The sequence below is a fragment of the Natator depressus genome, chromosome 23 (assembly GCF_965152275.1).
Source record: "Natator depressus isolate rNatDep1 chromosome 23, rNatDep2.hap1, whole genome shotgun sequence".
NCBI lineage: Eukaryota > Metazoa > Chordata > Testudines > Cheloniidae > Natator > Natator depressus.
Genome location: NC_134256.1, coordinates 18,284,637 through 18,349,542, shown reverse-complemented (window position 1 = coordinate 18,349,542; position 64,906 = coordinate 18,284,637). Strand labels below are relative to the sequence as shown.

Below are 64,906 nucleotides of genomic sequence, written 5' to 3'. Positions count from 1 at the left end.
GTTTCTTCAGGTATGTTGGCAACAAGAAGAAAGCCAAGGAAAGTGTGGGCCCCTTACTGAATGAGGGAGGCAACCTAGTGACAGAGGATGTGGAAAAGGCTAATGTGCTCAATGCTTTTTTTTGCCTCTGTCTTCACAAACAAGGTCAGCTCCCAGACTGCTGCGCTGGGCATCGCAACATGGGGAGTAGATGGCCAGCCCTCTGTGGAGAAAGAGGTGGTTAGGGACTATTTAGAAAAGCTGGACGTGCACAAGTCCATGGGGCCGGACGAGTTGCATCCGAGAGTGCTAAAGGAATTGGCGGATGTGATTGCAGAGCCATTGGCCATTATCTTTGAAAACTCGTGGCGAACGGGGGAAGTCCCAGATGACTGGAAAAAGGCTAATGTAGTGCCAATCTTTAAAAAAGGGAAGAAGGAGGCTCCTGGGAACTACAGGCCAGTCAGCCTCACCTCAGTCCCCGGAAAAATCATGGAGCAGGTCCTCAAGGAATCAATCCTGAAGCACTTACACGAGAGTAAAGTGATCAGGAACAGTCAGCATGGATTCACCAAGGGAAGGTCATGCCTGACTAATCTAATCGCCTTCTATGATGAGATTACTGATTCTGTGGATGAAGGGAAAGCAGTGGATGTATTGTTTCTTGACTTTAGCAAAGCTTTTGACACGGTCTCCCACAGTATTCTTGTCAGCAAGTTAGGGAAGTATGGGCTGGATGAATGTACTATAAGGTGGGTAGAAAGTTGGCTAGATTGTCGGGCTCAACGGGTAGTGATCAATGGCTCCATGTCTAGTTGGCAGCCGGTGTCAAGTGGAGTGCCCCAGGGGTCGGTCCTGGGGCCGGTTTTGTTCAATATCTTCATAAATGATCTGGAGGATGGTGTGGATTGCACTCTTAGCAAATTTGCAGATGATACTAAACTGGGAGGAGTGGTAGATACGTTGGAGGGCAGAGATGGGATACAGAGGGACCTAGACAAATTGGAGGATTGGGCCAAAAGAAATCTGATGAGGTTCAATAAGGATAAGTGCAGGGTGCTGCACTTAGGACGGAAGAACCCAATGCACAGCTACAGACTAGGGACCGAATGGCTAGGCAGCAGTTCTGCGGAAAAGGACCTAGGGGTGACAGTGGACGAGAAGCTGGATATGAGTCAGCAGTGTGCCCTTGTTGCCAAGAAGGCCAATGGCATTTTGGGATGTATAAGTAGGGGCATAGCGAGCAGATCGAGGGACGTGATCGTTCCCCTCTATTCAACATTGGTGAGGCCTCATCTGGAGTACTGTGTCCAGTTTTGGGCCGCACACTACAAGAAGGATGTGGATAAATTGGAGAGAGTCCAGCGAAGGGCAACAAAAATGATTATGGGTCTGGAACACATGACTTATGAGGAGAGGCTGAGGGAACTGGGATTGTTTAGTCTTCAGAAGAGAAGAATGAGGGGGGGTTTGATAGCTGCTTTCAACTACCTGAGAGGTGGTTCCAAAGAGGATGGTTCTAGACTATTCTCAGTGGTAGAAGATGACAGGACAAGGAGTAATGGTCTCAAGTTGCAGTGGGGGAGGTTTAAGTTGGATATTAGGAAAAACTTTTTCACTAGGAGGGTGGTGAAACACTGGAATGCGTTACCTAGGGAGGTGGTGGAATCTCCTTCCTTAGAGGTTTTTAAGGTCAGGCTTGACAAAGCCCTGGCTGGGATGATTTAATTGGGGATTGGTCCTGCTTTGAGCAGGGGGTTGGACTAGATGACCTCCTGAGGTCCCTTCCAACCCTGATATTCTATGATTCTATGATTGGGAGGAGCAGGGAGATGACCCTCTAGTCGATCTATTCCCTGGGACCAGAGCTGGTTCACCCCTGGAAAAAATTCCCCTCTCGGATCAGCTAACCCCTGCCCAGCAAGCTGAGGTCAGGGGGGTGCTGCATTTGTACCGACAGCTGTTTTCCAACCAGCCTGGATGCACTAATCTGACTGTCCACCGGGTGCAGACAGGGTCGCACCCGCCGATAAGATGCTCCCCCTTCCGAGTCACAGGGAAAACTGTTCATGACATGGAAAGAGAGGTCTGGGACATGCTGGCTTTGGGGGTGATCCAGCTATCTGCCAGCCCTTGGGCCTTGCCGGTGGTGCTGGTCCCCAAAAAGGACGGGTCGATCCGGTTCTGTGTGGACTGTCGGAAGCTCAATGCCATCACTGTATCGGATGCCTACCCCATGCCCAGGCCTGATGAGCTCCTAGACAAATTGGGAGGAGCTCGGTACCTTACCACCGTGGATCTTACAAAGGGCTACTGGCAAGTGCTGCTGGATGCAGATGCCCGGCTGAAATCGGCCTTTATCACCCCTCTGGGGCTCTATGAGTTCCTGACCCTGCCTTTCGGCCTCAAGGGAACGCCGGCCACCTTCCAGCACCTGGTGGACCAGCTACTGAGGGGGATGGAGAGTTTTGCCGTGGCGTATATTGATGACATCTGTGTCTTTAGCCAGACCTGGGAGGACCATGTGACCCAGGTTAGACAAGTGCTAGACTGACTCCAGGGGGCTGGGCTGACTGTAAAAGCAGAGAAGTGCAAGGTGGGGATGGCTGAAGTATCTTACCTGGGCCATCGGGTGGGGAGCGGCCGCCTAAAGCCGGAACCGGCCAAGGTGGAGGCAATCAGAGACTGGCCTGCTCCCCACACCAAAAAGCAGGTCCAAGCCTTTATTGGGATGGCAGGATACTACCGAAGGTTTGTGCCACACTTTAGCTCCATAGCCACCCCCATCACTGAGCTATGCAAGAAGGGGAAGCCAGACAAGGTGGTCTGGACCGAGCAGTGCCAGGAGGCTTTCTGGGCGCTGAAGGAGGCTCTGGTCAGTGGCCTAGTTCTGGCAAACCCAGACTTTGACAAGCCCTTTGTGGTGTTCACCGACGCCTCAGACATGGGACTGGGGGTGGTGTTAATGCAGGAGGATGAAAAGGGGGAGAGACACCCCATCGTGCACCTGAGCAAGAAGTTGCTACCCCGGGAGCAACACTACGCGGCCATCGAGAGGGAGTGCCTGGCCATGGTGTGGGCCCTCAAGAAACTAGAACCATATCTGTTTGAGCGACACTTCACCGTGTACACTGACCGCTCCCCCCTGACTTGGTTACACCAGATGAAAGGAGCCAACGCCAAACTCCTGAGGTGGAGCCTGCTCCTGCAGGATTATGACATGGACGTGGTCCACGTGAAGGGAAGTGCCAACATGATAGCGGATGCGCTGTCCCGGAGAGGGGGCCCTGAACTTCCCCAGGGCACTGGTCAGAGTGACCCCGCTCAGTTCAGTCTCGAAGGGGGGAGAGATGTGACGGAGTAGGGAGTGGGGAGTATTGACCTGGGGATGTTGCGTGGGAGTTTTACTGGGACTGTCAGCATTGGTACTGGATGGTGGTGGGATATCAGGGGGTGACTTCACTGGAGTGATGATACCTGAGCACGTAACCTGAGCCCAGAAGGGGATTGGGGCCAGGTGACACCTTCTGCCCGGGAAACTGGACAAAGGCTGGAGGAGAAACTTCAGTTTGGAGCTGGCTGGGGAGATGGGGGGAGGCCCAGAACCGGGGTCTGGGCTCCCCACCCCCAAGATGGACCTGACTGAGGGGTGTTGGTCTCTGTACCAACAAGCTCTGTTTTGGGCTGTGTTCCTATTGTCTAATAAACCTTCCGTTTTACTGGCGGGCTGAGAGTCATGGTGAATGGCAGGAAGTAGGGGGTGCAGGGCCCTGACTCCCCCACACTCTGTGACACCTGGCAATAAATAACTTTCATAGTTAAGCTGGTTGCTTCTCTCTCTCTCCCTCCCCCCCTTGTGGGTGTTTTTTGGTTTCCTCATTCGCTCTGCAGCAACGCTCCTCGTACCTAAGCTAAAAGTTCCCGGCAGCGCCCAAAAATCCTGTGGGGTTTGCTCATCAAGTGGGTTATTACGACAACGGGGATAGGGACGTGCTGAACCTGGGACATACGAGGGTGGCAGCTTGGAGGTGCTGCTTGACCCAATCTGCTGAGACCAGGGACATATAAGGGGTCAGCTTGGGAGTGCTGATTAACCCTGTCCTCTCATCACACTCTGTTAATGTGTGTGTGTGTTTGTCAGATTCTGGGGCTGGAGGAACCCAGCCCTGGGGAGCCGAGGTCCTGCGGGATGGCTCATTTGAGAGGGAACCGAGGTCCTGCGGGATGGCTCCGTTGGGAGGGAGCCGAGGTCCCGCGGGAAGCTCCGTTGGGAGGGACCATGCAGCAGGGAGAGGCAGAGCTCCGTGTGAGAACACCAGTGACATAAGCAGCACGTTAATAGAAATACAGACCCCCCACCACCACCCAAAGAGTAACCCTAATAAATGAGCGAACCGCAAAGTCATGGGCAAATCTGGTAACAAGAGGAGGGGGCAGTGGACAGGGTCTGGGGGGGGCAGAGGGGGGCAATGGACAGGGTCTGGGGGTGTGTGTGTGGAGATGGGGCTACCCCTGGCACTGTCCCTCCTCTAAGGATGCACAAAACAGCTGGACTCCAGAGTCCCTAAGCAAGCACATCCCAGCCTCTGAGTGGGGTGGGGGGCTGGATGGGGCACTCCAGCCACGGGGTGGGCGGGCTGGGTGTGTGTGGGACACTCCAGCCACGGGGTACGGGGGAGCTGGGTGTGTGGGGGACACTCCAGCCACAGGGTGGAGGCTCGGGGGGCCCTCCAGCTATGGGGTGGGGGTTGGGTAGGGGGACACTCTGGCCATGGGGGGGAACTCTGGCCATGGGGTGGGGGGCTAGGTGGGGGGACACTCCGGCCACGGGATGAGGGCTGGGTGGGGCGGGCACTCCAGCCATGGGGTGGGGGCTGGGTGGGGGGGACACACTCTGGCCATGGGGTGGGGGCTGGGCAGGAGGACATTACGGTCATGGGATGGTGGTTGGGGGGGAACACTCTGGCCACGGGATGGGGGATGGGTGGGGGGGGCACTCCAGCCACGGGGTGAGGACTGGGCGGAGAGACACTCTTGCCATGGGGTGGCGGCTGGGTGGGGGGACACTCCAGCCATAGGGTGGGGGTAGGGGGTGGGCCGGGGAAGCTACTCACAGCAGATGAGGAAGAGGACGAGCGCATGACCCATGGCGTCGGGGCCCATGGCAGCAACTGGGCAGTGACGCTGCAGCCAGTGCTGGGCAGGAAACGTGGGTAGAACAGGAAACCAGAGACTCGCTCAGCACGGTCCATGTGTACCCTTGTGCTTAGCTCTGCCCAGACACAGAGCCACTGAGGTCAGGGCCCCGTCATGCCGAGCACCGCCCAGACACAGAGTCACCGAGATCAGGGCCCCGTCATGCTGAGCGCTGCCCAGACACTGAGGCACCGAGGTCGGGGCCCCATCACATGGGGCACTGCCCAGACACACTCACTGAGATGGGGGCTGCATTGCATCAGGCCTTGTATTACCACTGTCAGCCATATTGTGAAGTCCATTCACCTCATTCAGCTTGACCTCACAGCCAATGAGCCTCTGCTCCGAGTGCCCCACAGATTTGTGCTCACAGGGGCAGGGAAGTAAACCTCTAGATAGGAATCCCACAAAATGCCACGCCACGCCACGCCACGCCTCATTTCCAGACCTCCCAGCCCCCTCCCTACCCATTTCATTACCCAACCAAATGACATTGCTTGTCCAGTCGGGGTGACCCCTCAGCCAGGCGGCTTCATGCCCCAGCCCCCTACCCCATCTTGAGTCCAGCGAGGATAATAATCTATTGTCACATTTACACACCAAAGTGTGAGCACTTGCCAAGTAGAGCAGCCAAACTCAGCAGGTGGGACTATGGGTAAAAAGCATGTAAATCAGGCTGGACAGAGCAGGCTTTGCCTCCTCTCCCCTCTAGAGGGAGCAGAGAGCCCCAGCCCCTAGATGATAATTGGCCATTGGTTTATGGACCACAATCTTGGTGATTTTGTGCCTGGCGTGAGGGTGCCCTGATCACAAGGAGGCGAAAAACACTGGTAGTGGGAAGGAACCTAAAGGAGAAACCTGGGAGGCAATTCTCCGCTCCCAGTTTGGATCTTCCCAAATGTTTTTCTGCTGGAGCTTGCATGGACGTCGACGCCTCGCAGGCGAAATGTTTCTTGGGGGCCTGGTGCCTGGGACTGGACCCTTTTGTGCCTGGCCCCAGCTGCTGCTCTCCTTGGGTCACTTGCTTGGGTCACAGTGCCCCCGAGGGGGGCAGGGAAACTCAGAGCCGCGCTCTCACCAGCCCCACGCTTGGCCTGTGCCCTCGCGGTGCCCTACCTGTGGGGCTGCATTCTGCTGCGAAAGAGCTAGAGAATGGGGGGAGGGGGCAGAGGGGCTTGTGTGCCTGAGTGGGGTCTCTAGCAATGGGATGGGGCAGGACGGTCTCATGCTCCAGACAGGGCCACGGGGCTCCTCATGGCTCTAGCACTGGACTGGGACACAGGACACCTGGGTTCTAACCCTGGCTCTGCCATTGGGTGACCATGGGCAAGTCACTACCCTGCTCCATGCCTCAGTTTCCCCTGTACGAGGGGAAGGGGTAGAGTGGGGGCGGGGCTTGGGATGGAGGTGGGGGTTGAGAAGCCCTCAGGAAATCATAAAGTCAGTGCCTCTGTGCATGGCTGGCATGGTTCACGGTTGCCCAACGTCGGCCCCCCAGTGTCAACGTGCCAGGCCCAGCTCCTCTTTCAGCTCTTCCAGAAGATCGGGCAGCCTTTTCCCCTACATTTCCTCATTTCCGTGCTCCTCTCCCCTAACCCAATAGAGCCAAGAGAGCGTCCTGTCGGCTGCCCCCTGGCACTGGCCAAGCCGGGCAGCTTCCAGCCCAGGAGAAGGAATCTCGGCAAATGTGGGTGCGTGCTCATTCCCTCATTGTCCCGCACTTCTGGGCAGAGCTGACTCCTTCGTGGCATGCCAGGTGCTGGCTGGGGTAGCCCCTTGTTCTGGTTCTTCCACCCGCACTCCCGTCCCTGCGTTTCCCGGCCCGCTGCTTTTCCCAGGTGCCTGGTGTGACGAAGTGGGCATTTTCTGTCATATTTGCCTGAATCTGAGGCATGCCTCAGTTTCCCTATGTACATGGCATGGCTACCCAGCAGGTGCGAAAGGGTTAATACTGATCCTGGAATGGCACAGGAGGGGTGTGTGTGGTGGGGAAGGACTGGAGTCATTGAAGAACTGGCTCTGGCCCACCCAAATCAACCGAGGTTTTAGCGAGACAAAGAGAAGCCCCCAACGACTGGACAATCAGCAGGAAACCCCGACTGGCAGGAGCTGGGAGTGGAGCTGGAGAACGTGGACTCAGGGGACTGAGAGAAGGAGCTGTCTGGAGGGACTCAGGAGCCTGGCCCGGGGCAGATGGGAGAGAGAGCCGGAGCCGGAGTCCATCAATGGTTCTGCTGAGGCTGCCAGTGTCGCTGCAAATCCCCCCTGGGCATTGCACCCTGGAGAGGCCGGTCCAAGCCTTCTGCAGGGGTCTGGCTGGGCTGCATTTGCTGCAGGGAGCCACAGAGAGAGAGACGGGGCCTCCAGTGCCAAAGGGCCGGTCTTGGGGCAGCAGCTGGGAGCCCTGGCTTTTGCAGACCCAATCCAAGCCCAGCGACAGACCCGGGGAGAACAGGGAACATGGCTGGAAGCGACTGGGCCACATGGACCAAGCAGTGCGTGGGGTTGAATCAGTTGCCATTCAGCTCCGTGAGCTGAATGTGAGCGAAACGTGGGCTCCTCGCTCCTCTTTACAGAGCCACCGGCCTGTCAGAGCACGGATCCAGGGCTAACTGAGGGGCTGATCCGATGGGAGTTGACCACATCTGTGTTCCTGTGCCGGGCCATTCGGCTGGACCCAGAGGCAAACTTCTCCCAGAGTCGCCGTCTCGCCCTCTGGCGCCTACTGCTTAGAGTCCATTAGGGAGCAGCTGTGACTCCCCTCTTGGGAGTTCAGGCTGTGTCAGCTTCAAACCTGGCTTGTTTCTTAGATCTCTGAGTGCCAGCGAACAGGCCTGGGCCGACGTTCCTGGCTGCTAGCCACCCAGAGCACTGCCAAGATTGTTCTTCCAGCCCCTTGCTTCAACCGGGCCCCCCTTCTCCTGGCAGCCCTCTGCCACCTCCCCCATCTCTAGTGCATCCAACAGAAGCTGCTTGGCTTTATTTTCAGGGCTCCTCACAGCCAACCCCTGGCAGACTGATCATCTCTCTTTCACTCCCAGCGCTACCGTAATACACCTCGTAGATAATGTACAGCACCTAGCGCAGAGGTCCTAAGCCATGATGGGGCTCCCAGTGCTACTGTAATACACCTAATAGATAACGTACAGCACCTAGCACAGTGGGACGCTGATCAATGCCTGGTGCTCCTACCACTACCATATTACACCTAATACATAAGAATAAACAACAACATTCTGGGCTGGGTTTGCACCGATCTTGAGCAGCACTAATCCAGTGGAGTCCAATGGGATCTGGGTGCTTAACTTCCTTTGGCTCCTTTGCAAACCTCGGTCTGGAGCAGTGGCCATGGCTCGGCCAGAATTTTTGAGTGAAGTGCGTGTGGAAGGCAGCGTGTGTGTGTGTCCCTCCTGCCCCCTGCTGGAGGGGGTGCCCTGCGCTCTGTGTGTGTGTCCCTCCTGCCCCCTGCTGGAGGGGGTGCCCTGCGCTCTGTGTGTGTGTCCCTCCTGCCCCCTGCTGGAGCGGGTGCCCTGCGCTCTGTGTGTGTGTCCCTTCTGCCCCCTGCTGGAGGGGGTGCCCTGCGCTCTGTGTGTGTGTCCCTCCTGCCCCCTGCTGGAGCGGGTGCCCTGCGCTCTGTGTGTGTGTCCCTCCTGTCCCCTGCTGGAGGGGGTGCCCTGCGCTCTGTGTGTGTGTCCCTCCTGCCCCCTGCTGGAGCGGGTGCCCTGCGCTCTGTGTGTGTGTCCCTTCTGCCCCCTGCTGGAGGGGATGCCCTGCGCTCTGTGTGTGTGTCCCTCCTGCCCCCTGCTGGAGGGGGTGCCCTGCGCTCTGTGTGTGTGTCCCTCCTGCCCCCTGCTGGAGGGGGTGCCCTGCGCTCTGTGTGTGTGTCCCTCCTGCCCCCTGCTGGAGCGGGTGCCCTGCGCTCTGTGTGTGTGTCCCTCCTGCCCCCTGCTGGAGGGGGTGCCCTGCGCTCTGTGTGTGTGTGTCCCTCCTGCCCCCTGCTGGAGGGGATGCCCTGCGCTCTGTGTGTGTGTGTCCCTCCTGCCCCCTGCTGGAGGGGGTGCCCTGCGCTCTGTGTGTGTGTGTCCCTCCTGCCCCCTGCTGGAGGGGATGCCCTGCGCTCTGTGTGTGTGTCCCTCCTGCCCCCTGCTGGAGCGGGTGCCCTGCGCTCTGTGTGTGTGTGTCCCTCCTGCCCCCTGCTGGAGGGGATGCCCTGCGCTCTGTGTGTGTGTCCCTCCTGCCCCCTGCTGGAGCGGGTGCCCTGCGCTCTGTGTGTGTGTCCCTCCTGCCCCCTGCTGGAGGGGGTGCCCTGCACTCTGTGTGTGTGTGTCCCTCCTGCCCCCTGCTGGAGGGGGTGCCCTGCGCTCTGTGTGTGCATGTCTGTGTCCCTCCTGCCCCCTGCTGGAGGGGCTGGGCCCTGCTCTCAGTGTATTTCCTTCACTCTCTCTCAAACTCCCAAACCTCACGTCTGATTTTTGCCCAAACATCACCAGAAAATTCACGTGCTGGGGGAATGTCTCTCCTGTGCCCCCACTCCCCCAAATCAAACTGGCTAGAAACAAACCTTCGTTGTCACTTGTGGCGACTCCCAACCCTGACTCCGGGGTCTGGCAGCATGTCGGGGGCGCCCCTTTTCTAACCTGGCTCCCGGCCAGGCCGAGAGCGGGGACAGAACCAGGAACCTTCAGGGAGAACAGCTGGGAACTTGGGCCAACTCCCCACCCTCTGCTGCGGAGCGGCCACTAGAGGGAGTTGAAGCCGCACGTTTCACTCGCGAGCTTCCACTCACAAGGCCAATTCTCTCCACACAGACAGGCTGGCACCAGCACCCACCTCAGCCCCAGTGACACCCAACTTGGAGGGCATCAGTCATGCCCGGGGCTGGCTCCTACCCCTCTGCCCTGGGGCGGAGGCCACGCAGACCCTGGGATTCTCAGATCCTGGCGAGTTTCAGCTAGAACTGGGTGAAGTTACGCAGCCTAAAGTTGTTTGGGGTGAAATGTACAGATGTGATGACACAGGGACCGTTAGGAAATCTGGGTCAATGGGGCTGAATTATTTCAGCTGTGGGGGAAAAAATGCAGGCACCATCCAAATGTTTGTCTCCCCATTTCTGAACAGCAATGGTTTGGTTTTATGATGGAAAACAATTGGAAAGTTCCTTTCGTTTTATTCCCATGGCACAGAGCGCTCAGCTCCGCAGGGAAGGGACACAGATGTTTTTGTTTTGTTTTCTTTTAGGGTGAGCCAGGGTGAAATATTGGGACAACAGGGAACAGGGTCATCGAGAGGACAGAGCCCCTAATATTGGGACAGTCCCAGGACAGCTCATCACCCTATTTCAGTGGTCCCCAAACTATGGGGCGTGCCCCCCTAGGGGGGATGTGGAGGATCATCTGGGGGGTATGTAGTGGCCCTGAGAGCCCCCATGGGGGGTCAGGAGGGAGCACCACCCAGCCCTGCTCTGCCCCCAGCTTTGCTCTGGCCCTGCCCTTCGCCCCAGCCCCTGGCCGTGGCTCCAGCCCTGCCCCTGGCTGCAAGCCCAGCCCCTGGTTCTGGCCACAGCCCCTGTCCCCAGCCCCTGGTCCCAGTTGTGGCTCTGCCCCCGGCTCCTCACCCTGGCTGCAGCTCCGCTCCCACTCTGGGGGGTGGGGGTGCTGACCCGTTCCACTACAGTTAAGGGGGGCGCGAGGAGAGAAGTTTGGGCACCCCTGACCTATTTTATTTTTACTTTTCCATTCACTGACAAGTTCAAAAAATTCCCTTCTGGTTGGACCCACCCTGAATCCGCCCTCTCCTCCCGGCTGATTTTTTGGAATTGCCGGAGAACCAAAAATCTTGGAGTCCCCGTGACTAGTTCTCTGAAAACTCAGTCTGCAGCAGAGACCGAACAGGCCAGCTGTATGTTAGAGACCGTCATTTAGGAATAGGATAAATAAGACAGAAAATATCGCAATGCTGCTATCTAATCTTATGGTGCACCCACACCTTGAATGCCGTGCCCGGTTCTGTTTGCCCTAACTCGGAAAGGCTATCCTTAGCAGGAAAAGGTTCAGAGAAGGGCAACAAAGATGGCTCAGGTTATGGATCAGCTTCCGTATGAGGAGAGACCAAAACTATTAGGGGTGTTCACCTTGGAAAAGAGACACCTAAGGGGGGATATGATAGAGGTTGATCATAGAATATCAGGGTTGGAAGGGACCTCAGGAGGTATCTAGTCCAACCACCTGCTCAAAGCAGGACCAATCCCCAATTTTTGCCCCAGATCCCTAAATGGCCCCATCAGGGATTGAACTCAGAACCCTGGGCTTAACAGGCCAATGCTCAAACCACTGAGCTATCCCTCCTTCTGTGAGCTATCCCTCCTTCCCTCATGCTGGTGTGGAGAAAGTGAGTATGGATTTACTTACCACTTCACATAACACAAAAGCCAGGAGTCAGCCAATGAAATCCATAACACAAACGAGAGGAAGTCCTTTCTCACGGAGTGCAACATTAACCTGTGGAACTCACTGCAATTGGATGTTGTGGAGGCCAAAAGCATAATAGGGACCAAAAAAGAACCAGATAAGATCCTGGAGGCTAGGTCCATTGATGGCTATTAGCCAAGAGGGTCAGGGACACAACCCCGTGCTCGGGGGGGATGCTAAACCTCTGGCTACCAGTAGCGGGGATGCATCACTGCATAATCACCCCGTTCTGTACTCTCCCCATAAGCTCTGGTATGGGCCCCTGTCATAGACAGGATACCGGGCAAGATGGACCATGGTCTCACCTGGTAGGGCCACTCTTAATCTGTGATTTTTCCTGGCTCTAATTTTGGTTCCCACCTTTGGCTCAGAGAGGCTCAAAATCCTGCAGGTTCCATGGGGCGAGCACCCACGGGAGACTGTCTATGACCCAGATGAGGCTCGTTAATTGCCACCAGGAATGGAGGGGTCCCCGTGGAGCTGGTCCTCCGCCCCGGGCAATCAGAGAGCTCTGTGCCAGGGGGACCACGCCACAGGCCCTCCAGTGCCCCTCTGGGTCATCCCTTGCCCTGCAGAGGGCTTCTGGGTCTGATTTAGCATCTCTTCTGGTGCTGACGGCTTCAATAACAACCGCAGCCGGGTGCCGGCTTTGAGTGTGGAAGCCAGGATGCTTCCTTGTGGATTGGATTCAGGAGACGGATGAAAAATGCGCTCTCTGGAGGGTGAGGTGGGGATCTTCCCCCACCCAGGACTTCAGGTATGTGCCAATCTTCAATAAGAGGGTAAGCAAAACAATTTGGCAAGTCCCTATCTAGCAGCCCTCTCTGCTCTGTGTCTCCGTGCTGGTTGATCCAAAGCTCCTGAGCTGTTAACGTAGCCTATTCTGGGTGCCGGAGCCTGACCCCACAGCTCCGGCTGGGTCTGAGCCTTTCTTCTTTGCCACTGATTTCTATGTGATGCCCCTGCTGGTGCAGACCCGGCAGAGAAGAATAGGGGTGAGACGTTTCTCGGTGTGTCTTCATTTCCCTCTTGCAGAAGGAGGGTCTGTTATTACAGCGGGAGAACGGTCTCCAACAGGCATTTCCCTTCTCCCCTGGGAAAATGCCCTTCTGTCTCTGTCCAAACTTTCCGCAGGAACCCATTGCTTTCCACGATATTTCATGCGGGGGGGGGGGGGAGAGGAGCAAATCAGTTCGGCCACTCTTTCGGTTTGTCATTTGGAGACGGCTTTTCCTTTCGACTCGTGTTTGGTTTCCGGGATGACACAACACAACAGAAGGTGATCTTTGGTTTAGACGCCGAAAGGGGGGCAGCGTCGCGGTTTAACCGCAACAAAACTTGGCGAAAATGTTCTTGCGTGGGGAAGTGTACAGATTTGACGCTTCGCAATGGAAACCAGTTTCCGAGGGTCGGAATCTCCCAAGACACAGATGTTCTGGTCCCCGTTCTCTGGGCAGTGCTAGAGGGGAGATCGGATTAGATGGTCACGATGGGTCTGGTCTGGGGCTTGGAGGACCTTGGTTCAACTCGCTGTAAGCCAGGGGCAGGGCAGACATAATACTCCGTTCTCCCACGGCATTCTGAGGGGGTTCAGAGACCCCATGGCCAGAAGGGACCGTTGTGATCCTCTAGTCTGACCCCCTGGATGGCACAGGCTGGAGAACAGCCCTGAATTCATTCCTGTTGGAACCAGAGGCGAGCTTTTAGAGAAAGAGCCCATCCACTATACCCGCTTACAACACACTGGAGAGGGGTCAGAGAAGAGCCAGGTGAATGGCGAAAGGATTTGAGAGCGAGAGACTCCTGGATCTCAGTCTAGTTAGCTGAACAAAGAGACGCTTCGGGGCGACTTGATCCCAGTCTGTGAGTATCTCCATGGGGAACAAATATTCAGTAACAGGCTCTTCAATCTAGCAGAGGAAGGGCGAACACTGTCCAATGGCTGGAAGTTGAAGCGAGATGGTCACGACTGGTCTGGTCTGGCCTTGCAGTCTATGGATGGAGTGCGAAAGAGCTGGGTAAAACGCAGGCTGGGAGGGGATGCGATTGCTCCCCATAAATACGCCAGGGGACCCTGATCTCAGTTGGGGCTTGCAGGTGCTACCCTAGTGCTACGATTGAGCCCAGTTGTACCCGGTGCCATCGAGACCCGTAAGGAGAGACAGGCCCTGTTCTGGAGAACTTCCAGTCTAAATCTCAAGCTGTAGCTGCTCAGGGGCCCTTTTGGCGTAGTAGCCACCTCCATGCCCCGCAGTGATCGGAAGCAGTTCCTGGGATTCGGTACGCATCCTGACCTGGGTTTGCGGAGGTGCTGAGCACCAGCAGTTCCCTCTGCCTTCCATGGGAGATGGGGGAGCTCAGGTGTTGTCACTTTAGCCAGCACCAATATCTGCTTTGTTTCCTTTGACGCTTGGCCAGTGCTGCTTTTTTCGCTCAAGTGATCGCGGAAGAATGTTTTGCTTCCCCCCAACCTTGCTTTGTTAGCACAAGGAGCTGTGAAGCCTTGGCAATAACGCCAAGGTCACTTGGTCTTAAGCAGCATCTGGCATATGAGTAAGTGCTGGTGATAGGTATCTGCTTTATGCTTTGGAAAGATCTCTTAGTAGGGGGCTGTCATAAATATCAAGGGAAGGGTACCCACCTTTCTGTATACAGAGCTATAAAATCCCTCCTGGCCAGAGGCAAAACCCTTTCACCTGTAAAGGGTTAAGAAGCTAAGGTAACCTCGCTGGCACCTGACCCAAAATGACCAATGAGGCGACAAGATTCTTTCAAATCTGGAGGGGGGATGGGAACAAAGGGTTTGTCTGTCTGTGTGATGCTTTTGCCAGGAACAGATCAGGAAATGCAGCCTTCCAACTCCTGTTAAGTTAGTAAGTAATCTAGCTAGAAAATCCCCAGGAAAGGGGGTGAAGGGCTTGGGGGGATATTTTGGGGGAAGATGTCTCCAAGTGGGCTTTTTCTGTAAGAGCTTTGTGTAAGACTCTTGGTGGTGGCAGCATATGGTTCAAGGACAAGGCAAAGTTTGTACCTTGGGGAAGTTTTTAACCTAAGCTGGTAAGAATAAGCTTAGGGGGTCTTTCATGCGGGTCCCCACATCTGTACCCTAGAGTTCAGAGTGGGGAAGGAACTTGACAGGGGCCCTCTTGGTATTTCCTTGCTAAAGCTTCCAATGGCTTATATGGTGGGATTTGCCTTTCCTTTGTCTCCCCTCCTCCCAATACTTTTCCCCACCGCCCTCAGGTTTTTAATCCTTTGCACTCAACTTGTTTACAGGCACATGTGCCTGCATGGGCATATGTGAGCGCTGTTGTCTCCCAGCCATGCGGTTGGTGTTGGAGTTTGAGGTACAACAATCAGCTGAAAGAAGAACAGGAGTACTTATGGTACCTTAGAGACTAACAAATTTATTTGAGCATAAGCTTTCGTGGGCTACAGCCCCCTTCATCGGATGCACAGAATGGAACATATAGTAAGAAGAGATATATATACCTACAGAGAAGGTGGAAGTTGCTTAGGGCTGCTACTCTGAAAACAATCAGCTGGCGAGTGAAGCTATCTTAGGAGGAGTGTTGCAGAGTGTAGCTGAAGTGATGAGGCTGGAAGATCCATTGACAGCTTTTGTGGGGGAGAAGTAGGGGCTGAGGGGTTAAATGTGGAAAACGCACCAAGAGAAAGTGTGGAGGGGATCACGGACTCTTCAGTGTGGCTGGAGCAGTCGTCGATCAACTCTGTGCTCCCCTTTCTCCTCCCGGGCTCCACATTCTTTCTAGCACTGCTTATGTGGCAGCGCCGGTTTCCGGTGAGCAGGTGCATGCCTTGGCTAACAGGTGACTGGTCTACGGGAAAACACAGGACACTTCCCCAAATGGCTGATGATTAGGGCAGCCGGAGAGGCAGGTGCAGTTGTTCTGGCTGCTTGGTGAGGAGAGCTACACTGCACTACAAGCCTTTTTTCTGAGCCGTTGACGGTGGGGAACTTGAACTGAGATTTCAGGTTGTTTTTTAAAAAGTCCAAATTCCCTTCCGGCCACTTCATAGTTCTCTGTGTGCTGTGACCCCGCCAGTCTGTCTTCTGGCCCTCTGCTTGACTGCACATTAAGGACAAGTGTAATGCTTAAGAAACTGTTCTAGGTGTCTGGTCTGCAGCGCCCCAAAGACGCTCAAGCAGAATCCCTTTCAAGGAGCCGCAATCTAGGGAGAGCAATGCTGGTGCTGCAGTTTTACTTCAGTTATCATTTCATTGGTTTTTTAAATGGATTTGTTCTTGCATCAAACAGAGGCTGTGCAGCTTAATGGCTGAAGCAGGGAAGCCGGGAGTCAGGATGCCTGGGTTCTATCCTCAGCTCTGTGAAGGGAGGGAGAAAGGTCTGGAGCTCAGAAGAAGGTGGAACGGGGAGTCAGGATGCCTGGGTTCTATCCCCAGCTCTGTGAAGGGAGGGAGAAAGGTCTGGAGCTTAGAAGGTGGGACGGGGAGTCAGGATGCCTGGGTTCTATCCCCAGCTCTGTGAAGGGAGGGAGAAAGGTCTGGAGCTTAGAAGGTGGGACGGGGAGTCAGGATGCCTGGGTTCTATCCCCAGCTCTGGGGCTCTTGTGCTGAGGTGGCAGCAGAGTCCAGCCCCAGCTCTCCCGTTGCTTTGCTGAGTAAGGCTGAATGAGCCGCTTCACGTCTCTGCCTTAGCTTGCCCCTTGGCAATATGGTTACTAGGCTCTGGGCTTTCCAGAGCACCGAGAAGCTTAATTAAAGTTTGGAAAAGACTGCACATGCCCTGGATAACAGGTCTTAATATGTGTGCAGCAAAGCAGTTTTGGATGGGGATGAGAGAAGGGTTATACTGAGTTCACACCTCATAAGGCCACAAAACTTCCTTCCTCCAGGAGAGCAGGTGCTATATACATAAGCAGCAGTGGGAAGTTTTATTTCCAGGGGCCACCACGTTGGGTACATCAAGAAGAGAAATGCTTTTGGCACAAACTGAGCCTACACCTGAAGAGTAGGATGTACTTGCCTCTCTCTAGCCTGCGGAGGAATGGGTAATCTTGAATCAGGGGTACATCTGATTCTTACTTGCTGCCCACCCAGCCTACTGGGGACCCCATGTTCAGGTAGACTTATGTGAGAAGTGACACTGACATTTCTCTCTTGCTGCCATGCCTCTGCCGCCTCTGTTTGTGAATATCCAAGAGTGAGAGCTGCAGGCTTGGCAGGCTGCCTGGTCCCGTACTGCTGGCACACAGTCTGCAGCCAACCAAGTGGTGCAGACACAGTTATCCTTCAGTCCCCGGCCTCCTCACCAGTTAGTTGTTGACTACAACTGGTATCTCCCCAGGTTAACAAAGGAACTGGGCTAGCCCCAGGGTACCAATGTACACAGTTCTATTTATCACCGTGGCTCTAACTAATCAGCATGTGCCTATGCCCAAATACTTCCGGCCTTAGCATGGTTGCCAAATAGCATCTCTTATTAACGAGGGGCGGAGACCTGTGTCCATAAAGCACCATGTATACTGAACAGCACCCCATAAGTAATACTAGACACATCTGTGGCACCCCTGAACAAGCAATTTCCAGTGCTCCCTATGCTCCAGCATGGCAACTTCACTGACCCCCCTCACAGGTTTATAGGCACAGAGAGAAGTCCCAGGTACTGCAGCGAATTGGTGGCAGAGCTGAGGGTAGAACCCAGGTGTCCAGATTTCCATTACTGTGGTGTGCTGACCACTAAACCATACTCTGTGTATATCTTGGATTGGATCAGCTAGGGATTTACCCAGAGTATCTCTTCCAATTAATAGCACATGGTAGCTAGCTATTAGTGACCATGTTTATTATAGTGCCTAGGGACTGACCAGAGTCCGTTGTGCTGGACACTGCAAAGTGTAGCTCTGCATTTTCTTTAGCATTTAACCATGTGTTTAGGTGAATGAGTGCAGAGCTGGCTCAGTACAGCGGAAAGGGAAGACATATGGGACTCCTTTCTTCTTTATACCTCAATTTCCCTGTCTGTAAACTGAGGGCCATCATACACACTTTTCTTTGTAAAGCGCTTGGAGTTCTCTGGATGAAATGAACAGCCTTCCAAGGGAAGCAGTGGGGGCAAAAGACCTATCTGGCTTCAAGATTAAGCTCGATAAGTTTATGGAGGAGATGGTATGATGGGATAACATGATTTTGGCAATTAATTGATCTTTAACTATTCATGGTAAATAGGCCCAATGGCCTGTGATGGGATGTTAGATGGGGTGGGATCTGAGTTACTACAGAGAATTCTTTCCTGGGTATCTGGGTGGTGAATTTTGCCCACATGCTCAGGGCTCAGCTGATTGCCATATTTGGGGTCAGGAAGGAATTTTCCTCCAGGGCAGATTGGAAGAGGCCCTGGGGTTTTTTCACCTTCCTCTGCAGCATAGGGCACAGGTCACTTGCTGGAGGATTCTCTCCACCTTGAAGTCTTTAAACGATGATTTGAGGACTTCAATAGCTCAGACATAGGTGAGAGATTTATTGCAGGAGTGGGTGGGTGAGATTCTGTGGCCTGCATTGTGCAGGAGGTCAGACTAGATGATCATAATGGTCCCTTCTGACCTTAATGTCTATGAGTCTATTGGCCCTCAGACAAATGGGGACAAACTGGCCAGAAATAAGCAGAGGCTGGAAATGTGAAGGAGGGAGAACCTCCACCAGAGGGAGGTTCTGGGGTAGGAGAAGTGGGGGCCCAACAACCGAACTGGTTTGAAGATGGAGCATGATAAATTCACCAAGCAGGACACGAGGACCGTTGGCCATCGCAGGGGCTGGGCTCGCCCCAGGAGCTCCTGTTCTACATGAGTCGTGCTACCGAGTCTCCTGCTGTCCGGTTTGCTCTCAAAGGCCCAGCCACTGGGGTCGGGCAGTCATGGGGGACGCTTGGCCTTTGTTGAAATAAAAGAGCGGGTTTTGGATCCTCCTAGCTGAGGAGTGAAGCCGGGAATCGTGGCCCGAGCACAAACCCTGGAGGCAAAGAAACGACTCGCTGGTGGTTCCTTTGATAAAACCGATCTCCTGGGTTGAAAGCCGAGCAGGGGATGGTTCTGAGGTCTGGCTTGCGAGTTTTGGCTGCCCGGCACGGGTGAGACTGAGGAGACGCAATAAAAGGTGCGTTGGTAACCTGGGTTATGTAGAAATGCAGCCAGGACACTTGGCTAAACAGGGTGCTTGGTCCTGCATGATGCGTGGTCCTGCTGTGAGTGCAGAGGACTGGACTTGACAGGCCATGTGTGCAAAAAATTTCTTCTGTGCAAATTTTTGACAGGCTGTGTGCGCAAAAAATTTCTTCTGTACAAATTGTTGTGCTTCTGTGCAAATTTTTGTGTGCGCGGTGTTTCACTGTGTGCGCGGGTTTAGGATCTGTGTGCGTGTGCACACGTGCACAGCTTAAAGGGAACAGTGGACTTGACCTCTCGAGGTCCCTTCCAGTCCTACCATTCTATATGTGTGCATTGTCACTGCAAAAAACACATGTTCCTTGTACGTTAGCCCCAGGGACCATAGGCTTGAATTCTGGTCATGCCTGCCCTGTCTTCACTAGCATTGCAACCCCTGCTCGCCAGATGTGGCTAGCCCATGCAGGCTAACCCATTCTAGGAACACATCTTTTTTTTTCTTCTTCTTCTTTTCTTTCTTTTTTTCAGTGTAGATGTATCCTAGCATGACTGGAGTCTGATCAGAGCTGCTAACCTGCGTTAAAAGCCAAACTGCTGTGTCTTCATTGTTATTTTAACCTGGGTAGCTAACCTGAGTAAAGTTTGTGGGGCAGAAATTCATCGAGCTCCGGTTTGGTTTCTTGCCTTCACCTCCTCCTCTTGTGAGGCTGCTTCAGAACCTGCCCGCTGACGGGGGGGGGAACCTGCTCCGGGTTTCCAGCCTCATGTGGCTCCCAGCCAGCGTATCCCCATTTGCCCTTGGGTCACATCGTCCGTCACAGATTCATATATTCCAAAGCCAGAAGGGACCAATGTGATCATCTAGTCTGACCCCCCGTATAACCCAGGCCAGAGAATTCCTAGCGCAGAGCTTTCAGGGAAACATCCAGCTTGAAAATTGCTAGTGATGGAGAATCCACCACGCCCTTGGTGAGTTGTTCTGATGGTTAATTACTCTCCCCATTCCAAATGGACACATTGTTTCCAGTCTGAATTTGTCTAGCTTCAACTTCCAGCCATCGGATGGCGTTAGACCATTGTCTGCTAGATTGAAGAGCCCACTATGAAATATTTGTTCCCCATGTAGACGATTATAGACTGGAATCAAGTCTTCCCTGGACCTTCTCTTTCTTAAAATAAATAGATTGAGTTCCTGGAGTTTATCCCTCACAGGCAGGTTTTCTAATCCTTCAGTCATTCTCCTGGCTCTTCTCTGACCCATCACTGATTTATCAGAATCCTTCTTGAATGGTGGACACCAGAACTGGACACCGGATCCCAGCAGTGGTCACCCCAGGGCCAGATCCAGGGATACAATAACCTGTCCGCGCCTACTTGAGATTGCTCTCTGCATACCCCAAAATTGCATTGGCTCCTCTGGCCATACTGGGAGCTTGTGTTCAGGTGATTACGCACCATGACCCCCCCAAACTTTCTCAGAGTCCCTGCTCCCCAGGAGAGAGTCCGAGGGTTGTACCAGGACCTGGGCGTACAATACAGCCTTGTTTCTTTGTTCCTGGACGTCTGCATTGATGTTTAGCCATATGAAAAATTCTGCTTCAGTAGCGGATCCCCTTCCGGGTGTTCACCTCACAGCGGGATGGATAGACCAACCGGTGCTCCTCTCAGCCCGTATTCTGGCCTAAACAGGCCCCGTTCTGCCAGTTCCTTCTTGGGAGATCAGGGCGCCGACCCCCGCTTATCCCAGCTCCTGTCCGGTTGGAATCGTCCTTCTTGAATGCGGGGGGCAGGTGTTGGATGCAGTATTACAGATGAGGCCTTACCGGTGTCTTCTCCAATTGTTGGAGGCTTCTGGACATCCCGTCCTCAGCTTCTGCGCAGTGCTCTGTGCCCAGCAAATCGCTCTGGGCGGGCAGGAGAGGTGGGATCTGGGGTGGGACTGGTTATACAGGGGCTGGTTATACAGGGACCCCTCTGCTGGTGCTGAGCTGCGGCCACCTCTGGGGTGGAGCACAGAGGCTCTTTAACAGCATAAAGTAACACTACTGCAAGAGTTTGGGACAGGAAGTGATGGAGAAACCAGCTGAGAGCGCAGAGGGCTTGGCCAGGAATCTGGGCTGTGTGTGGGTGTGGGAGTGGGGGTGCAGGATGGGATGTTCCAGGGGATCTTTAATGACCAGGAAGTTTCAAAAGATTTGATAAACATTTTTTGCAAATGCAGGATAAGGAAGAAGGGTAGGGAAAGAGAGACTTGCTAATAGCCCAGTGAGTAGGGCATTCTCCTGGGAGGGGGGCACCCCAGGTACAGATCCCTGCTCGGAGTCACCCCGACTGCAATGGGGTCAGGGCTGGCTTCTGATCTCAGTCCTCCTGCGGTCAATCTGGAGTTGACCCTGAAATTCAGAATGACCCCAGGGGGCTGAGATCAGAATCCAGCCCTGCCCCCACTGCAGTCAGGTGTGACTCTGGATTGATCCAAGGAGGCTGAGATCAGAACCCAGCCCTTCCCTCAGTACAGTCAGGTGTGACTCTGGATTGACCCGGGTGTAGCCAAGCCCCTGTTGAGTCTGCCTCAGAGTCCGGCCTGTGTTATCCCCCCGCTCTCTCTCCCTGCAGGCAGACAGAGGCGATGTGGGGTGAGAACCGCACCTCGGTCTCCGAGTTCATCCTGGTGGGTCTGTCCAGCCAGCCGCGGATGCAGCGCCTCCTCTTCGCGGCCATCCTGGCCACCTACCTGGCCACCCTGGCGGGCAACCTGCTGATCATGGGCCTGGTGCGGGCCGACTCGTGCCTCCACACCCCCATGTACTTTTTCCTCAGCCACCTCTCCTTCCTGGAGATCTGCTACACCAGCTGGACCGTCCCCCAGGCTCTGGCCCACCTCCTGACCCACAGCAAATCCATCCCCTTTGCTCACTGTGCTGCCCAGATGTACCTCGCCCTCTCGCTCGGCAGCTCCGAGGCCATCCTGCTGGCCGCCATGGCCTACGACCGCTTCGTCGCCGTGTGCCGGCCGCTGCGCTACGCCGCCCTCATGGGGCGGAGCCGTTGCTGGGCGCTGGCCTTGTCCTCCTGGGCCAGTGGGTTCCTCCTCTCGGTGGTCAACGTGGCCTGCGTCCTGCGGCTGCCCTTCTGCGGGCCCAACCGGGTCAACCACTTCTTCTGCGAGCTGCCGGTGGTGCTGGAGCTGGCCTGCGCCGACAGGCGCCTCACCGAAGCCGTGGTCTTCGGGGCGGCCGTGCTCATTCTGCTGCTCCCGCTGGCCATCATCCTGGCCTCCTATGGCCTCATCCTGGCCTCTGTGCTGCAGGGGCAGGTGGCCGCTGGGCGACACAAAGCGTTCTCCACCTGTGCCTCCCACCTGGCCGTGGTGACCATCTTCTATGGCACCGTCATCTCCATGTACATGAGGCCCCGCTCTGGCACCACCCCCGACTGGGATAAGCACATCGCTGTCTTCTATAACGTGGTCACGCCGGCCCTCAACCTGCTCATCTACACCCTGAGGAACAAGGAGGTCAAGGGGGCCATGGCCAAGCTGATGTACAGGGCCGGATGGGCCAAGAAGTCCTAAATGTGGCCAATAGGCCATGCTACCTGAATGTGGACCTAAAATGAGGGGGCACTTGGGACATGTCTTGGGGTGAGAGCTGGTTGGGAAACAAAGGGGTTTCCACAGAATATTTTTGTCTTAATTTTCCACAGCGGCGGAAAAAAAATTATTAAAATTTTTTTTGGCCTAAATTTTCCACAGAAAATGTCAACAGAACTGATTTTTTTTTATTCTTCGTCTGAAGTTTCCACAGAACATGTTGGCAAGAGGGAAAATTTGTCTTTTTCTCCCTAATTTTTCCACAGAACACATAGATGGAACCATAAATATCCCTTTTCATCTACACTTTCCACAGGAAATTTCAGTGAAAGAGAAAATATTTGTTCCTATCTGTACTTTCCACAGAAAACATCAATGGAACAGAAATTTTTCATTTCCCTCTTAATTTTCCAGAGACAATAGTGTTGGCTGTGAAATTTTTCATTTTTGGTTACATTTTCCACAGAAAATATTGATGGAACTGAAGTGGTTTGTTTTCAGCTAAATCTGTCCTCAGAAAGTTACCCTGAAGTGGATTTTTTTGTTTTTCTCTGACTTTTCCACAGAAAATTTCAATTTTGGTTCGTGAAAATTTTAATACTGGAAACTTTCCGCCAAATGGTGAAAAAATTTTCACCAATGGATGAAATTTTTTGGCTAAAACCCCTAAATATTTCAATTCTGAAATGCCATCATGTTGCCTCATGTGTCCATTCTCCTCTATGGGTTGGGCTCTCTGGTCAGACTTCATCTCCCTTGAGGCACTGTGGTCTCTCCTCTTGGAGAGAGGTGGTGCATCATGGGAATGCTACGCTGTAGTTCATCGTGGGAGACGTAGTCCAAATGGAGAGCCCAGCCTATGGAGGAGAATGGGGACATGAGACAAGCAAACTACAATTCCCATAAGCCATCACTGTGGCATTTCTGAATCAAAATATTCCATTTTCCAAGCAGTCACGTTTTTGCTGAAAAAACTGACATTTCACCAAGAGTTGGTGGAAAAAAAAATGTTTCAGAGAGGAAAAAAACCTCAACAATTTTCTAAAAAAAGCACTTGATGGAAAACTTCCTCCCAGCCCTAACGCAACGCTGAAATGCCACAAGCCATTGGCGAAAGGTCCCCTTCTTTGCAAACAGCTCTCACCTGAGACCTGACAAACTCACTATACCAAATGCATCTTAAGGATATTTATCCAGAAAGTGTGATGAGAAAAGTACCTACAGAATGCTCATAATTTGTCAAGATTCATAATTGTTGCGGGATGCATGTACAGGTAACATTTAAAGAATAATCTTTTGATCTTGACCCTATGTTTTCTGGACTTGGAGAAGAAATTAGATCCCAGGGGTATAATGTCTCGGCGATGGCCCATTCAGCCAGGGGAGTTGTCACCCTCCCCCTCCTTAGCCAGTGATGCAATGCAAGACTCAGTCGTTTAGCCTTGCACAATACTAAGACTTTGAACAGGAAATCACTGGAGGTCACTGCAAATTATCGAATGAAACCACCGGAAGGTTAAAAAAGGGAACATTGCCCCGAGGCAGAGGTTTACCCCGCCGGCGAATAGGATCAAAAGGCTGTTTTCAGCATAACACAGAGGGAAATGCACTCTGGATGCATTCACGGAGGAAATCCCCGGGGAAGGAGGGTGTTTTCCTGAACATTTGGATCCTGGTTCTCATGAAACCAGCCAGCTCTGCAACAGACTGAACTTTTATTGGGGGGAGGGGGGAACCTACTTTAGTAGCAAGGAAAGGAAACTAGCAATCAGACCCTTCGCGCCCGGTGATTTTGCTGTGTGGCATAACTGTTTGTTTCCACCACTTCCTCGCACTCTTAGCTAAATCTTTACTTATTCCTAAATAAACCCACCTCTGTTGCATTGTCAGTGCTGTGTGGTTTACAGGAGTGGCGGCTGAAGGCAAAATTGGGACATGCCTGGGGGAGGAGGATCTGGGATTTCAGTGAGTAGCCTGTGCCCGGGGCTGGATATCAGAGGGCAAAGGGACTCAGGGAGTGGGGTGCTCCTGTTATCATGCAAGGTGAAGTTGGGCGGGCACTGCCCAGAGGAGAGTCCTTGGGTGGTGGAAGGGCTCGTGGGGTTTAGGAGATGACACCCGGCTACCATGAGCTATCCCCTTTTGCTAGAGTTGGGTCATAGTGCTGGGCACCCCGAGATCCATCACAGGTGTGCCCCCTTCGGTGTAGATAAATCCCAGGGCCAGGACCCCTCAGTTCCGGATCAAAATAGTTCCCAACAATCAGTGACATGGTGTCCCATGGATGGGATCTTGAAAAGAGGGACAATTGTCTGACCGAGCCTTCACCAGAAGAGCCTGAGGCCCCGAGCTCGCCATCCCCGATTCTCAGCTCAACTCCGTGGGAACTCTTGGAAGCTAAGAAACACGAGCTGGGTCTCTCAGCTGGCAGAAGGTGGTGCTGAGAGCTGGGTTCGAGTCCTAGCCCAGCCCCTCGATCTCTCCATGCCTCACTTTCTCCTCTGTAGAACAGGAATGCTGATGCTCATGTCCCACGCCTCTGCCTGGTGCACGTTGACTGTGGGCTCACTGGGACAGAGACCATCCCTCAAACAGCGTCTGTACGGCTCCACGTAATGCTCCTGCTCATCCAGCGAGGGCTGAGTGAGGACAAGGTCCTGGGGTGGCTCTAGGTTCTCGGCTGCTCTACTGACATTGCTCTGGGTCTGACTGCCCCTGCCCTGTCCAGCTCATCAGCCTGGGCTGCTGAGTGATGGTGACCTAAAAGGAGCTATGGCCGTCTGACCCTCTGCTGGGGGTCTGCCCCATTGACTCCTGCTGGGGCCAATAGGGCCAGATCCCCAGGTGAAGATGCCAACTTTGCTCCGAGACATTGAGGGATGTTTTGGGAGGAACTAGGAGGCTGCTTGGATCTCTCTCCCACCCCCAGAGAAACCAGGACCTCTCCCACCCCATCCATAGCCCACAGGGTGTGTGTGTGTGTGTGTGTCTGGGTTCTCCCTGGTTGTGTCTGACCCACACCCCAAACAGGAAAGGTGAGGGGGTTCAACCCTAGAAAAGATGCCAACCTATGGTGCCTACTAGGGAGCTTAATTAGCTAGGCCAGTCACAGGCCTGGACCTCTGTCCTGGTACATTTCTCCTGGTCTCCCACCTCCTCCGTCTCTCATGCTGGGGCACTCCGGGTAGTTAGAGCCCACCAGGGAGCCAGTGCCTTGGGCAGGGAATCCAGCAGGGCCCCCGACCCATTCAAAACTGCCATGGCTCAGCCCCCCTCCCAGAGCCTGCCTGCGTAGGCCACCCCCGTGCCACAGAGAAGACCCCTGAAGCTGTGGCGCTCTTTGTTGTGCTCGCTGGGCCCCAGGGGTGGTGAGCGATGGGGGCATGTTTTATAGATACACAGAGAACATGTCAGTGCTTATGACAGTCGATTTAGGCCTGACTTTGTCATTTTGTAACTACCTGTAAACCCCTCTCCATCCAGGATTACTGAACATCAGGGACGGCTGGTATCAACCAGCCCCAAGTCAGTGGGTCCAGATCCACAGCTGGTGTAACCCAGGACCGCTCTGTTTGCTAGGGCGACTGACACCAGCTGGGGATCAAGTCCCCTCGTACTCCATCTCTTGCTCCCCTTCGCTGCCATGTGGTCAGTTTCATGCCCCTTGTTTTTGTCTCCCAGCTGGGTGTTCACTGCAGCTCTGGCGCTTGGCCTGTCAGAGGGCAGGGGACAAGCTGATGGGGGGGGACAACAGGTGGCATCACCCCCCAACCCCCACCATGCCAACACTCAGTTAATGCAGCAGGCCCCTGGCAGCCAGGATGGGGGGTTCGAGTAGCAGAGCCTGGGCAAGCTGGGATTCTGGTCCAGTGACTAAGAGAACCCGAAGGTCAAGGGGGAATGGACACAGGGCCTAGGGCCACTCAGAGCACCCAGCCACCAGGGGCTTGCCCACAGCTCCATGCTCAGAAATGGGGAAACTCAGGCACGGTGAGTCCCATTTCAAACTGACCCTGAAAAAGGAGGCACAGGAGGAAAATCATAGGCATGGAGCACGCTCACACCAGGGCAGTGCCTGCCCTGGGACCGACCCAACAGCTCCCCCTGGGGCAATGGCCACACTCACACCAGGAACACCGCACCCTGGGACTGACCCCGCAGCTCCCCCTGGGGCAATGGGCACATGCTCACCAGGGGCATTGGCTGCCCTGGGACTGACCCCGCAGCTCCCCCTGGGGCAATGGGCACATGCCCACCGGGGCATTGGCTGCCCTGGGGTTACCCTGCAGCTGTCCCCCAGCCACACTCGCACCACAGGCTGTGCACACTCCGGGGCCATCACCCCCATATAAAACAAGACCTTTATTTACAATACCCTTAAATCCACCTCCCTGGCACAGAGGCAAAGGTCGGGGCAGGGGTGGGGGGCAGAGAAGTGCTGTCACCAGGTTTGCGTCTCCAGCCCTGGCATGCCACCTTTTGTGGGCAGGGAGTGAGCTCAGCCATGGCCGAGCCCCAGAGCCCAGGGCCTCGGGCCCGGGCAGAGGCCCGAGTCCCATGCAGTCCCTCTGGGGTGGCGCAAAGCCCCCCCCGACCCTACACACAGACGCTCCCTGCCTGCAGTCCCGGGCCTCACTCCAGTTCGCGCAGCAGCTGCAGCTCGAAGACCTGGAGGTGCTCCTTGAGCTGGCGCCGCATGTCCGGGGCCCCCCGCCGCTCCCGCTGTAGCTCACAGATGCGCAGCCGCAGCCGCTGTTCTCGCCGCTTGCAGGCCTGCAGCTGCCGCTGGACCCGGTCAAGGGCCTCCAGGGCTGCCTCCGCACGCCGCTTCCACAGCAGGGCGCTGCCCACCTGGTAGCTGTGCTCGCTCTGGATGTAGGCGCCGGCTGGGGGCGGCAGGCGCAGCATGTAGAAAGATGGGGAGACGGGGCGGGGCGGCTCCGGGGCGGGTGGCGTGGGGGCCTCTGAGGGGGCATCTGTCTCCGGGAGCGTGGGGGCATCTGTCTCAGGGAGCGCCGGCGTGGCTGTGGCTGCCTCCTGCCCTGTGGCCGCCTCCTGCCCTGTGGCCACGGCTGGGTACTCCAGGAGGATGTCCGACAGGCTGGCCAGGATGACGTCGTGCTGATCCTCTAGCTCCGCTCCCTGGGGGAGGGGCCCGGGCAAGCTGCGGTGCTCAGTGGTGGGGGCGGCTGCGGGCGTGGCCAGCTCGGACTCCTCCTCCTCCGGGAAGCATGAGATATCCGCGTTGGCCAGGGTGTCCTGCTCCCCTCGGCCTGGATTGCGTCTGAGGGGACAGAGCTCATCCCACAATGCACTGCAGAGAGCATGCACAGCAGGGTCCCAGAGCCACACACCATCCCAACTCCCCTCAGCCCAACTGCCCAGTCCAAACCTGGGGCAGCCCCAGCCCCTCCCACCTACACCCTGACCCCGCTCCCAAGATGACCCAGGCTAGGTTGGGGTGGGGCTAGCATACAGGGACAGCCCTAGCTTCTGACCACGCCCCTTCTATCTAGTAACATCCAGGGCTGCTCCACCCACTCCAGACCTTCACCCTGCTCTCCGCCCCCAAGATCTGGTCTCCAATGCACACAGCCCAGCAGAGCCAGTTCCAGCTCCTCACCCTGACCCACTGTCACTGCCATGGCTGGGCCCTCCTCAGTCTCACAAGGGCAGACCAGGCCCTTCTGAGCCGCACCCTGGCCTGCACCCCGGCCTGCACAGCCCCCTGCTCCATATGCTCTGCCTTGGCACATCCCAGCCCCTCACCCCACGACCCAGCCCAGCAGACCATCTACAGGACGGGCACTCACCTCCACCTCCTCCAGGCCCTGGCGGCCTTGGCGTCATCACCCTTCTGCCTCACCTTTGCTGCCCGGCGCGCCTTGGAGAAGGACTCGAAGACGGTGGGGACGGCCCCCTCCTTGAGCCGGTGGTAGCCACTGCGGAGAGACATCAGCGGGCACGAGTTGCCCCCGGTCCAGCTGGCTTGGGGAGAACCCCACAGCCCTGCGCTGGAGGCATCACCCTGGGGGGAGCTTTCCCGGCACAGGGACTCTTGGATGGGAACGCTGTTCTGCTAGCTTAGTTGGGTGTCTCTTTGCTGGCCTGGGAATATTTTTAAGTGGCTCTTCGCCCCATAGGAACCACTAGGCCAGGATGAGGCCCTGACTTTGGCGCATACGGTTTTCAACTTATCAATTGGTCTGTCCTAGGCCAGGTCTACACTCTGGTGGCGCAGCAGCAGCTCTCATGCTGTAGCACCGGAGCGTAGACGCTTCCTGTGTTGATGGAGATGCAGGTAACCCACCTCCTCGAGAGAATTCTTCTGTCGACCTAGCCATGTCCACACCGGGGCTTAGGGAAGCTGAACTACGGCGCCCAAAAGCGTGAATTTTTCACACCCCTGAGCCATGTAGCTAGGCTGATCTAAATTTTAAGTGTTGACCAGGGCTTAATTTGTGGTCACCTGCATATAGGCTTCGAAATAAGAAGCAGTCTGATTTTTTTTTTACCCTCTCTCTCACAAATCCCTTAGTCTCTGAAGCACACCTTGTTTTATTCAGGTGCTTAAGGCCCCGATCCCATGATTGGATCCACACAGCCGGCCCTTGGGGTTCCACATTCATAGATTTTTAAGGCCAAAAGATCATCTACTCTGACCTCCTATCTAACACGGGCCACAGCATTTCATCCATTCTCCCCTGCCTTGAGCCCAGTGACTTGCGTATACTTATTGTAGAATAGTTACAGTGCTTTACATTCACACCTCACCCAGTTAACTTCCCAGTGCAGATGAGCTCTTTGTCCTATTACACAACTGCGGATTGACTTTAATTAGGTGAGTTAGTGGTTGTGGGTATGTTTACCCTCCCTCACAATAAACCCCACCCTATTTTTATGTTCTCAAAAAAATTAATGTAAAACCCCCACACCATGCATTCTTCTGCTCGCTAGCAAGACCCTGCATTGAGAGATCTGCTGTAACAAACCAGAACTGTGTTTCAACAGAACTCATTGCAAAATGTGGCCAAGGAACTGTGACAAACAGGCCTTAAGAAAGGCCTTAAGGGGACTCACGGTCCGTCAGTCCTCACAGGGAGAGGGAGATGGGATGTGTCTGCATCTGGGGTGGGGTGGGGGTGCTCAAAATGGACCAGCTCACCTTTGCGGGATGAGGGGGCTGTCTAGACTAGGGGAAACCATTCAGATCAGTCCACTCTCATGGGGAGTGTAAGGCCTGGTCTACACTGGGGGTGGGGGGAATCGATCTAAGATACGCAACTTCAGCTACGAGAATAGCGTAGCTGAAGTCGACGCATCTTGGATGGACTTAGAATCACTTACTTCGCATCCGCGGGATCGATGGCCACCGCTCCCCCGTCGACTCCGCTTCCGCCTCGCACCCTGGTGGCGTTCCGGAGTCGACAGCAGAGCGATCGGGGATCGATTTATCGCGTCTACACCCCGATAGATCGATTACTACTCGCCGATCGGGTAGACGTGGCCTAAGTGCATCTGGACTACTGGGACCATACAGACTAGTTCACCATCCAGGATAGAAGGAGTGTGTCTGGACTGGAAGGTGGGGGAACCGTATGGCCCAGTACATCCTCACAGGGAGGGGAGGATGGACCAACCTGGAGGGGACTGTACAGACCAGTCTATCTTCACCAGGGGGGACATCTGGACTAGAGGGAACTTTGGGGGGACATGCCAGGACTAGGGGGAACTGTACAGACCAGTCCTTCTTCTGGACGAGTATGTTTGGTCTAGGGGTAACTGTACAGACCAGTCCATCTTCCCAGGGGTAGGAGGAGGTATGTCAGGATTAGGGGAACCATATGGACCAGTCCATCCTTCCAGAGGGCAGATGAAGAGAGTTCAGGGCAGGGCTCCACATGGTCCAACCCATCCTCCCAGAGAAGAGAGGACCTGAACCAGGCATCTATGTGGCTGGTGGTGCTGTTTTTCTCCAGCCCTCCACCCTGGCATGCCCAGCTGGGATGCCAGGGGCAGCTGCTGGCATAGTTATGGAGACCTGGCGAAAAAGCTCATCTCCCAGGCTAGCAAGGCTCAGCCTCACTAAAACCACCCGGCTTCAGGACACACAGCTGGGCGTCCCTGGGTGTCATTCGGCCTCCTGCACCCACCTGATTCCCACCATCTCAAAGCAGCTCTTCTCGAAGTGCTTGGAGCAGAAGTAGATGTAGTCAGAGGCTGGATTCCAGGGGCCCTGGCCGCTCGGGTCCTTGCGCTGACAGTTCTCCAGCCACACACTGCGCCGTGGGTTGTCCTTCTTGGGTAGCCTGCGAGGACAGAGATGGCACCATTCAGCTTCTGGAAGAGGCATGGGCCGGGGCAGGGGTTCAACTGCCACAAGGAGGGTATCCATGGGTGCAAAGGCAGATCTAAGAACAACCTCCCCCGCAGGACTTTTCAACCCAGAGATGCTAATGTCCTCTAGGTTGTGACGATGTGACGCAGCAGGGAGGGGGGAGTGTTGACCTGGGAATGTGCCCTGGGGACGGGAGACCTGAGAGCCTGTCACCTGAGCCAGGAGGGGGAGGGGGAGGGGGAGGTGACACCTCTGCCCAGGAATGTGGACGGAGGCTGCAGCAGGGAACCTGCTGGGTGGGTTTAGTTTCAGTTTGGGGCTGGGTGGAGGAAGACAGGGAACCCCAGGGCTGGGGTCTAAGCTCCCTGCTCCCCCAGAAGGACTTCACTGAGGGGTCCTGGGGGTACCCACAAGCTCTGTTTTGGACTGTGTTCCTGTTGTCCAATAAACCTTCTGTTTTACTGGCTGGCTGAGAGTCTCAGTGAATCCCAGGAAGAGGGGTGCAGGGCCTGGACTCCCCCACACTCCGTGACAACTGGTGGCAGCGGTGGGATCTACTGCACCCCGTGAACGGCGCTTCCTGCAGTAAGTGACTGGGGAACAGTAAAACGAAGGGGGATTGACGGGGACCAGGCGTGCTGAAGATTCAGAGAGAGACGGTTCCAGGGGGCGGTTAACCCCTGGGAGTGTGTGACCAGAGAGAAGGACTTTTGCAGTAACAGGGTCCCCCGGGGGATTGCAGCGAGCGGTCCCAGGGGCGGAGGAGTCTGCAGCTCGACCCTGGCAAAGAGGTGGTGACCTCAAGAAGGACTGGCACACTAGGGGCTTTTCCTGGAAACCGTGGACAGCTGCCCGGCCTGCGAGTGGCCAGCCGGGAGATGTACGCTAAACGCCTTAAGAGCGACCTGGTGGAGCTGTGCAGGCAGAGGGGGCTGCGCGTCGGGAGGTCCACCAAGGAACAGCTGATTGCCCAGCTGGAGGAGAGGGATCGCTTGGATGACCCGATCCCTGTCCCTGAGGGAAGCCGCCCGGCGGACGCAGCGTGGGCCCTGGGGCCTGACCAGGCTGGGAGGGGTCAGACTGCTGCCCAGGACACCCCGAGACCCTTCCTACCTATGCCTGGGGGAGGGGTTGTGGGAAGCCCAGCGAATACCGAGGGCCCCCTGACCCCAGCAGCCAGCAGGGGATCCTCCCCGCGGAGCTCCCCATCCCTGGAGCGGATGCGGCTGGAATGGGAGAGGGAGAGGAAAATGAGGGAGCTGGAGGATCATGAAAAACAACGTCAACATGAGCAGGAGGAGAAGGAGAAACAACGTCAACATGAGCAGGAGGAGAAGGAGAGGGAGCGTCAGGAGAAGGAGAGGGAGCGTCAACATGAGCAGCAGGAGAAGGAGAAACAAAGACAGCATGAGCTGGAGCTGGCCAGGCTGAGGAGCAGTGGGGCCCCGGCTGCGGTGAGTGCGGGGGGACCCAAGACTGCAAGGAGCTTTGATAAGTGCTTCCTGGCCCAGCGGAAGGAGGGGGAGGACATAGATAGCTTCCTGACGGCCTTTGAGAATGCCTGCGAGCTGCACAGGGTTGACCCTGCCGACAGGCTCGACCCTGCCGACAGGCTCCAGTTCCTCACCCCCTTACCGGACCCCAAAGCCGTGGAGGTGTACAGCCGGATGACAGGGCCAGAGGCTGGGGACTATGAACTGTTCAAACAGGCCCTGCTCCGTGAGTTTGGGCTGACCCCCGAGATGTACCGGAGAAGGTTCCGGAGTCAGCGTAAAACGCCTGAGGTCACCTACCTACAACTGGTCAACAGGATGCAGGGATATGCCCGCAAGTGGACAGTGGGGGCCCGAACTAAAGAGGACCTGCTTGACCTGTTTGTACTGGAGCACCTGTATGAACAGTGCCCTTCCGACCTGAGGCTGTGGCTGGTGGACAAAAAGCTCGCGAACCCCCAGCATGCAGGGCAGCTGGCCGACGAGTTTGTGAACAGTCGGTCAGGGGGTAGCCGGGAGGAGTCCCAAAAGAACAGGCCCCCCCCGATGCAGCGAGAGAGTCACCATGGGGCCTCCCAGCGGGGAAATAGGGAGAACCCCCTCCAAAGGGGAACGCCTGGTGTCGGGCCCCTCCGACCCGTTCGAGGGGACCAACGTGACCTGAGCTGCTATCACTGTGGCCAGAGAGGCCACGTACGGGCCCAGTGCCCCGGGCTCAGGGACAAACTGAGCAGACCCAACCTACCCAGGGTTAACTGGGTAGGGACTCAGCTGGACGAGGGGCAGGCGACCCAGGAAAGGGGGGCTACCAGTTTGCCACCTGCTCAGGAGGGAAGAGTACCCCCAGCCAGCCCCGCCAGAGGGCTGGAGGCTCTGGACTCAGGGTGCTCGGTTTACAGGGTGGGTGCGGGGCTGTCCCTCCGGAGAGAGTGCCTTGTTCCCCTGGAGGTGGATGGGAGGAAGGTCAATGGATACTGGGATACGGGCGCGGAGGTGACGCTGGCCCGGCCCGAGGTGGTGGCCCCAGATCGGGTGGTGCCCAACACCTACCTGACCCTGACGGGGGTGGGCGGGACCCCATTTAAGGTGCCCGTGGCAAGGGTACACCTGAAATGGGGGGTCAAGGAGGGCCCCAAGGATGTGGGGGTACACCACCATTTGCCCACTGAAGTTTTGATGGGGGGAGACCTAGAGGACTGGCCAAGCGACCCCCAGACCGCCCTGGTTGTGACCCGTAGCCAGAGCCGGCGAGGGGCACTGCGACCTGACCCTGGGGAGGGTACCACACTGGAGGCGCGAGACCCTACTCGGGTGGGGAGGGAGCGCCGAGGGGCACGGCTCAGAGAGGCTGCGGCCTCAGACCTGGCCACGGAGGGGGAACCGGGCCCCATCCCTTCCCCAGCCGCTGAGTTCCAGGCCGAGTTGAGGAAAGATCCCTCCTTGCAGAAGCTCAGGGACCTGGCCGACCTCAGTGAGGGACGGACCATGAGGAGAGGCTGCCAGGAGAGGTTCCTGTGGGAGAAGGGGTTCCTGTACCGAGAATGGGCTCCCCCAGGGGAAGGGGAGTCCTGTGGGATCAGGAGGCAGCTGGTGGTCCCCCAGAAGTACCGCCGCAAGCTCCTGTCCCTGGCCCATGACATCCCCCTCGCAGGGCACCAGGGAATCCGGCGCACCCGGCAGAGGTTGCTACAGAACTTTTACTGGCCCGGGGTCTTTACCACCGTCCGGCAGTATTGCCGATCCTGTGACCCCTGTCAGAGGGTGGGGAAGGCCCGGGACAAGGGGAAAGCGGCGTTGAGACCTTTGCCCATCATAGAGGAGCCTTTCCAGAAGGTGGCCATGGACATCGTGGGGCCTCTCAGCAAGACGACCCGGTCGGGGAAGAAATACATTCTGGTGGTGGTAGATTTCGCCACCCGCTACCCCGAGGCAGTGCCCTTAGCTTCCATTGAAGCAGACACCGTGGCGGATGCGCTCCTGACCATTTTCAGCCGAGTGGGGTTCCCCAGGGAAGTCTTGACAGACCAAGGCTCCAACTTCATGTCGGCCCTGCTCCGGTGCTTGTGGGAGAAATGTGGGGTCCGGCATGACTGGGCCTCAGCGTATCACCCCCAGTCCAATGGGCTGGTGGAGAGGTTTAACGGGACGCTAAAGATGATGCTGAAAACCTTTATGAACCAGCACCCGCAGGATTGGGACAAGTACTTACCTCACCTGCTGTTCGCGTACAGGGAGGTGCCCCAGGAGTCTACCGGATTTTCGCCTTTCGAACTGTTATATGGAAGGAGGGTGAGGGGCCCCCTGGACCTGATGAGAGACGAGTGGGAGGGGAAGGCCACTCCCGATGGAGAGTCAGTGGTGGAGTATGTCCTGACCTTCCGAGAGAGACTGGCTGAACTCATGGGCCTGGCCAGGGAGAATCTGGCCAGAGCCCAGAGGAAGCAGAAGGTCTGGTATGACCGCACGGCGCGGGCCCGTGCCTACGCCACCGGGGATCAGGTGATGGTTCTCATCCCCGTGAGAAAGAACAAACTACAGGCCGCCTGGGAGGGCCCGTTCAAGGTCGTCAAGCAGCTCAATGAGGTAAACTATGTGGTGGAGCTGTCGAACCGGGCCCACCACCGCCGGGTGTACCATGTGAATATGATGAAGCCATATTATGCCAGGGGGAATGTGGTGTTAGCTGTGTGTGGTCAGTGGGAGGAGCAGGGAGATGACCCTTTAGTAGATCTATTCCCTGGGACCAGAGCTGGTTCCCCCCTGGAAACAATCCCCCTCTCGGATCAGCTCACCCCTGCCCAGCAAGCTGAGGTCAGGGGGGTGCTGCATCCGTACCGACAGCTGTTTTCCAACCAGCCTGGACGCACTAATCTGACTGTCCACCGGGTGCAGACAGGGTCGCACCCGCCGATAAGATGCTCCCCCTTCCGAGTCACAGGGAAAACTGCTCAGGACCTGGAAAGAGAGGTCCGGGACATGCTGGCTTTGGGGGTGATCCAGCCATCGGCCAGCCCTTGGGCCTCGCCGGTGGTGCTGGTCCCCAAAAAGGATGGGTCAGTCCGGTTCTGTGTGGACTATCGGAAGCTCAATGCCATCACTGTATCGGATGCCTACCCCATGCCCAGGCCGGACGAGCTCCTAGACAAGCTGGGAGGAGCTCGGTACCTTACCACCATGGACCTTACAAAGGGCTACTGGCAAGTGCCGCTGGATGCAGATGCCCGGCTGAAATCGGCCTTTATCACCCCTCTGGGGCTCTATGAGTTTCTGACCCTGCCTTCCGGCTTCAAGGGAGCGCCGGCCACCTTCCAGCACCTGGTGGACCAGCTCCTGAGGGGGATGGAGAGTTTTGCCGTGGCATATATTGACGACATCTGTGTCTTTAGCCAGACCTGGGAGGACCACGTGTCCCAGGTTAGACAAGTGCTGGACTGACTCCAGGGGGCTGGGCTGACTGTCAAAGCGGAGAAGTGCAAGGTGGGGATGGCTGAAGTATCTTACCTGGGCCATCGGGTGGGGAGCGGCCGCCTAAAGCCGGAACCGGCCAAGGTGGAGGTGATCAGAGACTGGCCCGCTCCCCACACCAAAAAGCAGGTCCAAGCCTTTATTGGGATGGCAGGATACTATCGAAGGTTTGTGCCTCACTTTAGCGCCATAGCCACCCCCATCACTGAGCTATGCAAGAAGGGGAAGCCAGACAAGGTGGTCTGGACCGAGCAGTGCCAGGAGGCTTTCCGGGCGCTGAAGGAGGCTCTGGTCAGTGGCCCAGTTCTGGCAAACCCAGACTTTGACAAGCCCTTTGTGGTGTTCACCGACGCCTCCGACACGGGACTGGGGGCGGTGTTAATGCAGGAGGATGAAAAGGGGGAGAGACACCCCATCGTGTACCTGAGCAAGAAGTTGCTACCCCGGGAGCAACACTACGCGGCCATCGAGAAGGAGTGCCTGGCCATGGTGTGGGCCCTCAAGAAACTAGAGCCCTATCTCTTCGGGCGACACTTCACCGTGTACACCGACCACTCTCCCCTGACCTGGCTGCACCAGATGAAAGGAGCCAACGCCAAGCTCCTGAGGTGGAGCCTGCTCCTGCAGGATTACGACATGGACGTGGTCCATGTGAAGGGAAGTGCCAACCTGATAGCGGATGCGCTGTCCCGGAGAGGGGGCCCCGAACTTCCCCAGGTCACTGGTCACAGTGACCCCGCTCAGTTCAGTCTCGAAGGGGGGAGAGATGTGACGATGTGACGCAGCAGGGAGGGGGGAGTGTTGACCTGGGAATGTGCCCTGGGGACGGGAGACCTGAGAGCCTGTCACCTGAGCCAGGAGGGGGAGGGGGAGGTGACACCTCTGCCCAGGAATGTGGACGGAGGCTGCAGCAGGGAACCTGCTGGGTGGGTTTAGTTTCAGTTTGGGGCTGGGTGGAGGAAGACAGGGAACCCCAGGGCTGGGGTCTAAGCTCCCTGCTCCCCCAGAAGGACTTCACTGAGGGGTCCTGGGGGTACCCACAAGCTCTGTTTTGGACTGTGTTCCTGTTGTCCAATAAACCTTCTGTTTTACTGGCTGGCTGAGAGTCTCAGTGAATCCCAGGAAGAGGGGTGCAGGGCCTGGACTCCCCCACACTCCGTGACATAGGTACAGAGAAGAAAAAGCAAAACCACCTCCAAATGACCCACTGGAGCTGGGACGTAGGACCAACCAGACTGGATCAGACCAAAGACCCCGGTAGCCCGGCATCCTTCTCCGACAGAACCCAGCTGCGTTAGAGGAAGACACCCCCTAGTGGACAGCTCTGGAATAACCTGCCTACCAGGGGAAATTGGTCCTAACTCCTCAGCGATTCCTAGATCACACCAGGTCTCAGCTGTGGTTTTGGAGCAACAAGCTTTGATGATAACAAGTGAGTCCTTGTGGCAGGAAGTTACGCAGACTGTGCTAGGAAAGTATTTCCTTTCCGTTGGCGTTAAATGTACAGCTGTTCAGTGTACCCAGATGTCCCCTTGCATCTTCCCCACAGGGAGGGGAGGGCGAAAGGGCCAGTTGTAAGGGGAGGTTGTGGGGAGGGCACAGGGCAAGGGTAGTTCTTACCGATGGAAGGAGATGCCTCGATTGCGGGTCTCGCGGGTGTCCCGGGTGCAGCAGCCGGTAGCAGAGCAGTGACGGGGCATCTGTGGGGAGAGAGATAGAGATGGGGAGGCCCTGAGAATCACTCATCCCCTTTCCAGAGTTACACCCCAGCCAGTGGCTCTCAGTCTTATCCATCTCAACCCCATAGCCAGGACACTCTCCTGCCCCCAGCCACATCTACCCCTTGCCCCAGCCAGGACACTCTCCTGCCCCATCAATACCTACCCCATCACCCTCCTATAACCTGGACACCCTCCCCCATCCACATCTACCTCCCCCCCCCAGCCAGGACACCCGCCCCTCCCCCCGCTACCCCTCCCCGTATAGCCAGGACACCCGCCCCTCCCCTATGAGCATTTCTACCACACCCTGGCTGGCTCAGCTTCCCCATATGTGACCCCCCCCCGCCACCTGTTTGGGCCTCCCCAGGTTGAAACCCCTGGAGCCTGCGGAGGGGGAAGGGGAAGGGGGGGCAGGAACCAGGTGCCCAGTAGGGGGGGGCTGATCCCAGGGCGGGGATCCGGGGGGGGACACAACGAGCCGTGGCGGCGGGGGGGGGCTGATCCCAGGGCGGGGATCGGGGGGGGCACAACGAGCCGTGGCGGCGGGGGGGGGCAGGCTGGGAAAGGGGGTGGGAGCGGGGGCAGGGAACCCCCGTGCGGGGAGGGGCAGTTGGGAGGGGGCTGTGACGCGGGGGTATCTCCGGGGGGAGGAGATGGGGGGGCGGTGACGTGGCGCGGGGGAGGGTATCCCCGGGGCCGTTTCCGGTCTCACCTCCCCGTTCCCATCACTCCACAGACGCTGCGGTCCCAGGTCCGGCGCAGGCGCAGCCGGGCCTCTCCCCCTGTTCTCGCGAGAGCTGGAAGGAGCGCGACCCCGTCTGCCCGCGACAACCTCGCGAGAGCGCGGGCGGGGAAGTGGGAGGGGGCCCGGCGCCAATCGGATTCCAACCCATGCCCCGCCTCCGCCCCTGCTTAGGAGGCGCGAGACAAGCCCCGCCCGTCAAAGCTCCGCCCCTTCCCCTCTCCTAGCCCGCCGCAAGCTCCGCCCCACCCTCAAAGTCTGCTACAGGCTCCGCTCCACAGAGCCCCGCCCCTTCCCCATCACCCGCCACAAGGCCCCTCCCCCTCCCCAGAGCCCCGCCCCTTCCCCTCAGAGCCCCGCCCCTTCCCTCATCACCTGCCACAGGCCCCTCCCCCTCCCCTCAGAGCCCCGCCTCTTCCCCTCATCACCTGCCACAGGCCCCTCCCCCTCCCCACAGAGCCCCGCCCCTTCCCCTCAGAGCCCCGCCCCTTCCCTCACCACCTGCCACAGGCCCCTCCCCCTCCCCTCAGAGCCCCGCCCCTTCCCCTCAGAGCCCCGCCCCTTCCCCTCATCACCTGCCACAGGCCCCGCCCCTCAGAGTCCTGCCCCTTTTCTCTCCCCCACCCCACTCCTCCAGAGGGGTGGTGTCGACCTCCAAGGGCAGGACCCCCAGTGGCCTGGGCAGCCCTGAGGTGGCTCCCTCTCCACTGACAGGGGGGAGAGGTCCCGCGGGCTCTGCCCGGTGCCCTCCCAGCCCCAGGGCCACGGATCTGACTTCAGGCTTCCCAGGCTGGGAGGCCGGCGACATGGCACGTCCAGTTACTTTCATAACTGATGCGGCAAGCCCAGAGATGCCAGGGCTCTGACAAGGAAGTCCCCACCCCGATTGCAAAACTGTCTGGAAAGCTGTTTTATAAAGGTTTCAAATTACTCCTGAAGTATATGGGTTGAGATTTAGAAATCCTAAAAGGGGGGAATACAGGGGTGCAGACCGTCACGTCCACCTGCAGTTTGTGTGCTGAGGAGGCTGTCTGTGGTAGGACCATCCTAGCAAACCAGGCACTTGTCTGAATGTGGTGGGCCCGATCCAAAACCCATTGCAGACTTCCTGGATTTTGGATGGGGGCCCAGCATGCCACCACCTGGGCCTGATACTGATTCACCCCAGCAGGGCTCTCAGCCATTGGGGAAGAGGTACCGTCTTTACTTTCAGCTCCGGATCCTTGCGAAGGGAAGTCACACTGGGCCAAGGCATGCACAGATGTGTGTCGGTGTCTGAGAAGACCATCCCATTCCTGGTGCAGAGGTCACTGGAGTGCCTCACTGAGGCTGGATGGAGCAGGGGCTCTACACATCTCTGCCTCTTACAACACCATCCCCTTGCGAGAAGACAGAGCTCTCGGCTGGAGAAGGATTTAATTGCTTTGTAGGGGCAGCTGCGTCTCCAAAGCTTTGAAATATCCTACCACCTCTCGGATCTGCTGGAAGGCGCTATCCCCCCACAGGACTCCTTCCCTGCTCCCAGTTCACTGCGCGTCTGCCAGTCTGAAATGCTTACTGGTGCCTTGGGCAAAGCTCAGGGGAACATCACCCAGGGTCAGTCCTGAGCCAGCCCCTGTCTGTAGTGGGGTCAGGGCTGGATTCTGATCTCGGCTTCCCTGGAGTCAAACTGGAGTCACACCTGACCAAGATGAAGTTGTTCTGGATTGGTTTAAGTGTGAACAGAATCCAGTCCATATTCTTTAGAAATAACCCCTGGTGTTGGAGATGCAGGCTTGTATCTTCTCTCTGCCCCCAGTTTAAAACCACAGACCAGTTCCTAGACTGCAAGTCCAGAAGGGACAATTATGCTTGTCTCATCTGACCTCCAGCATGGTGTAGGCCAGGGGGTTTCTCCGAATTAATTCTTGTTTCCGGTTCAATAGCTGTGGTTGAGCTGGAGCATATCCATTTTTATGAGATGCAGAATCCAAACAGCAAATCCAGCTGTGCCCCCACAGGGTCTGTTTCTGGGGTGTGATCCTTCTTCTTTGTCACTCATGTATAAAAGCACAGAAATTGTGTGTTAGAAAGCCCACCCTTTGTAATAGGTAAATCAAGATTTTAGAAGGAGATAAATGATCATATCCTCCTCAGGTGGTGTGGCTGAGTGATTAAGGCAATGAGGTAGTTATATATTGTGCTCTTGATATGTGGGTTCAAATCCCAGCTTTGCTAAACCTGCTTATTCTTCATCCCTTCACAAACATCATCGTTCTGCCCTGCACTCATTGCTATGTTCACATTCAGGGACCGTGCGAAAGAACTAGACAAAGGAGGGCAAAGTCCCTGTGCTACAGATTCAGTTCATGAGTGGTGCTTGCTTTTGGGAGCAACAAAGATTGGACTTCATTAGCGAAACCAGCCCTCAGTAACAGGCAGCTCAAGTTTGTCTTCATTCTCATTTCGCCACCATGATTGTCTTCATTCTCATGATACCACCATGACTGTATGCACCTGGTGCAAAGTCAGCATGACACATGTTCGTCTTCTTCTTATATGGCATATCCATCACTGGAGGTTTGCAACCAAGGTACCCCATTGTGTATGGACCTCTGCTAATCTCTTTGGGGGTGAGTACTGTAGTCCTTTTGATCCACCCATCGTCCACCCCAGACCTTCTTTTTCTGCTTTGTGTTCTTCTGCCATTGACTTTCCCTTCTGGTGCCTGTAAACATGCGTCGCTTGTGGAACCTCTTAAAACGTCCCCAGCAAATTGAACCTTTCTTTTCATAAACCCTCCAATTAACATTTGCTTAGTTCCAGTCATCTCCAGTACTTTGTCATTGGTTACGTGGTCCATTCATGATATTTTCAGAATTCTCTTGTAACACCATCATTCGAAGGATTGTAGTTTCTTTATTATTGATTGTTGGAATGTCCATGTTTCCCAGCTGTAACTTAACACAGACCAAGTGTACATTTGCAAGAGTCAGAAGTTAGTTTTCAGATTTATGTCCCTTCTCATCAGAGGTTTATTCTTCCAGAATATCTCTTGCGCTCTTGCTATTCTGGTGCTGACTTCAGTATCCAGTTTGCCATCTTCTGTTATGGTGCTTCCTAACTAGCAATAATTTCTCTCTTGTTGTATGGTTGTATCATTCACTGAAATCTTGCATGTTTTCCAAGGATTCTTGCATGTCACCACAGCTTTTGTCCTGTCCACATTCAACTCTAGACCATATTCTTTGCCATATTCATATATAATCTCCACCTTCTTCTGAATCATGCAAGAGCACTGTGTCATCTGCATAGTGAATGTTATTTGCTCATTTTCCATTCATCTTAATACCTTCCTCTGTTTCCTCAATTAATTTAATCAAATACTCATTATAAATGTAAAATAAAGTCAGTGACATCATACCGCCTTATCTCACTCCTCTCTAGATCTCTGTTAGATTTTCATTTTCATCTCCCGTTCTAATTGCCTTCTGATCCCAGTATAATTGTTTTATTACTCGGCATTTGTATCCATCAATCCCTACAGATCTGAATATATTGAGCAGTTTGTAGTGGTAGCTTCTGTCAAATACTTTTTGGAAGTCAATGAAACACAAGCATATTGTTTTCACCTGTTCAACTGATCTTTCTAATATGAGCATCAAAGTTTCACAATGGTGTTTATGGTGCCTTTTCCACATTCGAAATCATCTTCTTGTTTGCTTATTTCCTGATCGGTCTTTCCTTGTATTTGGTTCTGAACAACTTGTAAAAGTCTCTGAGATACTAGGCTGCTTGTTCTGTAGTTGTTATGGTCCATAGCGTTGTTCTTTTCTGAGATTTGGATACACATTGAAGTTGTCAAATCCTCTGGCAAGTCTGCTGTCTCATACATGTTCTTCATTAACTCTGAGAGGCCTTTGGAGCCTGTCATAAATATAAAGGGAAGGGTAAACACCTTTAAAATCCCTCCTGGCCAGAGGAAAAATACTTTCACCCGTAAAGGGTTAAGAAGCTAGGATAACCTCGCTGGCACCTGACCAAAAATGACCAATGAGGAGACAAGATACTTTCAAAAGCTGGGAGGAGGGAGAAAAACAAAGGGTCTGTGTCTGTCTGTGTGATGCTTTTGCCGGGGACAGAACAGGAATGGAGTCTTAGAACTTAGTAAGTAATCTAGCTAGATATGCGTTAGATTATGATTTCTTTAAATGGCTGAGAAATTAAGTTGTGCTGAATAGAATGGATATTCCTGTCTGTGTGCCTTTTTGTAACTTAAGGTTTTGCCTAGAGGGATTCTCTATGTTTTGAATCTAATTACCCTGTAAGGTATTTACCATCCTGATTTTACAGAGGTGATTCTTTTTACTTCTATTAAAATCCTTCTTTTCAGAAACGGAATGCTTTTTCATTGTTCTTAAGATTCAAGGGTTTGGGTCTGTGATCACCTATGCAAATTGGTGAGGATTTTTACTAAACCTTCCCCAGGAAGTGGGGTGCAAGGGTTGGGAGGATATTGGGGGGGAAAGACGTTTCCAAACAATGCTTTCCTAATAAATAAACCCAGATAAACGTTTGGTGGTGGCAGTGGGAGTCCAAGGGCAAAGGGTAAAATAGTTTGTACCTTGGGGAAGTTTTAACCTAAGCTGGTAAAAGTAAGCTTAGGAGGTTTTCATGCAGGTCCCCACATCTGTACCCTAGAGTTCAGAGTGGGGAAGGAACCTTGACAGAGCCTTAAGCCCCTTTGCTTTAAATCAGCTGGTTTTCCATCACAACCTACTGCTTTTCCATTCAGACGTCTTTTTATTGCTACCATGCTGTCTTCATCCATTATTGACAGGTGCTTATTTGATTGATCTCTAGCTGGTTTTTCAGGCCTATCATCACCATATAATTCATTCCTATATTCTCACCATCTCTCGTTCTTGTCTTTAGGGCCTGTCAGATATGGTTGCTTTTTGTCAATAAGAGTCGTATTGGTCACTTTCCTTCTGTAATCAAACCTTTTGATACATCTCACTTTGTTTATTTTCTTTATCCAGTTCTTCAAATTATTTGCATTTCTCATTCAGCCATTAAGACTTTGCTGATCTGCATTTATTATTTATCATTTTAGCTAGTCTTTGGTATTCGTTTTCTGTGGTCGATCCGTGTGCTTTTACTTTCCGTCTTTCATCTAGCAGAGCAATGATTTTGTCTATTTCCAGGGGTTTTTAGTAGCTACTGTAAGCAGAGTCAGAATGAGCTGTACCCTGACATCTGGTGGTGAGCTGTGGAAAAGGACTTCAGGGGCTGATCTCGTTTGCATGAGCACACCCACGCTGCCTAACACGATGGACTGCCTGCCCAAATGGTCACTTTGGCTGCTGTGGGATCCCCAGTCTCTTTGTTATTGGGGCAGGAGTAATAAAGGGTTGTTATCCTGGTTATCTGAATCAAGGACAGTAGAACTGTACTTGGCATTTTATGATGAAGGGACTCACTCTCAACTGAGCAGCACTTGCTAGGCAAGGCACATGGGTTCCAAAACCAATGACTTGAGAGAGGTTGGGGACAGATATGTGTACCTGGTAGTGTGGGGCTCTTCTGAGGGTCCTAAACACCACTTTGGCCCCTCCTCTCTCTACTGTGTAATAGCAGATGTAATTTTGACTCCATTAGGAGTGTTGTTACATGCTGCAGAGCTGAGATCACTGATACCTAGGTCTAAGCATTGGACCTACTTTGGGCTAGTGGTGCACCAGTGTTGAGGCTCCCCTACTACCAGGTAAACTCACTGAGAGCTGATGTAGCTGAGAACTGTGCTAAGTAGGGGGGCCCTGAAGACAAGTTGGTGAGTGGCTAGCCGAGAGGCGAGCGGTGTGCCGCAGACAGCAGGAGAGCGAGCGGAGCAGAGTGGACAGCAGGTGGCGTGGCTAGCAGGGTGCCTGGTGGAGAGGCGTGGCTGGCGGTGACGTTTGCAGCAGAACCCCATGCAGAGGTGTGGCACTCAGCCATCAACCTGAGCAGCAGAGCATGTAAGATGGTCCCCCCATACCCACCTCCACCCAGGCTTGGAGGTAAACTCTGCAGATGAACTTCTGAACTCTGGGGCTGCACTGACCAAGGTCAGAAATTGTGGGTGGGGTGACTGCTGGGTTGCTGGACTTAAGACCCTGAGGGGAAAAGGACACTGCTAAACTTACTTGGAGGTGGGTCATTTGCTCATGGTTTGTGTTATGAATCCTGTTTGTGGTGTTTCCCCAACATAATGCTGCATTGTTTCCCTCCTTTATTAAAAGGCTTTTGCTACACTCAGACTCCGTGCTTGTGAGAGGGGAAGTATTGCCTCTTAGAGGGGCCCAGGGGGGTGGTATGTAATTGTCCCAGGTCAGTGGGTGGGGGCTCGAGCTGGTTTTGCATTGTGTTATTGAAACAGAACCCCTAGATACTGAACCCGGCCCTTGTTGCTGCCAACTCTGATGGGCAGAAGAGTTACACTAGTAACTTCTTGCCTACATGTTTATCTGCATCTTTGAGATGTTCCCAAGTCAATTGGTCCTTGTTTTCATGAATGCACACATGACATGGGTTAAAAACTGGCTAACTGACAGGTCTCAAAATGTGATTGTAAATGGGGAAACATCCTCAAGCAGGGTTGTTTCCAGGAATCAGTTGTTGGCCCTGTGCTACTTAACATTTTTATCAGCGAGCTGTGGGAAAACATAAAATCATCATCACTGATGAAGTTTGCAGATGACACGGTGATTGGGGGACTGGTAAATGATGAAGAGGGCAAGTCACTGATACAGATCAACCTGGATCGGTTGGCAAACTGGGCGCAAGTGAACAATACACATTTTAATATGGCCAAATGTAAAGTCGTCCATCTAGGAACAAAGAACGTTGGCAGTACTGACAGGCTGGGGGACTCTCTCTTGGGAAGCAGCGACTCTGAGAAAGATTTGGGGGTCGTGGTGGATAATCCCAGTGCGACGCTGTGGGCGAAAAGGGCTAATGTGATCCTGGGAGGAGCAAATCCGGGACTCTCGAGTAGGAGCAGAGAGGTTGTTTTACCTCTGCATTTGGCCCTGGGGCAATTACTGCTGGGAACCTGTGTCCAGTTCTGGTGCCCACATTGAAGACGGATGTTGATACATTGGAGAGGGGTCAGAGAAAAGCCACGAGAATGAATGAAGGGTTTTAAAATCTGCCTCAGAGTGATGCAACCAAGGAACTCAATCTATTTAGTTTAACAAGGAGAAGGTTAAATGGTGCCTTGATCCCAGGCTTTCGGAGCCTACAGGGAAACAGAAATTTGCTCTTCGTTCCAGCAGAGAAAGGTCTAACACAGGGGTGGGCAAACTTTTTGGCCTGAGGGCCACATTGGGATGCGAAACTGTATGGAGGGCCGGGTAGGGAAGGCTGTGCCTCCCCAAACAGCCTGGCCCCGGCCCCCTATCCTCCCCCTCCCACTTCCCGCCCCCTGACTGCCCGCCTCAGAACCCCTGACCCATCCAACCACCCCTGCTTCTTGTCCCCTGACTACCCTCTCTCAGGACCCCCATCCCAAACTGCCCCCCCGGGATCCCACCCCCTATCCAACCCCCCCTGCTCCCAGTCCCCTGACTTCCCCCCAGCCCCTATCTACCCCCCCTCCCCGACAGGCCCCTCAGGACTCCCACGCCCTATCCAACCTCCCCTGTTCCCCGACCCCTGACTGCCCCAGAACCTCCGCCCCATCCAACCGCTCCCTGTCCCCTGACTGCCCCCCGGGACCCCCTATCCAACCCTCCCACTGCCGCGTGCGTGCACGTCCGTGCGTCTGCCGCCCCCTTACCATGCCGCACAGAGCGGCAGGAGCTCGCAGCGCCGCTGCGTGTGCGGCGGCATGGCCGCGGGGGAGGGGGGCAACGGGGGAGGGGCCGGGGGCAAGCCTCCCCGGCCAGGAGCTCAAGGATCTGGCCTGCGGGCCGTAGTTTGCCCACCTCTGGTCTAACATGATCCAGGGGCTGGAAGTTGAAGCTAGACAAATTCAGATTGGCAATAAGGTGTAATTTATTAACAGCGAGCATAATTAACCATCAGAACAATTTACCAAGTGCGGGGCAGGGGAATTTTCTATCAATGGTCATTTGGAAAGCTTGACAGGCCGTTTTTCCAAACGATCTGCTCTTGATCAAACGGGAACTAATTCAGGGAAGAGCTAAAGCCTGTGGTCAGAGTAGATGATCACAGTGGTCCCCTCTTACTTTATAGTCTCCGATTCTGCAGGCACTCGAGGCCCACGCCAAGGGCTGGATTAAGGGCTAGGCACTATGGGCCTGGATGCACAGAGGGATTTAACTGTTGGAATGCTGAGCGTTGCAGGACCTACGCAGTGGGCCCCAGAAGATCACAGGAACGCGCTGCGATTCACAAAGCCCGAGCACTGCGCCTAGGTGGCTGCACAATGAATGCAGGGAGAAAGGAGCTGGAGAATAAGAGCGGCCAGAGCCAGCACACTAGGCGGGGAGCTGCCTAAGCTAGCCGATGGGAGCTGCCGATCAGAGGGGGCGTGTGCTAAGCCCCCACCCTTCTCTCAGAGGGAGGGGCCTAGGGCCAGAGAGCAGGGAGGTGCCCTTTTCTGCTTGGAATCCACAACCAGGAGCTTTTCTCTGGAGCTCGGTACCTCTGGTGTTTCGGCGAGCAGCGGCCCTCTCAACTATGAGCCCAGAGGTTGGAGAACTCCCCTGGAAGCCATGTTCCCATTCCCCCATGAAGCAATGTTTTGGTCCCATGAGGCATTGCAAGCCCTTCCCAAAATGCCCTGCGGCTAGTTGCCTTGTGGGAGAGCTTTACAGGAGCTCCTCCTTGCACGAACTTGCCTGAGATTCCCGAGCCAGTGGGCGGCCTTTGCACATGCCCACCACATCGGGCTCCGCAAGGCTGTGAATAGCTCTTGGGGACAGGCATCCTGGCTCAGGGGGGTACAGAGCGCAGGCCCGGAGGCAGAAACATAGGCACTGATGGAAATTTTTGCTGCAAAAAACCCCCTGGTGGAACGTGGTCTCACCCCAGCCCTGACCCGTCTGTGACACGGTGCCACCCAACTCCCACACTGACCGGGATATTGCAGCGTCCCCCGAAAACAAATCAAATCACCTTCGCCTCACTCTCAGCCACCCCCCACTTTTTTCCAATTAATTTTGTTGTTGTCTATCTGCTGCCTGCGTCTCCTCGCAATCCCCCAGGCACGACCATTATTGATGCCCAGCGGAGCCACTTCACGCTTCCTTTTTAACAAGCCCCGGTGGAATTTGCTTTGGTTACCTGCCTTTAATGAGGCAGCCGAGGCTCATGTCTTCCCCCATGGGGAGGGAGTTGTGGGTCTGCTTCTAGACTCTACATTGGGCCTGGCATCTGCGCGGCCAGATGTGGCCTCTGGATTTGGCTGGTGTTTTGGTGCCCACCTCCAGACATCTCAGCCCTGGTTTTCAGCACCCAGGATGCGAATTCAAGCAAAGAGATCACCCTTCTCCCTCAATTTTGGATCCCTCCCCTGGCTGCCCCTTCTCTAGCACATCAGACTTATGTGGTCTTCACTTTAAAGGCCCTTCCTGGTGTATTCCCCGCCCCACCTGGGCCACGACCACCACGCTGACCACTGAGAATAACTAACAGGCTAATTGTAGAACTGATCAATGAAATTGTTATTAATTGTTCACTTTATTAATATAACTTCATAAGCAAAGTTTTATGAATGAAACAACATTCATTCATAAAACCGGTTACCCCAATAACTGGCTAATTGAGTTTCACTTTCAATCCAATTGCTGCTTAAATCGCTGAAACTTGCACTGCTTCAACATTGTAACTTCTGCTCACTGTTTGTCATTTATTATACTTGTCTACATTGGAATTTCTGTTCCCTGTTTGCCATTCCTTACACTTGTCCATATTGTAACTCAAACTCCATTTTAACTTGTCCCAAACTCCATTTTAAAATGCTCACTCCGTTTTGTAAAAGCTTGCAGCAACCTTCCTTTTTGCAAAACCCTGCTGTAATCTTACTAGTGTAGTTTAGCTGTGTGAATGAGGTATGTACAGATGATGGAATCAACCTCCAGCCCCAGCCGGTCCTGATGAAATAAAGTGTAAACACCAACGGGTGAAGATTCAGACAACAGCCCTGACAAAGCAAGAAGAGTCCACCCTAAAAGAAAAGAACAAAAGTACAATTGTAGAAACATCAAAGCCAGGTCCTAGGCTGAAAGTCACGTCTGCAATTGACGGGTGATCAATCACCCCGGACCCAGAGGCAGCGTGACACAGGAAGACCTAAAGACTCTGGATTCAAACTAAAGCCTATAAAAAGGATGGGTGAGATGGAAGACTTTGGAGGGGAACATTCTGCTGCCAACATGGAAGGGCATCAGTGCATGCCCGACAGAGACCCAGCTCTTCCTTGTGCCCGGCTTTCCTGGCCAGGTAGCCGCCACAAGCTAGGAACCCAAGCCACATTCAGGACTGGTAACTATCTAGCAGCTGCAGAACATTTGTGTGTGTGTGTGTGTGTGTGTGTATGTGTGTATACATAGGTATTAGATATTAGTTATTGGTCTTAAATCAAATTGTGTTATAATAAACGTGACATCTTGTCTTGTCCCCTGAAACGATCCTGTGTAGTTTTATCTGTGTAACATAATGTGATCCTGGGAGATGTAAACATGGGAATCTCGAGGAGGAGCAGAGCGGTTACGTGCCCTCTGCATTTGGCCCTGGGGCAACCGCTGCTGGGATCCTGTGTCCAGTCCTGGGGGCCACCATTCAAAGAAGGATGCTGAGAAGTTGGAAAGGGTTCAGAGAAGAGCTGCAAGCATGATGAAAGGATGGGAAAACTTGGACTCCAGGAGCTGAGTTGGTTTATTTTAACACAGAGGAGGTGGATGGGGGAGGATCAGGACCTACACGAGGAACAAATATTAAATAATGGACTTGCCAGTCTAGCTGACAAAGCTCTAACAAGATCCAATGGCCGGAAGTTGAATTAAACGAATTCAGACTGGAAATAAGGTGCACGTTTCTCACAGGGAAGGTAATTAACCCTTGGAATGATTTACCAGGGGTCACGGTGGGTTCCCCATCACTGGGGATTTTTATATCAAACCTGAATGTTTTTCTAAAAGATCTGTGCTAGCTCAGGCAGGAATTGTTTCGGGGAAGTTCTCTGGCCTGTGTTATACAGGAGGTCAGACTAGATGATCACAATGGCCCCTTCTGGCCTTCGAATCTATGGGATCTATGAACATTTGGACTTAAACCAGCTGCAGCTGCATTGGAGTCAATAGTGCCAGATCCCCGGCTGGTGGCAATCGGCCACAGCTCCATCAGCGTCAATGGGGAGAGCCCCCAGCTGGTGTGAATCAGCCATCGCTCCATTGGAGTCAATGGGGCAGGCCCCAGCTGGTGTCAATGGGTGCTGCTCCATTACTGCCATCAAGTCGGCATCACTCCATCATTTAAATACTGACCCACACCCACTGAGGCCAGCTGAGGATCTGGCCCCCTTGCCATTCGCAAGCACGGAATGATCAGTTAAGGCACCTAAAGATTCATGGCAGGACCTGAGCGCTGCTGAAAACTCAGATTGTGTGTTATTGTCACCTTCGAAATAAGAGGTGAAAACTTGACCAGAGCTTTGCCATTGATGTCAATGGAGCCAGGACTTCACCCAACCTCACGAAGAACACAGAGCCATTTCCACTGGGCATTTTGGGTAATTTCCCTCCAACGCATCAACCATGGACATAAAATTGGTCAGGCCAGGCCAGACCCAAGATCTGACTAGTTCAGTATCTCTGGCAATGGAAGCATGACAAGCTTCAGAGAAAGCACTGGCGAAATGTGGAGTAATCTGTCTCCTGTGATGTTCCCTTTCTGACCACTAAGAGCGATCATCTTCAGCCCTGAAGCATGAGGATTTATAACCCTTCCAATAAGCCATGTTCATTGGGAAATGCCCAATATGCATCAGAAGCAAAAGCCATCACATTGTCATCCTCACCCCAGGGATATGGACAGGTCATTTATTTGCCTTCTGCCCGGACACAGAAGTCGCAGATGCCGTGTTTCAAAAGATGCTTTATTTGAATTTACTAAAATCAAAGAGAGAAATGAGCCCATTTGGAATTGGATTCAAGGGTGATTATGCCCCTGGCATCTGTTGATCAGAAGCGATCTTTGTCCAGAGCGGGGCTCATTCCTTTCATTTAATTTCAAATGTCATCATTCTGTCTCCTCCCGGCTCTGGGGCTGTCACCTGAAAAGGACAGAAGGACAGACCTTCAGCACCACTTCACTGGCTAGGCAGCGGGACGGCAGAAAAGGATCTAGGGGTTAGGGTGGATCACAAATTGAATATAAGTCGACCGCATGGTGAGGTTGTGAAAAAGGCAAATATAATTCTGAGGTGTATGAACGGGAGCATCGTATGTCAGACATGGGAGGACATTGTCCTGCTGTAGTTGGCATTGGTGAGGTCTCAGTGTCCAGTTTCGGGTACTGCACTTGAAAAAAGATGTGGGCAAATTGGAGAGAGTCCAGAGAAGAGCAACCAAAATGCTCAGAGACCTAGGAGGGGAGGTTGAGAAAATTGGGCACATTGTGTTTTGAGAAGAGAAGGCTGAGGGGGGACCTGATGATAATCTTCAAATATGCCAAAGGTTGCTAGAAAGAGGATGGAGAACAACTGTTCTCCACGGCCACCGAGGGATAGACAAGGAGGAACTGGCTGAGTTTGCAGCTAGGGAGATTTAGGTTAGATACTAGGAAAAACTTTCTAGCTCTACAGATAGTTCGGCTCTGGAGCAGGTTACCTAGGGAAGGTTGTGGCATCCCCATCATTGGAGGTTGGACAAACACCTGTCAGGGATGGTTTAGGAATATTTGGTCCTGCCTCAGCATGGGGTCGGGGGGAGGGGGCTGGGCTTTTGAGGTCCCTTCCATCCCTATATCAATATAATTCCACAGTTGGGTGGTTGGTGGATGTGTATGGGGATGGTTGGATGGGTGACTGTGGATAGGGATGGATGAGGGGTGGATGGATGCGTATGGGAATGTATGGATGGGTGTGTATGGGGATGGATGGATGGACACAGAGTCGCTGAGATCGGGACCCATTATGCCAGGTGCCGCCCAGACATAGAGTCACAGAGATCGGGATCCCCTTGCACCGGCTGCTGCAGACAGTTGCTGCCTGGAAGAGTCCCCAGTGTAAGCAGACAAAAGAAGCAGGATCACACACCCCTGGTCCAGATGGGGATGCTATACTGATGTGCATCCGATGAAGTGAGCTGTAGCTCACGAAAGCTTATGCTCAAATACATTTGTTAGTCTCTAAGGTGCCACAAGTCCTCCTTTTCTTTTTGTGAGTACAGACTAACACGGCTGCTACTTTGAAACCTATAAACAGAGGCCATCCCATCGCCCTGTCCTACCTGTCTCAGGCAGGGCAGTAGCTCCACTGATGGTCCCGGTCATAGCTGTCTGTGCTGGAACACCAGAACTTCCCCCTGGCCTCCGCCAGGTTGGTGCAGGTGTGGAATTTAAACTTCTTGTCGATGAAGGGGAAGACACAGGGCTTTCTGTGGAAGGGGCGGTCGTAGTCTGCAGACCAAACACACTGACAGCGGGTGAACACCTTGGCCAGAATCATGGGCAACGCATAGCAAATGCAGGCGGCATCAGACCATGAGCAAACACTTTGTTAGGTGGTTCCCCGTGCAGCTTAGGGCTAGGGGAGAGAGCGCGGCCCCATAGACAGGGGCGCCAGGCAGAGCAACGAGAGACTTGGGTGCTATGCCTGGCTCTGCTGGGTGACCTTTCGGAAGGCACAGCCCAGCTCCATGCCTCTGTTTCCCCACTTCTGCAACATGGGGCTAACGAGCCAAAGATGCCAAGGGGACAGGCAAAAAATGTCTGTGCTGTTGGGGGTTGCGTATGCAAAATGTGTTAGGTGGTTTGTGGGTCTGTGGGGAAGTGCATTTAGCCAGTTTATACACGCACAAGTGGTTAGACCCAACCACACCCCAGATGTGTTTTGGGGGTACATCCTCGGTGGTTATTACGTGCATTAGTCAAGGCCCCTAGATACTAGTGTGAGATCTGGGATCCCTTTTGCTGGGGTCCCTTTTGCTGAGATCAGGGCACTGAATGCCACCCAGACACAGTCACCGAGATCGGGGCCCTGTCACGCCGGGTGCTGCCCAGACACAGAGTCACCGAGATCGGGGCCCTATCACGCCAGGTGCTGCCCAGGCACAGAGTCACAAAGATCAGGGCCCCGTCGCTCCGGGTGCTGCCCAGACACAGAGTCACTGAGATTGGGGTTGTGCCAGGCGCTATCCAGACAGACAGAGACCGACAGTCCCTGTCTCAAAGCGCTGCCAATCTAAACAGCCAATAGAAGGAGCCCCTCCGCTCGAGGGCGATTTGCGGGATGGTTTTAAGAACTGCTCCCCATGAACTTCAGCTTGCTCAGCATTTCCTAAGGGGTGGGGGATGGGGACCAAAAAACCAACCAACCAGTTCCTAACTGACTCACCCAAGGAGTCTATGACAGAATTAAACCAGGTCTCAGTGAGCCGAACACCTTAACCGCAAGGCTCAGCTTCCTCCGCCCCCTGCCTTACCTGGCGTGGAGCAGTAAGTCCACTTCTTGTCCACGTTGTAATTCCTGGTGGTGCTGCACCACAGTTTCCCTGAGCTCGCCCCGTCGCTGGTGCAGGTGTGATGCATTTGTTTGTTGTAGAGGAAGGGGAACGCACAGCTCTTTCCTGCCGCGTTCCCACCCAGGACTAGGGAGGCAAAGGGAGGTGGTTATAGACAACACCAACACGCCCACTTGCCCACGGACTAACAGCTCCCGCATCCCACTATGACCTGGCCACCTATTGCGAATAGCCAAGAAATCTCAGGTAGGCTTTCATGGATTCATAGATCCCATGGCCAGATGTGTCCACTGTGATCATACAGTCTGAACTCCTGTGGAACACAGGCCAGTGAGTGTCCTCCAGTTCTCTCTGTATTGAACCCAATAACTTGGGTTTCACTAAAGTATCTTCTAGAACGGCGTTCAATCTGGATTTGAAGACATTATCATGGCTAAAGCATCTTCCAGGAGGGCCAACAGGAACCTGGCTTCCCAAATCCCACTGAGGTCAGTCCCTCCTTTGGTTCTGGATCTGATTCTATGGCTGCTCCTAAACCCTGGCCTTGAACCTTTCCTGAAGGAATCCTTAGAGGCTCATTCAGCTGCTGGGAGGGGTGTGTTGAAAGCCAGGTTTCCAGCCACCAATCAGATAGAGACACACTGCCCAACTCCCATTGGCACAAGTGTCACAACTTCTCATTGGCTCAGGGGCACAGCAGAGAGGTGATGCGAACACACAGGAGATCTGGAGGCTCCTGGACAACTTGATAAATAGAGGTGGGTGAAACTTTTCAGATGAAATGTTTTTGGCGAAAAGTACAGATTCAGTGAAACCAAAGTATATTGTGAATGCGTGTCAGTTGTGTTGGATTGTTCATGTCGAAAAAATGACCAAAACCTTCAGAAAAAGTCAATTCTTCAATTCAAAACAACTTCTGCTTTCAAAATTTCCTTCTATTTTATTAAAACCAAAGTTTAGATAGTTTAAAAAATGTTCAAAATTGAAATGAAATGTTCTGTTTAACCCAAAGGGATTTTTCCCCCTAAATTTTTAATTAAATGAACATTTAAAAAAATCATTTTTGGGATCCACTCAAAATAATTTTGTTTCCTGATTTTTTAATTCATCAAAAGTTTTAAAGAAAATTTCAATTCCAGGATCCAGCCAAAATGGTTTCCCCCCCTGATCTTTCAAATCACGGAAAATTTCCAACACGTTTGTTTCCGGGATCCTCCCAAAACACATTGTCCCCCATTTTTTGTTGATTAATTGAAAACTCTGAAATATTTCATTTTCTGGATAACCTGAGACAAAAGTTTTTGTAATTTTTTGACTCACTGAAAATTTCAGACATTTCATTTTAGGAATCCACTCAAAACCATTTTCCTGACTTTGCAATGCAATGACAATTTTAAAAAAAATGAACTTTCACGATCCACCTGAAAGGATTCCCCCACCCCCTGGTTTTTGATTCACTGACAACTTCAAAAAAATTCATTTTCACGGCAACCCACGACAAGTTTCCCCTATGATTTTTCAGAATCATCAGCAAACCAAAAATTAGTTATTTGCCCAGCTGTATAAGTAAAACCCGAGTCAGATCTGCCCCAGAGAGAACATACGGAGCGGACTGGATACTGGTATCAGGGACTGGTATCGGGGCAGTAGCTCCACAGCTTATTCCGGTCTCAGTTGTGGGTTGTGGCGCACGAGAAATGTCCCATCTTGTCTCCAGCGTTGGTGCAGCTGGAAAATAGCTGGGTTTTGTAGACAAAAGGAAACGTGAAGCCCTGGCCATTGGAGTTCCCCCCGTAGGCTGCAAAGGCAACGAGCAAAGCCGAGTGAACAGCAGGAAATGTTTAATGATTAATTATTAATGATTTAATGTTCCATGATTTAGGTAACGGCATAGAAACAATTAGGAGTCCTGTGGCACGTTAAAGACTCACGCATTTATTTGGGCATAAGCTTTCGGGGGTAAAAAACCCACTTCTGAAGTAAATTTGTTAGTCTTTAAGATGCCACCGGACTCCTCGTTGTTTTTGTGGGTACAGACTAACACGGCTACCCCTCTGATACTTGACATAATAGCATAGAGAGTACACTTATAAAGTTTGCGGACAATACCAAGCGGGGAGGGGTTGCAAGTGCTTTGGAGGGTAGGATTAACATCGAAAATGATCTGGACAAACTGGAGAAATGGTCTGAAGTAAATAGGATGAAATTCAATAAGGACAAACGCAAAGTACTCCACTTAGGAAGGAACAATCAGATGCACACATACAGAATGGGAAATGACGGCCTAGGAAGGAGTACTGCGGAAAGGGATCTGGGGGTTAGAATGGATCACAAACTAAATATGAATCAATAATGTAACGCTGTTGCAAAAAAAGCAAACATCATTCTGGGCTGTATTAGCAGGAGTGTTGTAAGCAAGACACGAGAAGTAATTCTTCCGCTCTACTCCGCACTGATTAAGCCTCAACTGGAGTATTGTGTCCAGTTCTGGGTGCCACATTTCAGGAAAGATTGGAGAAAGTCCAGTGTAGAGCAACAAAAATGATTAAAGGTCTAGAAAGCATGACCTATGAGGGAAGATTGAAAAAAATTGGGTTTGTTTAGTCTGGAGAAGAGAAGACTGAGAGAAGGAGGGAGAAAAATTGTTCTCGTTAACCTCTGAGGAAAGGACAAGAAGCAATGGGCTTAAATTGAATCAAGGGAGATTTAGGTTGGACATTAGGAAAATTTCCTAACCTAAGGTTAAGCTCTAGAATAAATTGCCCAGGGAGATTGTGGAATCTCCATCACTGGGGATTTTTAAGAGCAGGTTGGACAAACACCTGTTAGGGATGGTCTAGATAATACTTGGTCCTGCCATGAGTGCAGGGGACTGGGCTAGATGACCTCTCGAGGTCCCTTCCAGTTCTATGATTCTATGAAAGCCAAAGAGTTTTCTTAGCAAAAAAGAAAAGCTGGGGTGGGGGTGTCTCGTCTCACTGCTGCGGCGAAAGCCAAAGATAATTTTTAACAGTGGGTGAATGGCATTGTACCTAGGAGCACGGGATCATCCTGGAGGCCCCTCTGATGGCTGCATCACCAGGAGATGCCAGGGAATTTGGTTGCACAGGGGAAGCCATTTGTAGCACACAGCCCCTCCAGCGACCTCATTTGGTCCGCAAGACCGGGTGACAGCACTCCCTGTGCCGACACGGAGCGCTCTGGTCATGGCCGGGACTCACCCTCGCTCAAGCAGAAGCGCCAGTAATGGTCTTTGTCGTAGTTGGGAGTGGTAGCACACCAGGGCCTTCCCATCTGGTCATCGACGGCCGTACAGCTGTGGTAGGTCTTGCCCTTATAGATGAAAGGGAAGACACCAGGGGAGCTCTCCGAACTCCCCCACACCGCTGATGGAGAAAGAGGCAAGGGAGGAAAGGGTTAAAACAGGGCAGAAGGCAGGACGCAGGGCGGCCAATTTGCTGGGGAAACCTGGGGTAAATTTTCCCAACAAAACAATATTTTTAAGTGGAAAAACTGCCAATTCACGGGAACCGAAAGTGTTTCAACATTTTGATGCATTTTGCCAGTTTTGATGCATTTCCTGACTTGAAAAGATGTCGAGGGAAAAAAATGTGGAAATGTTTAGACATGTTTGAAATGAAAAAACAAAAACAAAAACAAAACCCTGGGTTCCTTGTTGTGAGCGCCTTTTTGTTTTGAAATTTAAGCTAATTAGAGTGAAAAAAAAGTTAAGAAACAGGAAAAAAGGTGGAAATGGAAACAAAGTTTCAAAATGATTGAAATGAAACGTTTCAACTGAGCCGAATTGAAAGAAAGTTTGGGTTTTCAGTTCATGAATATTTTCGAGGTTTCATTTTTGCCCCTCCTATCAAAGATGGGAAAAATGTTGAACTCCCAAAATATTTCTAGGGTAGGAAAAAGACTCCCTCCCAGATCCAATGTCTCAATCTGTTGCCCAGACAGTCGCTGAGATTTGGGCCCCGTCGCACTAGGTGCTGCCCAGACACAGAATCACTGAGATCAAGGCCCTGTCAGGCCAGGTGCTTCCCAGACACACACTCACTGAGATTGGGGCCCCATCGGGCTGGGCGCTGCCCAGATACACAGAGTCTGAGATTGGGGCCCGTCATGCCGGGCGCTGCCTAGACACAGAGTCACTGAGATCGGGGCCCCGTCGGGTTGGGCATTGCCCAGACAGCCACCGAGATCGGGGCCCTGTTGCACTGGGTGCTGCCCATACCAGCTGCAAACTGCACCCACTCTTTGTGTCTCTCCTGGCCCCACGTACCTGCCGTGCTGCAGTACCTCCATTTATGGTCCGCTTCGTAGTTGCTCGTGGTGGCACACCAGGGCCGCTTCCTGTCATCCATGGTACAGGCCGTGTACTTCCTGCCTCTGTACCTGAATGGGAATGTACAAGGCTCCTCCGAGTTCCCACCAAGCACTGGGAGAGATGAGGCAGGGGAGGGAGATGGGACGTGGGAGACACGGGGAACAGAGAGCATGCTGGGTAATGTGGCTCACACTCAAACCAGAATCACCCCAAGTTGAGCCTGTGTCCAGTTAAATAAAACCCTGAGCCCCCCAGCAGCCTGGCGACTGCCCCCCAACCACCCCGGAGTAGTGCAGGGAATGGGAGTCAGGGTTATGGGGCACTGGCAGAGTTGTGGGGGGAGCTAGGGTTGCCAACTTTCTAATTGCAGAAAACCGAATACCCTTGCCCCGCCACTTCTCTGGGGCCTCACCCCTGCTCACTCCATCCCCTTCCCTCCGTCGCTCGCTCTCCCCAACCTTCACTCACTCTCTCATTTTCACCGGGCTGGGGCAGGAGGTTGGGGTATGGGAGGGGGTGCAGGCTCTGGGGTGGGGCTGGGGATGCGGGCTCTGGGGTGGGGCCAGGGAAGAGGGGTTTGGGGTGTGGGAGGGGACTCAGGCTGGGGCAGAAGGTTGGGGTGTGGGAGGGGTGCAGGCTCTGGGATGGGGCTGGAGATGAGGGGTTTGGGGATGTGGGCTCTGAGCAGCGCTGACTTCAGGCAGGTCCCGGGAAGCAGTGACATGTCCCTCTGGCTTCTAGGCCGTCCGTGTCCGTGTCGTAGTTTGCTGTGGCGGTGCACCAGGGCTTGGCCCTGTGGCTCCACTCCGTGATGCACGTGTGGAAGGTGCGACCCTGGTACACGAAGGGGAAGAAGCAGGGCTGGCCACCTGCATTCCCGCTGTAGACTGGGAGAGACACAGACAGGGATTGTCAGGGGGTGGGACGCCCTGGGGGCAGTGCAGATGGGTGTGGACCCCTCACCCCACTCTGTGCTAGGTTCAGATGCTTAATAAACCCTCCTGTTTTACGCTGGCTGAGTGTTGCTTCGGTCTAGGGATCAGGGGGGCATTATTCCCTCTGGGAGTGGAGGCCCCCGGGGTCCAGAGCGAGTGGACTCCCTGCAGGGGCCCACGGTGAGAGACAGGCGTGCTAAGGCTCGGAGAGGTGCAGCTCCAGGAGGTGGAGGGGCTTAACCCCCGAGAGAGAGTGGACCCCTGAGAAGGGCTGTCGCACTGAAGGGGGTTCCCCCCACGGACCACAGGGGGCCAAGAGTGGGCATGACCTGTGAGTCCATGACAAAGGGTTTGATCCATAGACAGACAGATAGACAGATGGCAGGGGTGTACTGGGCTAGACAGACAAAGAAGGGGTGTATGGGGTTAGAGAGAGAGACAGAGGGGGGTGTATGGGGCTAGACAGACGGATGGGGAGTGCATGGGGTTAGACAGACAGACAGAGGTGGGTATATGGGGCTAGACAGACAGACAGGGTGCATGGGTTAGACAGACAGACGGACTGGGTGGCTCTGCCCTGGAGGCGTCGCTGGGGTGGGTGCCAGGAAGACGGTGGTCGAACGCCTGGCCATGGCCAGACCCGCCAGCTCCGGGCGTGTGGGATCACAAGTGGGGAACACGACGGTCGTCTGTGCTGCCCGGCGCTGCCCCCTGTCCCCATCCCATTCCCCGGCTTCTTCCCCATCCCCATCCTGTCCCCCAGCTGCCCCCCATCCTCATCCCATCCCCTGGCTGCCCCTGCCCCATCCCCCTGCTTCCCCCATGTTCCGCCCCCCGGCTGCCCCCCTTCCGTGTCCCGCCCCTGGGCACTCACCCTCCTCAGAGCAGAACCTGTAGGCCTTGTCCCGGTCGTAGTTGGCCGTGGTGGTCGCACCAGGGCCAGCTGCTGCCCACGGTCGTGCAGTCTGTGTAGACCTTGCCATTGTAGGTGAAGGGGAAGATGCAGGGGGCAGGGTCCGTGCCTGGCCATGAACAAGGGGCAGAGATCAGAAAAGGGGGCGATGGCCACCAGGGGGCCGCTCCAAGCCTAGCAGGGAGAGCCCTGGGCTGGGGGTCAGGATGCCTGGGTTCTAGCCATGGCTCAGGGAGGAAAGGGGGTGTTGCGGTTTGAGCAGGGGGGCTGGGAGCCAGGACTTCTGGTTCTCTCCCTGGCTCTGGGAGATGAAGGGAGGGGTGTCTAATGGTTGGGGGGGGTGTGTGTGTGGCTGGGAGCCAGGATTCCTGGGTTCTCTCCCTGGCTCTCTGAGAGGAAGGGAGGAGTGTCTCATGGTCTAGGGGAGGGGCTGAGAGCCAGGACTCCTGGGTTCTCTCCCTGGCTCTGGGAGGGGAAGGGCGGGGTGTCTAGTGGTCGGGGGGGGGGGGGGGAGTGGTGGGGGGAGGGGCTGGGAGCCAGGACTCCTGGGTTCTCTCCCTACCTTGGGGAGGAGAGGGGCGGGGGGTCTAGTGGTCAGAGCAGAGCAGACTGAGAAACTCCTGCTGTCCATCTCCGACGCCCTGCCAGGCTGGTATGTCACACACCGCTTCACAAAACACAGTGTGCTACTCTACACAACGACAGCATGACCCACTGCACTACACACGCACACCACACCACAGTCCCCACACCACGACACTAATCAACAACACGCTGCTCCACAATACACAGTGTATTACACTCCTCAACACAACAAAACAGTCCCCTGAACAGCACCGTACGACTCCATCGCACAACACGCTGCTCCACAACACAGTCTGTTACACCTCACACCACACAGCTACACAACGACAGACTGCTCCTTGGCACACACTCTCCTACACTGCTCCACAACACAACAGCACACTGTTCCACAACACACACTCTACTACACAACACAACATGCGCTCCACAACACAACAGCCTGCTCCACAACATGCATTCTACTACTACACAACACAACACACTGCTACACAACATGCATTCTAATACACAACACAACAGCCCGCTCCACAACACAACACACTGCTACACAACAAGCATTCTTCTACACAACAGCCTGCTCCACAACATCCCACACTCCACTACACAACACACCACTCCCCAACATACACTCCACTACAACACACTGCTCCACAACATATGCTTGACTACACAACACACTGCTCCACAACATGCATTCTACTACACAACACGCCTGCTTCACAACACTACACACTGCTACCCAACATGCACTCCGCTGCACTACAACACACTGCTCCACAACATGCACTCTACTACACACCAACAGCCTGCTGCACAGCCACACACTCTACCACACTACACAACAACACACACCGACCCGAGACAACCCCTGCCTCCCTTACTCTGGGTCCCCTAGCAGAGCAGTGCCAGGGCCCAGGCCAGGATGCACATGGCTGCAGGTGAAGCCATTGTCCTGTCCCCACTGTCCCGGCCCCGGAGCCCCAGCCCCATATATACAGCCTCCCTTGGGGGCTCCTCCCCTTGGCCGCCCCCCAGGGGATTACCAGATGGTTTGCAATCTCACCACTCTGCCACGCCCATGGCAAATCATCAGCCCTCTGCTTCCTGAAACCTGAGCCCCCCTGCCCACACCTCACTCCTTGCCCATGACCGTCTCATTGTCCCCCACAAAGCCACCCCCAAAGCCCAGGGGCCTAGATCCTGACAAAGCAATTCAAAATCAGTGGAAATTAGGTGCTTAAATACCCGCGTGGCTTTGGAGAAGTGGGAGATTCAATCCCTCCTGGATATGGCGGGCCGGGAATTTTTGCCACGAATTTCCAGCTGGAAATGCAGCTCTGGTGCAAGTGACATGGCCCATGGGAAAAAGTGGCTTTTGACACATTGCTTGTCTTGAAAAAGGAACGTTTGAAATTGCTGAAAGGAGCTGTTCAGAAATTCCAGGACAGTTTAGGAGCATTTTCAAGACCCACCCACCTTTGTAACACGGAAACAATCACGCAAAATTAAAGGTCCACCCAGCCCCCTTGTGCATTCTGTAATTTATGGGTAGCCCCAACTGTCCCGGTTTGGAGATTTTGGAAACAGAAAAGTTCTGGTTTGGAATGGATTTTTGTTTAGAAATTTCAGTTAATTGGTAAGGGGAGAAAAAAGTAGAAAATAAAAAAATAGGTCAAAACTGAAACAAAACAATTCAAACTTATTGCAAGGATTGATTCATATGGAGTTTGTTTTTTATTTTTGGTGTATGAAAATTTTTGAGGTTTTGACTTTTCGTATGCCAAATTTTTGAGACTTCACTTTTCCGTGTCAGAAAAATACCAAGATTTCCCCTTCTTCTGATGAGCAAATTTAAGATTTCAGTATTTCAGGACAGGAATATTTTTGAGATTTTCACTTTTCGTGGTAAGAACATAAGAATGTCCCTTCTGGGTCAGACCAAAGGTCCATCTAGCCCAGTATCCTGTCCTCCAACAGTGGCCAGTGCCAGGTGCCCCAGAGGGAATGAACAGAACAGGGAATCATCAAGTGATCCATCCCCTGTCTCTCATTCCCAGTTTCTGACAACCAGAGGCTAGGGACACCATCCCTGCTCATCCTGGCTAATAGCCATTGATGGACCTATCCTCCATGAATTTATCTAGTTCTTCTTTGAACCCTGTTATAGTCTTGGCCTTAATAACATCCTCTGGCAAGGAGTTCCACAGGTTGACTGTGTGTTTTGTGAAGAAATACTTCCTTTTATTTGTTTTAAACCTGCTGCCTACTAATTTCATTTGGTGACCCCTAGTTCTTGTATTATGAGAAGCAGTAAACAATACTTCCTTATCTACTTTCTCTACACCAGTCATGATTTTATAGATCTCAATCATATCTCCCCTTCACCGTCTCTTTTCCAAGCTGAAAAGTCCCAGTGTTATTAATCTCTCCTCATATAGAAGCCATTCCATACCCCTAATCATTTTTGTTGCCCTTTTCTGAACCTTTTCCAATTCCAATGTATCTTTTTTGAGAGATGGGGCAACCACATCTGCATGCAGTATTCAAGATGTGGGCGTACCATGGATTTATATAGAGGCAACACAGAATCATAGAATATCAGGGAGGTCATCTAGTCCCACCCCCTGCTCAAAGCAGGACCAATCCCCAATTTTTGCCCCAGATCCCAAATGGCCCCCTCAAGGATTGAACTGACAAGCCTGGGTTTAGCAGGCCAATGCTCAAACCACTGAGCTATCCCTCCCCCAGCATTCTGTTTGCTTTTTTGACTGCTGCTGCACATTGAGTGGATGTTTTCGGAGAACTCTCCACAATGTCTCCAAGATCTCTCTTAAATGGTAACAGCTAATTTAGACCCCATCATTTTAAATGTATAGTTGGGATTATACTTTCCAATGTGCATTACTTTGCATTTATCAACATTAAACTTCATCTGCCATTTTGTTGCCCAGTCACCCAGTTTTGAGAGATCCTTTTGTAGCTCTTCGCACTCTGCCTGGGACTTAACTATCTTGAATAGTTTTGTATCATCTGCAAATTTTGCCACCTCACTGTTTACCCCTTTTTCCAGATCATCTATGAATATGTTGACTAGGACTGGTCCCAGAACAGACCCCTGGGGGACCCCACTATTTAACTCTCTCCATTCTGAAAACTGACCATTTATATCTACCCTTTGTTTCCTATCTTTTAACCTGTTACCAATACCTGAGAGCACCTTCCCTCTTATCCCGTGGCAGCTTACTTTGCATAAGAGCTTTTGGTGAGGGACCTTGTCAAAGGCTTTCTGAAAATCTAAGTACACTATATCCACTGGATCCCCTTGGTCCACATGCTTGTTGACCCGCTCAAATAATTCTAGTAGATTGGTGAGGCATGATTTCCCTTTGCTAAAACCATGTTGACTCTTCCTCAACAAATTATGTTCATCTATATATCTGACAATATTGTTCTTTATTATAGTTTCAAGCAGTTTGCCCGGTACTGAAGTCAGGCTTACCGGCCTGTAATTGCCGGGATCACCTCTGGAGCCCTTCTTAAAAATTGGCGTTACATTAGCTATCCTCCAGTCATCTGGTACAGAAGCTGATTTAAATGACAGGTTACAGACTACAGTTAGTAGTTCTGCAATTTCATATTTGAGTTCCTTCAGAACTCTTGGGTGAATCCCATCTGGTCCTGGTGACTTATTGCTGTTTAATTTATCAATTTGTTCCAAAACCTCCTCTAATGACACCTCAATCTGGGACAGTTCCTCAGATCTGTCACCTAAAAAGAACGGCTCAGGTTTGGGAATCTCCCTCACATCCACAGCCATGAAGACCGATGCAAAGAATTCATTTAGTTTCTCCGCAATGTCTTTATCGTCCTTGAGTGCTCCTTTAGCACCTTAATCGTCCAGTGGCCCCACTGGTTGTTTAGCAGGCTTCCTGCTTCTGATGTACTTTTAAAAAATTTTGCTATTACTTTATGAGTCTTTGGCTAACTGTTCCTCAAATTCTTTTTTGGCCTTCCTAATTGTATTTTTATACTTAATTTGCCAGAGTTTATGCTCCTTTCTATTCTCCTCACGAGGAATTTAACTTCCACTTTTTAAAGGATGCCTTTCTGCCTCTCACTGCTTCTTTTACTTTGTTGGTTAGCCCCAGTGGCTCTTTTTTGGTTCTCGTACTATGTTTTTTAATTTGGGGTATACATTTAAATTGAGCCTCGATTATGGTGTCTTTAAAAAGTTTCCATGCAGCTTGCAGGGATTTCACTTTTGGCGCTGCACCCTTTAATATCTGTTTAACTAACCTCCTCATTTTTGTGTAGTTCCCCTTTCTGAAATTAAATGCAACAGTGTTGGGCCATGTTGGGAAATAATTGAGATTTCGCCTTTCCATGTCAGAAAAATGACTTTTTGTGATGGGAAAATCGAGAAAGTGACTTGTCGGGCCGGGAAAATCTTCGAGATATTGACTTTTTGTGACAGAAAATGTTTGAGCTGTCACCTTTCAAGGTGAGAACATTTTTGAGATTTCGACTTTTTGGGACTGGAAACTTTTCAAGATTTCAGTTTTTCAGGATGGAAATGTTTTTGACATGGCGACTTTGCAGGATGGAGTATTTTGGGGATTTCAACTTTTCAGGATGGGAAATTTTGTCAAAATATTGACAATTTTCCCAGCACAGGAAATCCACTACCTTCCCACCACTACTCCTGCACTGCGTGTATATAACAACCACAGATTCCCCCCTGCCCTGGTCCTCAACAGTTTAATATCGAGCCATGCCCCCCTCCCCAGTGAACTATAGAAGCAAGCATGGTTAGCTTTCAGCTGTAGTAGGTTGTTATCCTCTCTCCAGCCCTAGAGGGGGAAATGCCACCTGCTGTCCATGCCCCTGCATGAAAGGGGCAGCTCCTCAAAATTAACCCATGCTGCTCTCAGCGTCTCTGGCAGTCAGTTTATCCCCAGGAGTCACACCTTCCTGGATCACGTCCCTTTCACAGGATCCCAGCCAGAATTCGGGTCCCTGGTGTGGGTGGCACTGTTCCACGGCAAACAGGGCGTTTCTGAGGAACATGGTGAGCACTGCCTCAGAAAGTTCACATGCCCAGGTGACTGTGACTGGCTAACTCCTGAGTATATTTACTTTTCACCAAGAAAACAGGTTCCGGCAGCTGGTGCTTAGGAGGAAAGTGTCTGTGACAATGAACTCACCACAGTTCGCTGCTCAGACACAGAGTCACCGAGATCGGGGCCCTGTCGTGCCAGGTGCTGCCCAGACACAGAGTCACCGAGATTGGGGCCCTGTTGTGCCAGGCGCTGCCCAGACACAGAGTCACTGAGGC

At 53.5% G+C, this 64,906-nt stretch overlaps 2 protein-coding genes across 4 annotated transcripts; one reads left to right on the top strand and one right to left on the bottom strand.

Annotated features, from left to right (window-relative positions):
• Positions 1–14,447: 14,447 nt before the first annotated feature.
• On the top strand, positions 14,448–22,359 carry LOC141976252 (olfactory receptor 2A1/2A42-like). 2 transcript variants are annotated; one of them, XM_074937145.1, is made up of 2 exons: positions 14,448–14,515; positions 21,402–22,359. In XM_074937145.1, exon 2 carries the CDS (start codon positions 21,415–21,417, stop codon positions 22,357–22,359), a length of 945 nt encoding a protein of 314 aa, XP_074793246.1. In that variant the 5' UTR covers positions 14,448–14,515; positions 21,402–21,414. The 2 variants fall into 2 exon arrangements, 1 of the variants encoding a protein (XP_074793246.1); XR_012636088.1 differs by lacking the exon at positions 21,402–22,359 and adding an exon at positions 14,919–15,116 and having other exon boundaries at positions 14,476–14,515.
• Positions 22,360–26,725: 4,366 nt separating this feature from the next.
• Positions 26,726–38,223, bottom strand: THAP7 (THAP domain containing 7). 2 transcript variants are annotated; one of them, XM_074937143.1, is made up of 5 exons: positions 38,107–38,223; positions 37,294–37,373; positions 30,531–30,686; positions 28,191–28,319; positions 26,726–27,691 (listed from the first exon to the last, which is right to left on the bottom strand). In XM_074937143.1, exons 2-5 carry the CDS (start codon positions 37,371–37,373, stop codon positions 27,010–27,012), a joined length of 1,047 nt encoding a protein of 348 aa, XP_074793244.1. In that variant the 5' UTR covers positions 38,107–38,223; the 3' UTR covers positions 26,726–27,009. The 2 variants fall into 2 exon arrangements, with proteins under 2 accessions (XP_074793244.1, XP_074793245.1); XM_074937144.1 differs by having other exon boundaries at positions 26,726–27,661.
• Between the last annotated feature and the right edge of the window lie 26,683 nt (positions 38,224–64,906).

Bases quoted from the DNA above. Each gene is read 5' to 3' on its own strand.
- LOC141976252 (XM_074937145.1), top strand. From the start codon at position 21,415: ATGTGGGGTGAGAACCGCACCTCGGTCTCCGAGTTCATCCTGGTGGGT.
- THAP7 (XM_074937143.1), bottom strand. From the start codon at position 37,373: ATGCCCCGTCACTGCTCTGCTACCGGCTGCTGCACCCGGGACACCCGC. The intron at 30,687-37,293 runs GTAAGAACTACC...CTGTCCTCGCAG, and splicing joins CGAGGCATCTCCTTCCATCG to GCTACCCAAGAAGGACAACC. The intron at 28,320-30,530 runs GTGGGTGCAGGA...GTCTCTCCGCAG, and splicing joins TTTGAGATGGTGGGAATCAG to TGGCTACCACCGGCTCAAGG.